At 43.1% G+C, this 72,089-nt stretch overlaps 1 protein-coding gene across 2 annotated transcripts; it reads right to left on the bottom strand.

Moving 5' to 3' along the window:
* Positions 1 to 46,652: 46,652 nt before the first annotated feature.
* Positions 46,653 to 71,649, bottom strand: ZNF326 (zinc finger protein 326). Of its 2 annotated transcripts, XM_090048189.1 has the most exons (10): positions 71,492 to 71,649; positions 63,076 to 63,208; positions 60,793 to 61,198; positions 57,791 to 57,989; positions 56,591 to 56,705; positions 55,397 to 55,544; positions 54,926 to 55,025; positions 53,236 to 53,366; positions 51,788 to 51,883; positions 46,653 to 47,450 (listed from the first exon to the last, which is right to left on the bottom strand). In XM_090048189.1, the coding sequence occupies exons 1-10, from the start codon at positions 71,505 to 71,507 to the stop codon at positions 47,223 to 47,225; spliced, it is 1,572 nt and encodes a 523-aa protein (XP_089904315.1). In that variant the 5' UTR covers positions 71,508 to 71,649; the 3' UTR covers positions 46,653 to 47,222. The 2 variants fall into 2 exon arrangements, with proteins under 2 accessions (XP_089904315.1, XP_089904316.1); XM_090048190.1 differs by lacking the exons at positions 60,793 to 61,198; positions 71,492 to 71,649 and having other exon boundaries at positions 63,076 to 63,209.
* Between the last annotated feature and the right edge of the window lie 440 nt (positions 71,650 to 72,089).

Genomic DNA, 72,089 nt, shown 5'->3' with positions numbered 1-72,089 from the left:
CTGGGGTGTGATTAATTGCCCAGGCCTCAGTCCAAAGATGAAAGATGACCTTGGGAGGACTGACAGCCAGAAAGAGCCCAACCCTTGGAGGCAGGTGCCGTGGATGAGACAGGATCATCCAAGAGTAAGACCTGTGGAGAGCAGAGTTCACCCTGGCCATGGATGTAGTGGGGGTAGGATAAAGGGGAGGTTGGAGTCCCACGAAGAAACACAGAGCTGAGATCCCCTTGGACCACCTCTACCAGGAACTGCCTCCCAAGAAGAAAATAAAACCTCAAAGACATGGCAGGCAAGTAGGAGCAGCACCTAAACCATTTCAGTGGTGCTGAATTCAGATCTCACCCTGATGTCTCTGGGGAGCAAGGCACCAGACAAGAAGGAGCCAAAACCCTGCAACACCTACCAGCGACAGAAAGAAAGTACAGCCTTTTTTAGAAGACTTAAAAAAGAATCCAACATCAAGGTCTTTTCATTTTAATCACCTGACTACAGTTTTATCTGACTACTCAAGTACAACCAATACATTTAAAATTTAAGTCTTTAATGTCCATAATTAACTCCCAAATAAGCATTCTTATTTTCATAAATAGCAAGCATCAATGACTTTGACTGAAGCATCCTCCCCCTTTCAGTTCCATAAAGACTCCATGATGCTTCTCTTTTCTCCATATTAAAAATGCTGAGCCAAACTTTTCAAGTTTTTCTTATCACCTTATTCCACCATGCAAGAATTTGCACATGTAACTTCCACTATTTAAAGATCAGAATAAACCTTAATATTTTTTTAGGTACACATTAAAAAAAAATTCTAAATTAAAAAGTAAATAATAGAATTCTCATTTTATTTTGGTTCCTAACCATAGGCATTCTGATTTGAAAAGTTTTGTCCAAAATGTTTTCATTTTTAAAAGTTAAAAAAACCCTGAAATTTGCAGGATCTAAACATAGGGCATCTTTTAGCTTTTCACAATTTATAAAATTTCCTGAACATGATTTAAACAAAGTATGTTATGATAGTGGAAACTTCCATTATTAGCAGCATTATTCCAACATACTACCATGTTCAGCTTTTAATTGTTAATGATTATCACAAGTCAAACATTGCTTTCTACTCTGTTTAGAAGGATGAAGTACATGCTGTATTCATTCTGGAATAAGAACTTGCTTGCAAAGTTTGTTCAGGAAACTCATACCATTAGAATAATTCTGGCATGAGCCTCATTTATTTATTATTATTTATATATATTTTAACTGTGAAGAAGGGTAGTTATTATGTGTAAATTACAGCACATTGAAAGACAGTATCTTCTTCAGCAATCCCTTGCAGTCAAGGATGATTGCCTTCTGTGATTGTCCTATCTGTGGGTCTGAATATGACTGATGAGACTGGTCCATGATTGACAGACTCTGTTGCAACTCAGGCACGTATTTCCATGCAGGGCGGGTGGCTCCAGATCCTTGATTTGATCCACAACATGCTGTTTCTACTGCTCCCACTTTTGCTTCTCTTGTTGTGAAGATTCAAAGTACTGAGATCCTTGCAGCAGATTCTTCCTCCTTTTGGGGTGGTCCTGGGCAATAGAGTCCCATGAGTTGATGTCAGTGCATTTTTTCAAATTAGCTTTGGACATCCTTGAAGCACTTTCTCTGCCCTCCTCTTATGCCTTAACAAAGCTGGGAGAATAAAACTTGCTTTGGGAATCTAGAGTCGGACATCCAGATGACATGGCTGGCCCAGAGAAGTTGATGTCAGATGGTCATTGCCTCAATGCTCGTGGCATTTGTCTTGTGAGAGGACACTAACATTGGTGTGTCTGTCTTCCCACTGGATTCGAAGGATCTTCTGCAGGCAGCGTTGATGGCACTTCTCAAACAACTTGAGGTGTCTTCTGTACATTGTCCACATCTCAGCTCCATACAGTAAGGTGGGGATCACACCTGCTTGATAAACCCTGAGCTTGGTTTCAGATCTGATGTCGTGATCATCAAACATCCATTTCCTCAGGTGTCTGAAGGCTGCACTTGCACATTTGAGGCAATGTTGGATTCCTTCATCAATGTCTGTCTTCTACAAGAGATGGTTTCCAAGGTATGGGAAACAGTGTTCTCCAGAGTCTCACCATGAATCTGAATGACTTGAGCTGGGGCCTGCTCATTAAGAACTCGTTGATGGAGGACCTTAGTCTTCTGAATGTTAAGCAGTAGTCCCATTTTCTCCTATGCCTTTGTAAAGACACAACAATTGCCTGAAGGTCTGCTTCTGAGTAAGCGCAGACTACAGCATCATCAGTGTACTGGAGATTGATAATGGAGGTCAGGGTGGTCTTGGTATTGGCTAAAAATCAGATGACATTAAAAAGCTTACCATCCATTTGGTAGTTTAGCTCCATTCTGACTGGAAGCGAGTTGGTGGTTAGGTATAGCATCATGGTAAGGAATATTGAGAAGTACTAGAACAGTAATGTAGCCTTGCTTAACTCCAGCCCCAAAGCAGGGATGGGCAAAATACAGCCCACAGGGGGCACTCTGGTGAACAAACATTCCCCCAGATCCTGGTGGTCACCCCGATAAACTTATAGGTGGCCACCAGATCACCCCTGCGCTTTTCCAGGCTAAAGATCCCCATAGCTATCAGCCTGTCGTCATAACGTCTGCTTTCCTGACCTCTGATCATGCGCATGGCTCTTCTCTGGACTCTCTCAAGCTTCTCCATATCCTTTTTGAATTGTGGGGCCCAAAACTGGACGCAGTACTCCAGCTGCGGCCTCACCAAGGCCGAGTACAAGGGGAGAATGACGTCCCGGGATTTGCTTGAGAAGCATCTATGGATGCAAGCCAGCATTTTGGTCACTTTACTAGCCGCAGCATCGCATTGCAGGTTCATGTTCATCTTGTAGTCAATGGTGACCCCCAAGTCTCTTTCTTCTATAGTGCTAGCCAGCGTAGCACTGCCGAGCCTATAAGGATGCTGCAGGTTTTTCTTCCCAAGGTAGAGAACCTTGCATTTTTCGGTGTTAAACACCACTAGGTTCTCGTCCGCCCATTTGCTGAGCCTGTCCAGGTCAGCCTGGATCACCCGCCTGCCTTCTGATGTGCATCCTTTGCCCCAAAGTTTGGTGTCATCGGTGAACTTGGCCAGTCCACTCCTGACTCCAATGTCCACATTATTAATGAAGATATTGAACAATACGGGTCCAAGGACAGAGCCTTGGGGGACCCCACTGGTCACAGGACACCATGATGAGTGACTTCCATCAATTACTACCCTCTGGGTCTGACCACGGAGCCAATTTCCCAGCCAGCAGATCGTGGTGGATCCAAGGACAAAATTGGCCAGTTTTGCCAAGAGGTGATCATGGGATACCAGATCGAAAGCTTTTTTGAAGTCAAGATATATGACATCAATCTCTTCTCCCATGTCCAGGTGATAGGTCACCTGGTCATAGAAGCAAATGAGATTGGTCAAGCAAGACCTACCCACAACGAACCCGTGCTGGCTATCCCTTAGGATGTTGGCATCAGCCAGTCTATTAAGGATGGCCTCCTTAATAAACTTTTCTAAGATCTTCCCCAGGATAGAAGTCAGGCTGATGGGCCTATAGTTAGCTGGATCCACTTTCCTCCCTTTCTTGAAGATAGGCACCACATTGGCCTTCTTCCAGTCTTTGGGCAATACACCAGAGCGCCAGGAGTTTTCAAAGATCCATGCCAGAGGCTGGGCTATGATGCTCGCCAGCTCCTTGAGTACCCTGGGGTGTAGATTGTCAGGGCCAGCTGACTTGAAAGTATCCAGCCTCTCAAGGTGTTCCTTCACGAGGTCAGCATTAATGGAGGGTAGGAGATCTCCATCACCCGGACCTCCCTGTCCCATAGCAGGCATGGGCGTCCCATGGGACTGATGAAAGACCAACGCAAGGTACCCATTTAATAGGTTGGCTTTTTCCTGGGCATCAGTTGTCAGTTGCCCCATCTGGTTCAGTAGGGGTCCAATGTTGCCCTTGCTTTTCCTCTGGCTCCCCACATATCTGAGAAAGGAATTTTTATCGTCCTTGATGCTTGAAGCTAGTTGGAATTCAGTTGCAGCCTTGGCTTTCCTGGTTTGCTCCCTGCAGGACCGGACCAGTGCAGAATAATCCTCCTTGGAGGTGAATGCCATCCTCTATCCTTTGTAGGCCTTTCTTTTTAGCCTCAGGAGGTCTGCAAGGTCTCTGGAGAGCCAGGGGAGCTGCTGTGCCCTTTTGCTGCCTTTCCTCCCAGATGGAATCAAATTAGCTTGTGCAATGAGGATCACTCCCTTGAGAAGCAGCCACTCTTCCTGAACTCCCCTCTCCCTGGGGTTGTGGTCCCTTAGGGCCTCACTGACAAGCCTCCTGAGCTTGTCAAAGTTGGCCTTCCTGAAGTCGAGGACTTCCGTGTTGCTGACTGACTTGCCAGCTTTATGGCAGATGGTGAAAGTGATCAGCTCGTGGTCACTGTCACCCAGCTTCCCATCAATCACTAGGTTGCCGATTAGGTCATCCCCAGTAGCCAGTACCAGGTCAAGCAGCGCTTTACCTCTCGTTGGCCCATAGACTTCTTGAGTCAGGTAAAGGTCACCCACGCATGAGAGGAAGCTTTATGAACGCTCGGATTTTGCTGAGTGATCCTCCTGTGAGATGTCCGGGTAATTGAAGTCACCCATGACAACCATGGTCCTGGAGCATGTGGCCTCAGACAGTTCCTGGGTGAACTCCTGGTCAAGCTCAGGACTTTGGGTGGGATGTCTGTAGTAGATTCCCACCGTTGTTTCCCCTGTTCCATGTTTCCCACAGTCTCCGGTCGTCCACATCAGCTTGCAGGGACACGTAGCTTTCCTTAACATAGAGAGCTACACCCCTGCCCCTTTTACCTACATGATCCCTCCTGTACAAGGTATAGCCATCTATACCCATGGTCCAGTCATGGGTGGAGTCCCACCAGGGTTCTGTTATCCCTATGACGTCATAATTATTTGCATTAAGCAGGACGATGAGCTCTTCCTGCTTATTTCTCAAGCTCCTGGCATTTGTGTGTAGGCAGGCAAGTGTCCCCTTGGGGGCTCTTGCCTTGCCCACAGATTGTACCAGGGCTGGGCTCCCTTAAGTGCCTTGGCCTGTTGGCTTTGCAAGGGTTGCTCAGTGGGTCAGCAGTGGCTGTAGTCCCCTCATCCCCCAGCAGGCTTAGTTTAAAGCCCGGTAGAGCAAGTCAGCCAGTCTGGCTGAGAAGAGCCTCCTCCCCCACAGAGAGAGGTGGAGGCCATCTCTTCCCAGCAGCTCGATGCCTCTCTTGCCAAAGAGCAGGCTGTAGTCAAGGAAGCCAAATCCCAATGACGCCAGTGCTGCAGTCTTTGGGTGACTATGTGGATCCCACTCTCCCTCTTCAGCCCATACCCCGAGACTGGGAGGATCGACGAGAACACCACCTGTGCCCCCAGATCCTTTAGTCCCACTCCCAACTCGCTGTAGCACCTCATGACCCAGCTGGGAGCACTCCGAGCCATGTCATTGGTGCCCACATGAATAAGGAGCATGGGATAGTGGTCTGTGGGCCGGAGGAGCTTAGGGATCCTCTCCGCAATGTTCCGGATGTGGGCCCCCGGGAAGCAGCAGACTTCCCGGGCGAAGGGGTCAGGGCAGCAGATTGCCCCCTCAGTCCCCCTCAGGATGGAGTCTCCCACAAGAAACACCTTATGTTTTGTCTTGGGGAGAGCGGGGACGGTAGCTGCAGTTGGGCCTATGTTGCCTGCAGGAGCTGGCAACTCAGCAGGCTCTGCTGGAGCAGCAAGAGGTGCATACCTGTTGCTAAGCTCTGGTGGGGCAGGGGCTTTGGTGCGGCGGCCCTTAGGGCCCTTAACCACCTTGGTCCATGCCCCTGACTGGACAGAGTGGGAGGTCTCTGAGTCCTCCTTTGTCCTGGAGGGAGATTGTGGTCAGCCCCCCAGCTCCCGGGGGAGAAGGGCCTGGCAGTAGGAGTCTATCCCCTGCTTGCAGTCCCTGATGGCACGCAGTCTCTGGCCTGGAGCTCCTCCAAAAGGGAGCAGACCTCAGAAGGGGTGGTGGCCATGCTCCCGGGCCCCAGAGCCTGAAAAAGGGACAGGCAGCCCCTGCAGCTGAGAGCCAGGGGCTCCGTCTGCGTGGAGCCCGGGACCATGGGCTCCTTCTGGTTGGCCATCTCTGAGGTGCCGGGGGGGGGGGGGGGCCACAGAGCCCGAGAGACCTGCGGGGTATGGCGCGTGCACATCCGCGTCATGCAGCTGGCATATATATAGATATCATTATATAGATATTGCAAAAAAAAGTTTGTAATACATATAAGTAGGCACAAAAGTGCTGCTTAAAAGTGTGTTTATGGAGTACTTGTGCTAAAATTTGTAACAGTTAAAAACAAACAAACAAGGTAATATACATCAATTCTGAGTGAACCAAGTCTATGCGTACCCATAGTAATTTGTCTATATGGAAATTGATACAGGCATGTTTTTCAAAGTCAATGTTTTCAGATTTGCTTCTTGCTCCCACATACTCAGAAAGAGTAAGGGGAGTTGTGTCTGATTACTTAAGGGTAGCACTAACAGAACATTTCCCAGCTGGGATTGTATGTATCACAATCACTTGTGGGGATGTCTGAGTGGTGGTCCTGACCCTCATCTGCCACATCTTGATACTGAAAGAAGATCTATATCAGGAGGAGTTATTCATAAACACCACTTGACACCAGGATCTCAGGTCAGGTTCCCTTGGGGCTCCAACCTCCCCTACATCCTAGCCTAGCACCAACCCAGTTGGTAAGCCAACTTTCATTAATCAGGATCTCACACAGTGGTCTTTCTTTTCAATGTTTTTCTTTTATTTATTAAATTTCTTTCCTTTGTGTTTAGGTTCTAGCAGCTCTCACCAATTGTTGCAGTGGACTTCAGTATTCACAGACAGTCAGATTGTCTCTTCTGGCTCAGGTCAGTCTAACACCTAGTCTCCCCCTAGGAATAAAACTCCTTTTGGCAATAGAAATTGTAAAAGAAAGCAATACTAACAAAATGAAGAAAGCCCATCTGGGCTACAGTCATTAAAGCTTCCCTTTTCCTCAGGGTCTATCAGTCCCATCCAAGAGGGTATGTTTCCCTTCTTTAACTCATCAGGCTGCTTTGGGTTGTCTGCCACATGAATACATAGCTCAGCAGAAACACCAGTTCAGCGTGTCTCAAAAAGAAAATTGAAAGGAAAATTTTTACTTGGTTAGGTAGGGGATCAGATGCACTCATCTCATCTAGACCTGTTTCTCCAGGCTGTCCGTCCATCTTGAGCACTGCACACTGCCATGCTATCGCCACTGGAGACTCCCAGCTTAATGGAACTGATCAGAGTCCCTCAGCCAGCTGTATGCTGGCTCGCTGCCTCTGCAGCTGTCCCACCCGTCTCCTTCCGCTTCAGGACACGTTTCCTCTGCTCCCCCTCTCCACATCTGGGTTCTCTTCTCTACTCTCTTTCCTGCCTCTTGGGGCTGCTCTAGCATTACAGAGCAGCTGCCCTGGAACCACTGCTCCCAGGAAGCTCTTTTTTCTCTCACCAGCTCCTGCCAGTACTTGGTAATTATCCCCATAGTCTCCACTCAGCTACACATCCTTCCCCTTAAGACACTGCTAGGTGTCTTTTTGTCTTTCTCTTGTTTCGTGAATGCATTTGTCTGCTGGGGTTTGTTGTCGTCTGAAGAACATAGGCAACGCATGGTGGGGGCATATACTCTGCCCCCCCCCCCCCGAGACTGGCCACTGCCAGCTTCTGCGGGTCGTTGCCACTCACCACCCACCCCCACCTCACTACCGCCACCAGCATCTGCAGGCAGTCCCTGCTCACCACTCACCACCCACCACTCCCTCCCCCCCACTGCTGGCATCTGTGGACAGTCCCTGCTTGCTGCTCACCACCGAAGCTGTCACCTACAAATGGTGCCCTCCCCTCCCCCCATCCAAGTCTCAGGAAGCACCAGTCATTCATGCCAAAGAAGTTTCCTCCAGGTGGCATCAAGATAAAAAGTCTGCCACCACACTGGTCCGGCTGGACCTATATTCAGTATGAAAATGGAAAAGCTGTAAGGCTAAGGTCCACTTGGTTATCCTGGCATTATCAGTCTGTGTGGTTTGCAGCCCTCTTAGGGGCACATGGTCTATGATTAACATAAACTCCCAAACAAGAAGGTAACAACAGAAATATTCAATCCCCCATTTGATAGCTAGACATTCTCACTCAATAGTTGCATACCTTTGCTCTTGGGGGTTTAGCATAGGCTATGGGCCAGTCCACTCCATCTATTTCCTGTGTTAACACAGCTCCCAGGGCTTGATTTGAGGCATCTGTAGAATTAAAGGGCGTTTGAAAGGGCCAGATGCCCTCCACCCAAGGGTGTTGAGGGAGCTGGCAGGGGTCATCACAGAGCCTTGGCCCAGTGTTTGAAATCAGGTGTTTTAAGGACCACATCTCTACACAGTGCTATTTTCATTTGGTGGAAAGCTTTGAGTTGGGTTGCATCCCATTTTATTGGATCTGAAACTTTTCCATTCAGGGTATCGTTTAAGAGTGTTGCCACCTCTACAAAATGCAAAATGAAATGTCAGTAATAACTAGCCAGTCCTAGAAAAGCCCTCGTCTGTTTTCAGGTTTGGGGTGGAGCATCATCTCTTATCATCTCTATCTTATCTGTTAGAGGTCGGGTACTTCCCTGCCTGACTGAAAATCCCAGATACTTGGTTTCGGATTTTCCCAATGTGCACTTTCTGGGATTGGCCATTAGGCCAGCTAACCAGAGTTCCTGAAGGACCAACTGAAGGGCTTATAGATGTTGTTCCCACCCCTCTGAGTAGACTATGATGTTATCTAGATACGCCACTGCATACCCTTGATGAGGTGCTAAGATGCAATTAATGAGCCTCTGAAACATTGCTGCTGCACCACGTAGGCTGAACGGTATGCTTTTAAACTCATAGAGGCCCCAAGGTTTCATAGATTTCATAGACATTAGGACTGGAAGGGACCTTGGAAGATCATCAAGTCCAGCCCCCTGCCTAAAGGGCAGGAAGTCAGCTGTGGTCATAGGATCCCAGCAAGATAAGCATCCAATTTGCTCTTGAAGGTGTTCAATGTAGGTGCTTGAACCACCTCCGATGGCAGGCTATTCCAGACCTTGGGGGCTCGGACAGTAAAGAAATTCTTCCTTATGTCCAGCCTGAAACGGTCTTGCAGGAGTTTATGACCGTTCGACCTCGTCAAGGTGTGCCAAAGGATGTGTTTGGTTGGTCTTCATTGCGAACTGGCACTTGCCAATATCCCTGGTTAAGTCCAGTGTGGATATGAACTTCACTTGTCCTACCCTCTCTAATAACTTGCTGATCTGGGGCATTGGAAAAGCATCAAATCTTGAAATGACATTTAACTGACGAAAGTCTACACACAGCCATAGGGAGCCATCGTGTTTTGGTACAGGTACTAAGGGGCTCCATGTCAAGGGCTTCAGGATTCGTACCCTGTGATAACATTTTATCTATTTATTTATGTATTAGGTCATATTGATGATAAAGGATTCTCCACCATTTCTCCCTTACCACTTTTCCATCTGGAGTGATAATTCTGTGATTTATTCCTTTCACACATCCAGGAATTTCACTGAATACATCTTGAAACTCTCTTACTAGAAGTGCTAACTGCGCCCTCTGTTCCCTGGTCAGCTGCAAACCCACAGGGTATTAGAATAGTGAGTTAGACAAAGCACCTGTGCATTTAGGTCATCCACCTAGGTGGGTAATAAATAACTATTGTTAGTTGATCTCTTATGTATCCATAAGAAGCTGGTTCCCCGCAAATGATCATGATATACATATGATCCCAGCTGGGAAATATTCTGTTAATGCTACCCTTCCTTAAGTAATCCAACAAAAAACTCCATAAAGTGGTGCACTGGCCAGGAAGTCATTGATGGCCTAAGGGATAACTCAACATAGATCTCTCCAGGGACACGATGGGAAACCCCAAACTGCTCCAACAGACCTTACATTTGGTAAGCCAGCTGCCGCAGCAACGGCAACAGTAGGCTGCAAGGCAAATCGCCCTATAAGAAAAATGGCTACAGCAGCAGGTCTGGGCACAGAGGAACAAAGTAGAACTCAAAGTCCCCAAAATCACAACACAGGATGATCCAGAAGCTTTCCTTGAAAGCTTTGAGCAAGGGGCGCTAGCCTCATCGTTAGACCAAGGCTGCTGAATGGGGCAACTGGGTGTGCTCTTAATTGGGAGGGCCCAGCCCACATATCATGCTATGACTCAGGGAGAAGCCATGGATTATGATAAAGTAAAGAAAGAAATTTTATATCAGCTGGACATCAACTCGGAAAGATACAGTCAGACATTCTGCACTAAGAAGAAGAAAGAAGATAAGTCCCTGAGAATATTGCTTCAACACCTGGCTGACTTACTGGACAAGTGACTGAAACGTCCCTCAGGATCTGTCTAAAGTTGAGATATGTGATAAGATCCTCTTAGAACAGTTTCTCCTGGACCTCATGAGAACACACAAAAGTATGGAGAAGGCTCCACATGCACATCCCACCATACCCACACACACACACACACACACACACACACACAAATAAACACAAACACCACACCTTCCATACACCGTACACCCCTCACACGTACCCCTCACACATACCCCACAAGCCATACTCCCCACACCCACCCAACAGCCCCCCAACACTCCACACACAATGTACAAGAGTAAGGCTTTATTTTGAGCTGTTATACCAGGGGTTGTCAACCGGGGGTATGCATACCCCTAGGGGTACTTGGACCAGTCCGAGGGGTTATGCACGGGTAGGTGGAGATGGCACACCGCAGAAGCAGGAACAGAGCAGTGGCACCCTTCTGCAGGGTGGGGAAGCCGCTACCACCACACACCATCCTTGTGAGCTTCCCCACCCCACAGAGAGGCACTACTGCTTTCACGCCAGGCCAGTGAGCTTCCCTGCCCCACCCCAGCCCTGCTTCTGGGAGGCAGTGACAATCCATCCCCACCTCCCTGCTCCATGTCCAGCCATGCACCACCCCCACTCAGCATTCAGCCATGTGCTAACTCCCTCCTCCCCCGCTTGGCATCTGTCCGCCAGGGGTACTTAGACTAAAAAAGGTTGAAAACCCCTGTATTATACAATCACCTCTATACATGGTATGCAAACACATATAAATCAGGACAAAAATATTTTTTTAAATAAAATTAATGTTGATGTTTTATTTTTAGTATATGATTTGTTTTTTTCCAGTTCCAAGATGGCAACCCACCCCCATCCCAAAAGGAGTACTTCTGAGGGTGAGGGGAGGGATCTCCAGTGCATAAGTCAGGGCCTAAAAGTGGGATTTCCAGTCTCAAGATGATGACCAGAGGGCAGCGCACCTGTCAGGGGGCATGGCTACCCTTGTAGCCCTTGATTGCTTGCCAAAACTCATTAAGCAGCTCTTCAGCCAAAATAATTGCCCACCCCGATTTAATGCCTTAAGTCAAGCCCCCTACTTCAGCTGCCACCACAGCTTCTCCGTGCCACTGATTGCCACTGACTCCCCTCACCACCAGAGGCCACAATGATTACACAGACTAGTGAGTGAATTAGTAAGCAAACTATGAACAGAAAAACAACTCCACACCTAAATCAGCCATTCATGCAAGTCCATCACCAGGACTAGTGACTGATACAAATTGAAGTAACATGGATCTCACAGCAGGAAAGACCTCCCTGGTGCTGTCTCAGACATTTCCACCAATGTGGATTTCTTCTGTAGCAGAGCAGCTGGCCATATGAGATCCACCATGCTGTTGACATCATTGGGGTTTCTCTTATTGTCTGTTTTAATTGCATGGCTCATGTTTGGACAGGATTTAACCCTTAATCAGTAGCAGATTTAGGACTGGGGAAAGAGGTGCAGACTCCACTTTGGCTGTGCAACTCATGCACGGTGAGTTCTGAGCTCACTGCTTGGTCAGCATGGACTCCTGCCAGATCTCTGTACAAGAAGTCATCTCTGAGCTCACCACGAGATTGGGGAAGGCTCTGGCTGGAGCCCGTTTTCATGTGGGTGTAGAACAGGGGTGGGCAAAATATGGCCCGTGGTCCCACCTGGCCCAGGCACCATCTGGCCATGGCATGTCCTCCCACCCCCTGGGCACGCAGTGGGGCTAGGGCAGCTCTGCAGCTGGACTGCCTTTCTAGGCAGCCCAGATGGTGGCAGTTCCTTTTGGTTGCTGCCACAGACAGCCCCAGCCCCACAGTACCAGCAGGCACCTGTGCTGCACAGCACTGACCCTGCATGCCTTGTGTCTGCTCTGGGCTCGTCCACCTAGGCTCAGCAGCAGAAGCGTGGGACAGAAGCTGCTGCTCAGTGTGGGGAGGAAAGTGGCTCCTCTCTCTTGCCATTGCTGGTACTTCTTGGTGTAGCCTCCTGAAGCCTGCACCACACCAGGCTGCCCTGCATCTGCTCTGCACTGCCACTGATGCCCTGCCAGGCAGCTCAGAGGCAGCAGTGACAGCAGTGTAGATGCAGGGCAGCCCAGCGTGGGCTCTGGGCATCTACACCAGGAAGTGCCAGCAGCAGCAAGGGGGAGGGGCCATTTTTACTCCATGCTGAGCATCAGCTTTTGTCCTGTGCCACGCACCTGTCAGGGGGCAGGGCTACTCTTGCAGCCTGGGCACTGCTGAGCCTGGGCAGGTGAGTCCAGGGCAGACATGGGGCACGCAGGGTTGGATCTGTGCAGTATGGGTCCCTGCCGGTACCGTGGGGATGGGACCAGTGGCAGCAGAAGCCAGAAGGAGGCACTACCACCTGGGCTGCCCAGAAAGGCAGTCCAGCTACAGAGCCACTCCACCTGCCCTGCATGCCAGTGGGACAGCAGGACGCACCAGAGATAGGCAGTGCAGAGCAGGCCAGGCCCAGGCTGTGCCTGAGTTCTGGCTGATCCTCTCTGTTGGGGGTGAATCTGGAGCAAGCACAGGGTGGACTGGGGCTGCGCGCTGTTAGCAATAGCAGCAAAGCACCACAGGGCACATGGGATTTGAGATATTGAGGGATGGGTGCAGGGGCTGAAAGGCTTGAGAGGACACATGCGGGGGGCTCTCATGCACATCCCACCATACCCATAACCCCTACACCACACCACACCATCCCCCACACACAATCACATACCCCACAAACACTGGTCACCCACACCTTCCCCCGCATACACACCCACACACCTCTGGGGGGAGCCCCACACACTGCTACACTCACACACACCACCAGAGACATATGCACCTACGCCCCACAATTCCCATGCACATCCCCAGCCACCCTCCTCCTCCACACACCCCACAGCCCCCCAAAAATGCACCTACACATTCCCACAAACACCCCCCACACAAATACCACCCACCTACCCACCCACATCTACACTCCCCCCACATCCCACATACACACATCCAAATACGCACAGGTCCCCACAAGCCCCATACCCACCCACCCCTCCACGGTATATAAGAGTAAGATTAAAAAAAAAATTAAAAAAATCACACACACATTGACAAAATACTTTTAAAATAGAATTAAAATATGCTATTGTCAATGTTTGAATTTTAGTATATAATTTTGGGGGGGGGGGGTTCGGTTCCAAGATGGCAAGCCCCCTCCCCAAAAGCAGTACTTCTGGGGGCAAAGGGTGGGGGGGGTTCTGATGACAAAGGTCAGGGGTTGAAGGTAGGACTTTCAGTTTCAAGATGACAACCAGGACGCAGGGCACCTGTCACAGGACAGGGCTACCCTTGTGGCCGTTGACAGCTTGCCAAAACTCATTAAGCAGCCCTCAGCCAAAATAATTGCTTAGCCCTGCTCTAGAGGCCAGGGCGTGAATGTTACTGCTGTGTACCCTTCTTCTTTTGCCCTTTTCCTCACTGATTTCAGCAGCAGGGGAAAGGAGGTGGTGAGTGGAGATGGCAGCACTCACCCCCTGAGCTCCAGAGCCATGCAAAAGCAGGGACTCTGGTCAGACCCTGTGCTGAGAGTTCATGTGCAGTACAGCCAAAGGGGAATGAGGCTGTACCACCACACCCACTCTGGATCTGTCCCATTCTTAACATTATTTTGAAGAAAGACGTTCTCTAGAACAAAGCTTTCCCTTATGTCACAAGGCAATTCCTGCAGCGTCTTCTCCTGGCTCTCCATCTGCTATCTGCAGACCTGGAGCAGTGGGGCAGCACTTGAGTGAGTCTTGGAGTCTTCTCCTAAAGTAAGGAGCACCAAAGCAGCTATGAGGCCATCCTCCAGGACCAATTAAGCTTTCCTGGGTGCAGGTTGGGTATGTCTGTTTGGGCCCCAGGCCACTGAAGCTACAAGATGAGGACTTGGCCAGTTATTTTAGACATACTGTATTTATTAGTCAATATTACCAAGACTTTGTGCAAATCAAATATTTCTCCTAGTAAGTAACATAGTATTTTAGTCTAGAAATGTATTTAAAAGAAAGCAAAACATAAATTAAAACAACAAAACATAAGAATGTAAGAAATGCCATACTGGGTCAGATCAATGGTCTTTCTAGCCCCATATTCTGTCCCTGACAGTGGCAGAAATAAGTGCTATAGAAAAAGAGGACTGAACTGCATATATATATAAAATGAGCTCTCTCATATTCAGTACTCTTCCTGGCATCTACCATTTTAGGTTTCAGGATTGCCAGAGGAAACATCTCCAACCATTCTATTCAACTGCTATTAATACATTTACCATTCATGGATTTATCTAGTCTCTTTTGGAACCTGGCGCAGCGATCTGCCTCTGGCACCTCCTGTAGCAATGAATTCCACAAGTTAACTACACTGTCATTGCGAAGCCATATGTTTAGCAACCAGTTTGCTAAACCCACATTCATTGTCATCACCAAAATATTTTGTTCTCTTTGATTAACAAATCTTTCCTAAATGAAAGATTTGAAAGATTCCTACACAAATTTAAAATGGATGCATACTTTGGGGAAAAGGCTCAGAATCCTTGAAAAGAATTATATATTATTTGGTCTTGTGTTGATGTTGTGGATACATATTAAGTTGCTTTAAAAACATAAGCAGTAGAATATCTGTGCTTGTTTAGATCAGTATTTTCAGCTAGTACATATCCGTGATTTATTTGCAAACAAATTAATTAATGTTTCGGCAGCTGTTTGCAGCCAGTCTGTGATCTAGTTTTAACAGAGATGACACTTTTTTTATTCTTCAGGGGCAATTTCAAGTAGTCTTAGATTCCATTCTTACTATCCGTCCAAATGATAAAAGAGTAGTGAATCCTAAAACAGCATAGTTGAATTTATAAGATTACTCTGCTTCCACATAACCCGTTATTCCCCAATGCCATCTTTCCTGTGTTATCTTTTAATTAAGGCTGCATAATGCCAGTTTATAAACAGATCTCTAAGCAAGATCAAAAACTGACGTATTTTAAATGTTTTTCATTCTCTAGTTTATGGTCTCTTGAGAGTGTTATTCTAAAATGTACATCTCTGTATAAAATGATTTTTTATTGTATTGTATGTAATGAAAAGAAATGTTTGAATATTATTGAATATTGTAACCTGACAAAGAACAAACAAATGAAAGAACAAATGTTGGGTAGTGTAAAAGAGAAGCTTAGTATACAATAGGTAGTTCAGTGCAGGCAACATTAGTATACTAGTGATTTATTTCTCTTGTTTTTTTTAAAAAAAGAAGAGCAAAGACTATAAGACAAAATCCCCAAAGCCTCGCTTGGCTAAATTTCCTTATTCTTCTTTGAACAGACGACACAGATTTTGTTGACTAATTGAGATCAATCCCAGTTGTAAATCGCCTAGCTATCCTACAGCTTTAATTAAGCTACCAGAGGGAGCTGTTTATCAATTAACACTTGTTACAAATTATTAGTAATTATATGGACTTTGTATATACACTTCAGCCTGTAAGACCAAACCGTCCTTACTTTTGAATGAAGTACATTCAAATGTGCATTATACTATTTGTATTTCAAGAGAAACCAATCATCAAAAAAAATATGGAAATTACTTTGCGGTAGATAGATTAAGAGTAATCCATGGTATTACTTTTAACTAAATGCAACAATTTTTTAACGTATCTTAAGCATATAAAATAGGTTCTTCTATTAAGTAAGGGAGTTCATCAAACTTTTTAAAACAATGGTGGCTTTCTCTAATGGGCCACATGTATTCCCATTCTGAGTAACAAACATCTTAAATAAGGAACATTAGGTAAAAGTTGATAATGTATTCAAACATTAAAGCTACCTATTGCTGTGTGCAGTACATTCTGTGATAATTTTAATTGGCTTAATTGAGATGCACAAGTCTGATTAATGTTTAATTCCTTTATATTAAAAAAGAGAGTCAAGTAGTTCGACATTTCTTCAATTATGTTAGATCTTTCTAGACTTCAAAGGAATGTTACATTAGACAGCTAGATACTGGATGAACTGATTAAAGAATAAAGGCTGCTCATTATAATCTAAGAGTACAAAATTGGTTTGTGTAGCCTTTGAAAGTTGAAATTAAGAGCTGTTGAGCTAGAACTTGAGCTACAGTAATTAACCCAATTTATAGTCATTCTTGCTTACCTGGTTGACTGAGATAAGTCTTTTGAAATGATCTACTAGAGTCACTGGCCCGTCTCTTCCATTCTATGACCAAAACCTACATTTTCCGCTTACTTAAAGCTTCATTTATAAGATAAGTCTGTACAGCCCTCACTGACAATAGATGAAACAATAGAAAAAAAGAAATCGTAGAGCAGGGCCTTGCTAATAATGCACACTAATGACAGGAAAAATATTTGAAATTACTGACATTTTCAATATTGTGAACAAACAATAAAAAGCAAGGCATCACGAAACAGATCTGAATCACACCAGTGTTACTTAGTTTAAATTACTGCAAATACTTTATAGCATACTAGAAAATATTCTGTGGTAGATTTTATTTAAGCAACGAAGTGTTTGTACCACAGGCCTTGTTATTGCCTTTGGCTATTACATCTTTATCGGAAGTGTGGGGGACAGCAGAAAAGAGACTTTTTTACCTTACTACATTACTAGAGCAGGGAGATAAATGGAATGCTATTGCACTATTTAAAAAGTTGGAAAATAAGCATCTTCTTTAAAACAAGCCTGTACCGGCAGGAGTTCAATACTTCGTTAGACATGAACAATAAACTTTCTGAAAACTGAATCAATTAAAAAAAGAGCATGGCCTCAGAAAAGTGATTACTTAGCTCTTACAGGAAAGCAAAGGAGCAACACTTGAATAAAGTCAAACTTACACAGGTCTCACTTGTCTGCTTTCTGCAAAGCTCTCCCATAATGATCCAAAGAGAATGTAAAAAAACCTTTATGAAATTAGCTCACTCATGAAAGAAAGCATATTCCTAAATTATTCACAGCATATATAAACTGTCAGGAAGCCAAAGCAGAGGTCCACTATGAAAATCAGTGTTTGTTACATTGTGGAATTTGTTTGGATAATGCCCCATAAAGATTTCACCATGACTAACCCACATTCAGATTTACAATGATTGTCTCTCTGTCATACAAAGCATGTGCCTGCAAAAGGCAGACCACACTTAAAAAAACAAACAAAAAAAAAAGTTGTTCAATGTAATTGAATAAATAACTAACTAACCTATCAGAACTGGGGCAAAACCTCAACTTGTGAAAATTGTCCTAGCAATGCTGACTTCAGTAAAGCTATGGCAATATACACACAATGAAGGTCTGCCCCATTGTTGGAAGCACCTCTCTGAACCATTTTTTTCATCATTCCTGATTCCTTTGGGAGTCATTCTCCACTAATCTAGATAAGAGTTTACCTAATTTAGTAGTTTGTGCCATGTATCTGTTACCTTTAAAAAGAAAACAACAACTGGTGTAATGCATATGATTACTGATGTAAACACTTCCCCTATCCATGCCATGCATTTCTGTAGAGCCACTACAGCTCCAACAAAGACAGCGAGCTCTTCTAGACCCTACTGAATAAGCGAGTAGGTAACTGGCAGCCTTAAACATTAACTCTTGCAAGAAAATGGATAAAAAAAACTTGATTTCTAATGCAAATTAGTATCTATGCCAGAGATGGAACAAAATGCATTTGCCATACCAATTAGTTCATATGTGTCCTTTTTTGTTCTCTAGGAAATGCAGAACAAATGTGGGTGAACATGGATGAAATATAGGCTTTTCCTCATAGCACCACACAAAGCAGAAGGAAAAAGCCACCACCTTCCGAAAACAATTAATTCAATTGGAAATTCTGAAACCTCATTCCATCACTCAGCTGACAGACATCAGCTAACTCATAATTCCAGATGCCATTAATTAGATGGCATCCTCTCATTCCAGCCTTATGAAACAGCAGTGCTTTTCTTGCTCTTCTTACTTATTAAGGGAGCCCGGTATTTCATGTTCTCTTTCCATTCCATAATTATTTCTCTTGCCCTCTCTCTGCTCTTCTTATGGATACAGGTTACCTCACATCTATAGACAATTCTTCTCCCTCTATGTATTAGTGACATGAACTAGTACTTTCAGCTAGTAGCTCAAAGGACTGTTACTCTTACCTATTTATTTATAATCCTATATTCCACAGTCCTGTAGGAAGGAAGCTTTTTATCTGAAAACTCTTCTCAGTTTCTATGCAAAGTATAGTTTCTTATATACATATTGGTGGGATATATAGATGACATCAGTTGTTATTTATTAAATAGCATGATCCCTACCTAAATAGCAGAGCTTATATTTTTGCATGATCTTTATGTCTGCATATTTTTTCTGACCATTATTAAGATGACTGAATCCATGTTATTGCCCATGTGAACCTTTCCAGTTGCACACTCTTTTTTTTCCTCTTTCCCCAGACAACTCTTTTTGGACTTGCACCACATCATCTTGTGTGTAATCTTGTCAAATTTCACAAGTTAAGTAGGACAAGGATAGGTTAGTATTCAGATGATAAACCTTCACAAACCAGCAAGCTGAAACAGAAATCAGAGCTGGTGATACATTAGACAGTAACCGTCTCTCCACATTGTCTTTTAGGCATAAAACTGAGCGTAAGCATATAAAGGATCTTCAGTACTTTCAGTTAGATGAAGCATTTTTCATAGCCATGCATACAGATATTTGCTGTCCAAAGGATGCCATCCTTCCCACCAGAGGTAGTTTATTGACTGGTGATGCCCAATAAATTATTTTTAAAACGCTGGGAACCCCTTGGAAAATAAAGGAGCTATTATAAACAAACTCATTATCAATCATCCTTAATTCTGCCATTGTGTAATTATGTCACATTATATGTTGCAAGGGTCAAGAAAGAACAGCCTAAAAGTCTAAAGTACCAGCCTAATCTGACTTCATATGCTTACACGCATGTTGTAGGAAGCCACTGGAGCAATGGGACTCTCTCCCTTATCTGGCTACATAGCAGGAAGCAGGCAGCTTGGCCTGCGAGTTTTGTACTCATCTACCTGCAACAGGGAGATGTGGCAGATTTCATATCCAATTGTGAAATTTCCTTATCTCCCTGATATGTTCCTGAACCAGAGTACCTTTGAATTTTCTTAGTAGGCTGGAACTGACAAAACTCTCAGTATCACATATCTCTTTCACTCATCTTGAACAGATCTTGTTAGTGCATATTAGAACTTGTTAAAGATTAATTCTTAAAGCATCCTCAAGCTTCCTTTTCCAACAAAGGAAACATCAATTATAGGCTCACACATAAACTTTGCCCCTATCTTGAATACTTGCTGCCCTTTATAAATCTTAGATTTCTTCCCCTTGTGTGTGTTCAAAGGAGAGATTTTATTGCCTCCAGGGGTTGTTAAACTGATTGCAATACCACGTATTTAGAGCAGTTCAGTGGGAATTAAGCTGGTTCAATGCTGTCAGACCTAGAATATAGCTGTCAAATAGCATTACAAGTAAAACACCCTTGATAAGAAATAATGACCAAATGTCAATCTGTTTTTCACCAGCAGCACTATAGACTTATCTTGCCAATGAAAAATGCAGTATTTTGCACATTATGGTAGCTGTGCCTTTGTGATGTTATAGTTAAGGTTGTATCAGTGTTTCAGTTTAACCTATTTCTAGGCATTTTAATTTGATCATAAAAATTGTCTCAGACTAACTCTCAGCCCAAAGAATCAAAATCAAAAAGCCTGATTTCCCTTCTAATTATTTTTTTACAAATCTGTTAAGAACTGTTAGCCATTTTATCCTAAATGACAACAAAGTACTGATTTGTATGTTGTTTTACGCAATTACAGTACTAAAGATTTCAATTTAGGAAACCCATGATTTCATACGTCAACATATTTCAAAAGTTACTGTTACTTTTCAGATTAATTTTTTAAAGATGATTTCAGTGTATGCAAGAAAATTATTCCTGTGAATTTTTGTATATCTAATGAGTATTTTAAACATGTTCTTATCGAAATAAAGGATTAGTAATTCTTTTAAAATAAATATGCTAATACTCAGTTCAGCTATTTGAGCTCACTGGGCACATGACACACATTTTATATTGTATGTGTGTGTTTATATCTGATATACTAGAAACATGCATTCCATTTCTTCCTATATATAAAGAAATAATTTCAGGGGGAGGGCAGGGGAAACCTACCAAAGACAGTTTAATCCTCATTTATCCAAATGTGAGGAGATTCAAGGTAACATGGATAAACAAAGTTTCAGATAAGTAGATTTCTTCAATATGTTAAATGCTTGTTGGAGTTACAGTCTTCTCCAAAATATGTGATGTTTTTAAGATCAAGGAGGAGCTCAAGGAAGCTCCAGTGCATTAGCCATCCAAAATCATTTAAACGTCAAATCTAAATACTGTATGTACTTACCCAAGAGCCATTGATGTCTCATGAGTATGTGGATAATGTAAAAAATAAATCTGGAAGATTAACAAAAAATGTGGAGAGCTGAATTCTGAACGGAATGCTCTCAATTGCATTCACCAGGGATTCCTGTTGACTGCAGAGGAAGGCATTGGCCAAATGTGGCTCAGTATGTTTAAAACAATGTTTATCTTGTGATGTGAACTGACAAAAAACAAAGAAATGAATGAAAAGCTTAAGTTATTTTCCTAATTTAATCTGCTACATTTTTCTCCTTATGACAGGAACACTTCTTGAATACAGTCACCTTTGAGTTTGAATGTACTGGCTTTTTTTGTCAGTCTGACATGGAACTTTTACATTATTTAAGATTTTTTCCACATTTAATTAAATCATCAGGAACAAAAACAAGCAAAATAATTATCTACATAATGGGCAAGTGGAAGAATTATTACTGCTGTGCTGGAGCTTGCTGTTTGAGTATGGAAGGGGTACAGAAGATAAGTGAGGAGCCACTCCTAACCTCATCTCTTTTTGTCACAGCATAAAACCTACAAAATTTACATCTGTAGGGCCAAAATCTGAGGAAGAACATCTTACATTTGAAATCTTGCCTAACCTTATCCCAACCACATAGTTGGTACAATAAAAGATATCACCCTAAGAAATCTTTGCCCCTCTCATAATTTCTGTAACATCATAGCGACAGATAGCAAATATCACTCTTACACTACCTATACACACCTTAACATTTATTATCTAAGATAGATCTGGATTATGTGAAGGTTAGCTCATGATCTGAGCTATAAAGTTTAAACCAAGTAATAATTTTAACTATTATCATGCCAAGACTTAAACCCATAATAAAACACTAATGTCTCCAATTTAGAGTGCTGATATTCACCATCTATTCTGGGGTACATACTCAAATTTTCTATGCATTAGTTGCATCTAACACTTTGGTACTAGTACAAGCAAACCCAAGTAGTTAGTTAATAAAACGTTATAACCCCTGCAATAAATGTTCCAATATATTTCATGAAGAAAACTCTATTCTCTGCATTAATTATGATTATCCTTTATTAATGGCTATGCTATTGCAAGGGACATTTGCTTTTGGAAACCATAAAAAACAGCTTCCACTTCTGCTTGTGCCTTTGCTTTAATGCTTTTCCAGTTTCTCTTGTGTAATGTTTACAGCTCAGGCATGGGCACCGAAGGAGTAACTGATTTTAAACTCAATGCCATTATTTCATAACTACACTTAAGGGATGACAGGGGAATAGAATGTCATCACTGAATAATATGAATAATTTCACACTGCTAGATAAATGAAGCGAAGATAGGGCATTTATCCAAAAATCAATCCAAAGCCGCAGGCAATTCTTCCTTTCCTCCTTTCTTCTTTAAATGAAGTGGGAGATATCTATGCAGTAACAATGGTTTCATAATTTTGTTTTAATCACACACCATTCAGTATGTGGCAATTAGATATTGGTGAGAAACAGTGCAAATTTCCTGCTATTGATGTTGAAAAGCTACCCTCTAATTGGCTTTGTGACTTGGTTTTTCTGCATAGCAACTACTAAAACAACCAATTTGGCCATTTCAGGAAGGGGCTATTTTAAGTTTCTTGCATTTTCATGAACATAATGTTTTCCTGATTTAAGTTTTTACTTCGTTAATTTTTAATTAGTAAATAAAAGTGCCAGCCAGTCATCAAATGTCCACGAGCTTCCTTTAGTTTAGTGAGAGAAAATGCTCTTTCATGAATAAACAACTCAAACTTTATTTAAAAATGTGGCTTTGCTGCCCTCTACACGTCAATTTGCAGATTACTGGGAGAGAAGATGGAGGGTTGCAGGACTGTCACCTGAACACTTAAAAGACTGAAGAAGGCAGTGGGAGGATTTCACAGCAGAGGACAGGGGATAGGGTTTGCCTGGAGCTGGAGGTCCAGTAGAAATTATATTTATTCTGTCTCCACTAAAATTTGTTTCTTTTATAAATAAAAATTAAGGCACTTACTACACCCAGGTGGAAAACATGGATAGGCGGGTCAGGGGTAAAACAAACTGAAATCAACTCTTTTTATTGAGACTAAATCCATGGGGTCTCTGTATTCAGCACAGGAAGGCTGACTTCTACAAACTTTTGTGCACAGTATGATGGCAAATTTAATTGGAAAAAAACAGTAAATTTAATTGTGTGCATGTGTCAGTCACTGTCCTGGCCAGTAATTCCAATAATTTAAGTGAATGAGCCAACAATATGGGTTATTTCAGGGCAAAGCTGTTTGCTTTCTAATTCCTGTTTAGGACTGTGCTCAGTGAATGCTGGAGAATGAGACAAGAATCTTTCTACCTTTGCTTCCTCTCGCAGATTTATCTGGACATTTTGCCCTTATTATATATTTGTATTGATATCGATATCCATACACACATTTGAGATTATATATACATACATACATACATACATACATACACACACACACACACATATATATATATATTCTTGTGTACATGTACACACACACACACACGTATATGAAAATCAATATATATACACATCTATATCTTTATATCTAGAGATAGATAAATATAGAAATAGATCTCTATATATGTACATGTGTGTGTGCACACGCATGTGTGTGTGTGTGTGTGTGTGTGTGTGTGTGTGTGTGTGTGTGTGTGTGTGTGTGTAAAAAATATATATTCCTGGGGAGGGGGCTGGTATTTTTTAAAAGGTGACCGGCAAATACAAAGAGAAAAAAAGGATTAAGAGAATTTTGCTCAAGCTTTTGCTGGTTTCTTTTTGATGCAATAAAAGCACTGAAAATCTCCAACTTCCATCAACCAAATAAGAAAGGGTTTATTTAATTTTCCCAATTTCAAGCTGTGCCTGTGCTGGGATTGTGGGGTAACTAAAGAACAAGTGTGATCATTACAATTAACCAGAAACCAAACTTTGTTAGCTGGGATGGGAACTGAGTCTTACTCTGCCAGTTTCAAACAGTGAGGTTTTTTTGGTTCTTCCTAACACCTGTTTAATTAAAACACATGGGGAAAAGATCTCTCCACAGCCCATCCATACCAATACTTTCTTCATGAGCTTGGTAAGCTTTTAATGTATTGCCTAGATTCCCAGTATATCCAACAAAACCAGAGAAGCCCACCAATGTTCTTAGTATTAACTACAGCTAAAACCAAGAAAACACACAAAGAAGCAAAAAAAGGCACAAACTCGTTTTTTCCTTTGCAGGTGAGTTTTAAGGTAACGGAGGCCTTCATAAAAGGGTCCCCTTACATAGCATAGAATTAATTTTTGCTGATCTTAACAAGGTATAAGAGACATCAGACAGTTCACTAGTACAGTATATTAAACACACACTGTTAAGCCAGTGAATTTGATGAATGCTCTACTGAAACGTATTTATTTTAAAATACAATACAATGTCCTTATCTTGGGAACCTGTAAAGAGACAAGGTTACACATTTCATGAACAAGCTGTGACTACTAAAAACCAAAATGAGGGCATTCAAGTCAGAGGCTGCATCTACATGTGCACTTTACTGAGGAGTAGATTAATCAGCTGCGAAGTAGTATCACCACCTACACATCATGCTAGTAGGCCACAGTAAACTAATTAACACCACCGTAAAACAGTACCATCTTACAGCAGAGTAATTAACCATGATTAAACACACATGTAGACAGGGGGCCATAACTTGTGCCTGGTCAGCACAGCCAGCCAGGGGCCAGACTCCTGCCTGCCACCTAACCATATGGCTCTGCACTTTCAGCATCCCCATACCTTAGCAAACCCCTCTGCCACTTGATACTGACATCGAGGCTCAGGACAAGAGCAGCCCTGGTGTAAACTGCTCCACACCAGCTCAAATTGCTGTTGTCCCAGGTGCACATGTAGATGCTGTATGCAGGAGTAATTTACTCTGGCTCAAACTGCTCCAGAGTTTATGGTTTCAAATTAATTGCACTTGTCAATGCAACCAGAAAGGAGCATTTTAACTTACCTTTTCTCTTTCCTTTCCTTTTCAGTTCTAGGAAGATACTCTTCTCTGCAGTGAAAGAGACCCCCATTGGTAGCTGCCTCTACATGCCTTAATCTAGTGAGAGCAAAAGTTCTTCAGAACATCAAGACAGCAGGTACCTATCTTTGGAAGAAAAAAAATAAGGTTTTGTTCAACATTCAGCAGTAAAGTTTCCTGTAAAGTATCAATTATTTAGCACTGACAATATGCACAACACAGTGCACTAAACGAAGCAGTCTCTGTAGTGAAGAGCTTAAAATGTAAAAGGTGGAAGTTCTTGGCTTCAACAAACAGAGGTAGGTTGACCACTGTTCAGTCATAGTATAATACCTTATTCTTTTCTCCAAACAGTGTCATATGCAGAGGAAAGGTCCATAAATGCTGCACTTGTTTCTAATTTGCACTGAAATTAGGCCTCACTATGGCTGGTCAGTACTAATACCTGATCACAGCAGCTTCTGTTTGTCCAACAGCCGGCTTGCTTTTTGCGTATGATGGCTTCCAAGGTAGGTTTCAGGCAGGTGAGGATCAACTGCTCCATAGGTTTATAAGCCATGGATAGAAGAGAGATTGCCTTGCAGCCTTTTGGGTCATCAGCAAGCTTTCCATGCTTCTTGATTGTAATGACTTTCATTTTTTTCCACTCTTTAGGGAACCAACTGGCAGTACATGTATTGCTGAAAAGATTCATAAGCCAAGTCCATGAGAGCGGTCCCTTGGGAACATGTCAGAACCAGTGGGAACATGACAGTGTCAGAGCCAGCCACTTTCCTAGACTTTGTGCTGCAAGCCCTCTGTCTACTTCCTTCAATATGAAAAAGACATGGAAAGGAGAGGAAGGTTGGCAAGCTGAAATAACCTGCTGCAGCTCTTTGTGGACGTGCTGCCATACTATTTTGACCACCCTTTGAATTAGCGACAAGGACACAGGCGATGGAATCAGGTGTCACTTGCAATGGTTGGTATGTTGCCAGGGTTGCGATGCCAAGTCAAAGTTCTCAACCATTTTATGGCACTGCTCTGAGTTCAACAACTTTAGCAGAGCTGTTGCAGTAGCCTAATTTTTGTCCTTTTGGTGCTGTTTGAAAAGACTTTCAGTTTCTGATGATCAACATAGCATATATCTTTTTTGAAGCCGAAAGATATAGCCTTCTTTGCTGCTTTCTCTACCAGGCTGACAAAAGAGCTGAGATAGAAGTTAGGCTAATTGGTCTATTGTTGCCTGGGTCCTCTCCCCTCCCCTTCTTGAAGATGGGCACTACATTGGCCCTCTTCCAATCTTCAGAGACCTCCACTGAGCACCATGAGTTTTGGAAGAGTTTTGCCAGAGGTCCTGCGATGACCTCAGCCAGCACCTTCAGCAGTCTTGTGTGAAGTTCATCCAGTCTTACTGACTTATAAAATGTCTAACTGTTTTTTAACTGATCATGCACTAGCTCAGTGTCAGCAGTAGGAAGGTGGTCAATCCTACCATGCCCACTCTGAACCTTATCTCACATGATAGTCCCCTTGGTCCAGTGAAATACCAAAGCAAAGTACTTGTTCAGTTCAGTTTTTTCCTGAGTATCAGTAACCAGCTGTCCTGAGATGTTAAGCAATGGCCCCATACTTCCATTTGTTTTCCTCGTTCCCTACATACCTAAAGAAGGACTTCTTATTGTCCTTGATTCCCATTGCTAACTGAAATTCAGTCACTGCCTTAGCTGTTCCAATCTTCTCCCTACAAGTGCAGGCCATTCAGTCCTCCTTGAAGACTGTCCCAAGCTTCCATTGTTTGTATGCCTTATTCTTCTTTTTCAAGAGTACCATAATATCCCTATTAAGCCATGAAGACTTGTCTGCCCTTCTGCTAACTTTCCTCTGCATGGGAATGGTCTTCTTTTGTCAAGGATCGTGTCCTTGACAGACAGTGGCGATGTGTGCGGGGTGCACAGGGGTGCATGTGTACCCCTATGGCTGGCCATGCTCCTCGCTTAGACAATGGGCAGATGGGTCCATTGGGAGCACCGGTGCCTCCCCTGTAAGTACCACCCAGGGAGTGAGAGCACCGGATGTAGGTTGTGGGAGACCCGCCCCCCAGGTCAGTGAGGTCAGTTGCTGACTGGTTGCTGGGGGAGCATGTGCCCCCCTAAGGTGGCACCAGTCATCCATGTTGAGGTATGACCACTCTTCATGTACTCCATTGACCTTCAGTCCCCGGTCCTGCATTGCTTCCCCTACTATTGCCCTAAGCCTGTTGAAATTTGCTTTTTTGAAGTCCAAAACTTCAACCCTGCTAGCTAATTTTCCTACCTTGTGACAGACAGCGAACATGATGATCTCATGGTCACTGTCGCCCAGCAACCCTCTATATACAAGTTGCTCACCAGATCAACTCCTTTGGCCAAGACCAAGTCTAGGAGAGCGTTACCTCTGGTTGGCCCTTGCACTTCCTGAGTCAGGTAGAGCTCTTTGACACAGGCCAGGAAGCTACCTGACCGATCCGACTTAACTGACTGTTCCTCCCAAGCGAATACTTTGTCTAGGTAATTGAAGTTGCCCATGATGACCATGTCCCATGCATGCACAGCCTCTGCCAGTTCTCAGGAGAACTCCAGATCCAACTCCTCCCCCTGGTTTGGTGGTCTATAGCATACACATACATTTAGGTTTCTTTCACCCTGCCCTTCCTTCTTCCCCTCACCCCCGTAGTTTGACCCAGATGGTTTCAAGCCGTTCTTCTTTGGGGCCAACGTTAGCCTCCAAGGAGGTGTACTGCTCCCTCACATAGAGAGCTACACCTCCACCTTTCTTCCCTACTCAGTCCCTTCTGTGCAAGACATAGCCCTCTATGGCTACATTCCAATCATGTGAGGAGTCCCACCAGGCCTCCATGATTCCTACTAGATTGTAATGCCCACTGGATAGTAGGAGGGCTAGCTCCTCCTGCTTGTTCCCCATGCTTCTAGCATTAATGTATAGGCACCTGAGTCCTCCAGTTGACAACCTCAATTTCCTGACATGCTGTGGGAGAACTGTTCTCTCAGCTTTTTCAAAAGTGGTTATCCTAGTGTCCCCAACATCAGAGCTTTCTTATGTGCCAGTCCCTGGGCATGCTCCTGTTGGAGTTTCCCCATCCCCTGGTGATCTTAGTTTAAAGTGCTATCTAGAAGATTGGCCATCCTCACAGGAACAGGGACTTACCTCTATGTATGAGGTGCCATCCTTTCCCTGGAGTCCTTTCTTCCTGAAGCGAGCGCTGTAGTCAAAAAAACTGAAGCCCTCTTAGGAGCACCACCGCTAGAGTTGTTGGTTTTCTTATAGTTTCATAGTTGGTATGGTCAGAAGGGACCTGAGCAGATCACCAAGTCCTATCCCCTGCCATGGGCAGGAAAGAATGCTGGGGTCAAATGACCCTGGCTAGGTGATTATCTAGCCTCCTTTTGAAGACCCCCAGGGTAGGAGTGAGCACCACTTCCCTTTAAAGTTGGTTCCAGATCCTAGCCACCCTGTTTGTGAAGTAGTGCCTCCTGATATCAAGCCTGAATCTACTCTCAGTCAACTTGTGGCTATTATTCCTTGTTACTCCTGTTAGTGCTTGGGGGAACAGGGACTCTCCTGTTGCCTACTGGTCCCCCTTGGCCAGTTTATAGATGGCCACCAGATCCCCTCTCAGCCTTCTCTTGTGGAGGCCTCCTCTCGTAGGGCCTGCCTGGCTGCCCCCTGATCATGCAAGTGGCCCTCCTCTGGACCCTCTTGATGCTGGCCACATCCCTCCTGAAGTGCAGCGCCCAGAATGGGACACAGTACTCCAACTGTGGCCTGACCAATGTCTCATAGAGGGGGAGGATCACCTCCTTGGACCTCCTTATGATGCATCTGTGGATGCATGACAAGGTGTGGTTAGCCTTACTGACAGCGTCCTCACATTGGCAGCCCATGTTCATCTTGGAATCAATAATGACTTTTCTGCCTCTGTACTGATGAGAAGGGAGTGCCCAGCCTGTAGGTATGCTGCTGGTTCTTTCTCCCTAGGTGCAGTACCTTGCACTTGTCAGTATTGAAACCCATCCTGTTCTCATCCACCCACCCCTGTAACCTGTCCAGATCTAGTTGCAGCCTGTCCCTCTCCTCTAGTGTGCCCACTTCTCCCCACATATTAGTGTCATCTGCAAATTTGAACAAGGTGCTTTTCACTCCCTCGTCCAAGTCACTGATGAAGATGTTGAACAGTGTGGGTCCAAGGACCAGGCCCTGTGGAACCCCACTGCCCACATCCCTCCAGGTCGAAAATGACCCATCCACCACCACTATCTGGGTGTGGCCCTCCAACCAATTTGCGACCCATCTGACTGAGTAGGCATTGACACCACAGTTGCTTAATTTTTTAATGAGAATGGGGTGAGAGACAGTGTCGAAGGCCTTCCTAAGGTCTAGAAAGACTATGTCCACTGTGACACCTGCTTCCAAGGATTTTGTGACCTGGTCGTAGAAGGCCACCAGGTTGGTCTGACATGACCTGCCTTTAATGAACCCAAGTTGGTTGTCCCTGAGCATCATCTCGCCTGCTGGCTCCTCGCAGATGTGCTCCTGGATAATTTTCTCAAAAAGCTTCCCCAGGACCGAGGTAAGACTAATGGGCCTATAGTTTCCTGGGTCCTCCTTCTTCCCCTTTTTGAAAATGGGGACCACATTGGCCCTTTTCCAGTCCTCTGGCACCTTGCCAGAGCACCATGAGTGCTCATAAAGCTGTGCCAGGGGTCCCACAATGACCTCTGCTAATTCTCTCAGCACTCTGTGGTGGAGATCATCAGGACCTGCTGATTTAAATACATCCAGCCCCACCTGAAGTTCCCTGACTAAGTCCTCACTGACCCTTGGCCTGGCTATGCCTCCCCTGGGTCCATCTGGGATCCCAGTGGGGAGGATGACGTGGTCCCTGCTCAGAAAAATGGAGGCAAAGAAATTGTTAAAGAGGTTAGTTTTGTCATCTGGTGTGACCATCAGATTTCCTAGCATGTCCTGCAGAGGCCCCACATTGCCCAGTACCTTCTTTTTACCCCTATGTATTTAAAAAAGGACTTCTTGTTATCTTTGATCTGGGTTGTTATTCCCAGTTCCATCTCCGCCTTAGCCTTCCTAACAGCCCCCCTACAATCTCGAGCAATGGAGGTATAATCCTCCTTAGTGATGGTCCCACCCTTCCATTGGGTGTACATCCCCTTTTTAGCTTTGAGATGTTCTTGGATACTTTTGGTGAGCCATGGGGGTTTTTGAGCACTCTTGCCCCCTTTGATCCACGTTTGGCTTGTCACCCTTTGGGCTTGGAGAATCTCCTCCTCAAGAAATGACCACTCTTCCTGGACTCCCAAATCGCCTCCCCTCCGGGACCTCAGTGCCTCCCTGACTAGTCTCCTTACCTCGTTGAAATCCACCCTCCTGAAATCCAGGGCTGCTGTCTTGCTGCAGGCCTTTGACACCCTGTGCTGGATGGTGAATTCCAGTAGGCAATGATTGTTATCGCCCAGGTGGTCGAGAACCCGCAGTCCACTCACAAGGTCATCGCCCATGGCCAGGACCAAGTCCAACAAGGCATTTTCCCTGGTGGGGCTGTGCACCTCCTGGGTCAAATGGAGGTCCTGTAACTCAGCTAGGAACCTATGTGAGCGGTCAGACCTAGCTGACTGCTCTTCCCAGCAGATGTCTGGGTAGTTTAGGTCCCCCATGATAACCACATCCCTTGACTTAATTGTCTCTGTGAGCTGACCCGAGAATTCCCAGTCCAGCTCTTCCCTCTGGTTGGGTGGCCTGTAGTAAACCCCCACCATTAAGTCCCTTCCCCCCCCAACCCCCTTGTATTCTGACCCAGAGCACTTCAGTGTGCCCCTCCTCTGACCCAGTGCAGTTTGTTGAGGATGTATATTGCTCTTTGCCACACCGCCCACCTTTCCTCCCTGTTCTATCCCTCCTGTACAGTCTATAGCCCTTGATGTTTACTGCCCAGCCATGCGTTGGGTCCCACCAAGTTTCAGTGAGCCCCACTATGTCTGGATTTGTGTTAGCTAGCAGGAGGGCAGGTTTCTCCTGCTTGTTCTCCATACTACAAGCATAGTGTAGAGGCATTTAAGGCCTCCTGAAGGTGTATGCACCGCCCCTCTAATCCCAGGACTAACTGGCTCCTGTCTCTTACCTGGGTATTTCTTGTGCTCATCGCATGTCTTTCCTGGCCACACTTCCACAAATCCTGCCCTCCTAGGTCCATGGCTTGCAACCAGGAGCACAGAGAAAATGACTACTTGGCACCCCTAACCCCTTAAGCCCAGTCCCCAGAGCCCTGTAGTCACTCATGATGCAGTCCAGATTATTCCTGGCCCTGTCATTTGTGCCCATGTGGATGAGCACGGGGTAGTGGTTAGAGGGTTGGACAAGCCTAGGAATCCTCTCTGCAACATCCCAGATACAGGCCCCAGGGAGACAGCAGACCTCTCAAGCTAGGGGGTCTGGACAGCAAATGGGTCCCCCAGTGCCCTGCAGGAGAGAGTGTCCCCCACCACCACCCTGCGTCTCCTCTGGTAGTTTGCTGACTACTCACCTCCTCCTCTGGTGTTTCCATCAGAGTCTCCTTGTGCACAGTGAAGGGAGCATACCTGTTGTGCAGTGCCAGGGGAGGAGCAGGCCATGCTTGCCTTGTAGCCTGAAATGACTGCCTTCCATGTAACTCTGACTCGGTCTTGGTGGCCAGTCTTCTTGATGGCCACCTTCTCCTCCATCTTCTTCTCTCCTTCTGGAGAAGGGCCTGAAAGTAGTCACTGATGCAGTCTTTATGGGCCCTGATGGTGCGTAGCTGGCATACCTCCTTCTCAAGCTCCCCCACCCAGCCTTCCAGAGACTCCACTAGGGAGCACACCCCACAAATGGGGGTGCCCCCATGCCCAGCTGCCAGTGACTAGGCAGTCCTCACAGCCCTGAGTTGGGGGCTTAGTCTGTGTGGAGATCTCAGCAGCACCAGGAAACCTGCAGGCATGACGAGTCTCGAACATGGCTGAGAGTGAATCCACACACCTACCTGGTCCCAGCAGCTTCCCTTCCTCACTCAGCCCAGCCCTCTGGGTGCCTTCCATATACCCCTCTGTACAAACTACCCTGTTAACTGCTGCGCCCAAGCAGAGCCATGCCTGCTTGCGCGTTCTGTTCATACGCTTTGTTCACATGGCACCCTGGGGGCCTCAGCTAAGTAGGGACTGTGGCGGGGGGTTCCCCACCCTGGTCCCAGTCAGCCAGTTTTTTCCACCCAGCATGAACCCCACATGCACACACATGCTCATGCACACACCCATACCCTGCACTTGCCCACCCTTTTCTTTGCCCTGGTTCCCTTACCTTCCTGCTCTACACTGGTAGGATGGGAGGGGTGAGCGGTGTCCATGTGGTGTCCAGGTCTTCAGCTCATGGGGGTGCAACAGGTATTTACCCATGCATCTCCACCAAGGAGCAGGCCCCCAACTGAAAGTAACTTTTAGTTGGGGCCTAGTTTCAAATTGGGACTTCCCATGAAGTCTCGCAGGATATTGCGAGACCATGTGAGACACTGCTGAGATTGACAGCCTTGAGGGGCTTGGTGAGTGACTCCTCTCCTACCCTGCCACCAACCCTCCCTGGGGACCTCAGCTAAGTAGGGACCTGGGGAAGAGGGGGCTTCCCTTCCCTGGTCATAGTCAGTTGGCATGTCGCGCCCAGTGCAGCCCCCGCACACTCACACACACACACACACATACACACACTCATGCACACACGCACACTCTGAGAGCCCCTGCACTTGCCCACCCTCTCCTTTGCCCCAGTTCACTTACCTCCTGCTCTGCGCTGTGGGGGAGTCAGGTGTCATCCAGGTCTTCAGCTCCCAGGGGCGTGATGGGTTTTTACCTATACATCTCCACCGAGAAGCAGGCCCAAACTGGATGAAGCAGAGATCCAGATTGTAGGACCTCCTCCACTGTGCTGATCCAAATTTTCCAGGCTACTTAGCATATGTCATCAAGCGCAGACCAATTCTCACATTAATAACCTCATTCCTATCAAACCATAAATTCGGGGTACATCTCAGTGAGGATTTAAGCCACTGCCAAGTGCTAAATGATGGTCTCCCTCAGGATTTGTTCTTTCTCTGATTCTTTCCAATCTATACATCAGTGATATCCGACTGACAGCATCATGTAAATTTATTTATGCCAGGGGTCAGGGGTTGTAAACCAGGGAGATGCATACCCCTGGGGGTACTTTGAATGGTCCCAGAGGGTACATGGGGGTGGGTGGGGACAGAGCGCTGCCACCCTGTGCTACTGCCTCACAGGAGCAGGGCTGGGGTGGGGCAAGAGCAGGGCCGCACAGATGCTGCAGCTCCCTATGCCCCCACTCCGTGTCTACACTTACCCCCCCGGGATACACTTACTAAAGAGGGGGCCGCCAGGAGTACACTTATTAAAAATGGTTGAAAACCCCCGATTTATGTTAATGATGTTGCATTAGCCACACAAGATGTGTCTTTCGAGGGAACAGAAAAAGTACTTGAAAACAATCTGTACACCCTAGAGGACTATTTCCAAGGCTGGCATTTGAAACCTAATGCAGCTAAGATGGCCATTTCCTCATTCCAACTTAGCAACTGTAAGGCCAATAAAATGCTAAATGTACAGCTTTGTGGAACTAAACATACAAAAAACATCCATGATATCTTGGAGTCACTCTAGATCGATCTCTCAGTTACCGCCAGCACCTTGGAATTACTGGCAACAAAGTTAAACATTAGGCCTGTGTGAATAGGGAAGTATTCAATTCAGATTTGGTTGATTTGGAGGACAGTGATTCAATCTGGTGATTCAAATCACTGTCCCCATTCGATTCAGCCAAATCAGAATTGGAGATTCGGTGCCGATTCGGAGATTCAGATTGGCAGGGCAGAGGCAGGCACAGCTGGGCGGTTGCAAGTTCTCCTGCAGCTTCTTTGGCTGTGCCTGCCTCTCCCTGGGTGGGGGAAGCTGCAGGAGAAGCCCCCATGGCTGCCTTGCCTGGCCCCAAACCTGGTACTCGCCCCAAACTGTATATGCGATGAGGTGCAATCTATGAGCCACATTTCCAACTCCTGCCCTGAACTTGCATATCATGGAGGGATTGAAGCAACCCACTTAGCCAGCCCATAAGTCATCAACTGTCTATCAAACCTCAATGTACAACTTTAATTAACCTGCACCTTCTCTGCCATTATTTACTCTAGCCATAAGAAAGAAGAAAAAACCTTACTCCTTGACAAAGCAAAGATACCAACATCAGGATTATACCAAGCTGCACTTTTTACAACCAGGGAGGATAAGAGACTGCAGGAGCTCCACCTAGGGCTTCACCTATCGTTTTATTAATTTCACTGCTGTTCTGAAACAACAGCAACAGGTTCTGGCATAAGTCCTTTAACAAATAGCCAGACAGATGTTGTGGTGCAGGCTTTTTAACTTTGTATTGCTTATTGTTCAATTGTGAACTTCCAACTGTGAACCTCCCAGAAGAAATACGGTTTTAGAAGGAACTTGAATGAGTTTTATGGAACATAAAATAAGAATATTTGAAAAAAAATTTTGTTAAGCTAGTAATTAGTTGTGAAAATGTAAAAATTTGTTTCACAATAAAAACCTGAAATGGTGCCTGTTTTAGCTAATCAAGTGAGATTCAAAGCAATTAAAAGAAACTGACACTTGTTTCTGTATAGAAAAACCAGGGTAGCAAGCAGGCATTTATTAAATAAAACATCTAGTGTTTACTAATGCATAAATTAGAAATACAGCTGATTCTTCTCTACCTTTTTGCATCCAAGGGACTCAAAGTACAGCTTTATGAGAATAAATAGTAACCCTCTTTTGCAAATGAGGAAGCTGAGATGGAGCATAATGATAGAACTTCCCCCAAGCCACAGAAAGTCTTGGGAAGAAATCTAAATGTAACCCCAAACTCTTGACTTTTATCCTATGCCTGCCACATGAAGGTCAAACAGGTAAAGAGTTAAAAAAAAATGCAATTCCACCTGTTCTACAAGCAACCCTTCCTTAAAAGACTTGTACTAAAATTTAGGAGAGGGATTGGCAATGGCTTAAGAACAGTGGACTGCTTTAATGGAGCTAGATCCGACGGTGGGCTGCCACTTTTCATCCCTCCACACCGCAGTGCTGCTGCCACAGCTCTTCCTCTTCTGCCCCCTGACCCTTTCCTGCCAATCCTCTCCACTGTGTTCACATACCACTGAATCTTTGAGAATGCCCTGGCCTCCTGGACCAAATCCAATCACCCGGAAGACCAGACCCAGCCCAGGCAACAGGTTACCAACCCCTGATTTAGGGAAATCAGTACTAATAAGGACATAAAACTGATACTGTTATTAAAGGACTTAGTCCCAAATTCTGTAACCATATACATGTGCTACAGAGGATGAGGGGGTTTTTTCCTCATGAAGCCCCTTTTGGATAAAAGACACTGAAAAACGGTAATAAATTCTGAATACAATGCAGGACGTTACAGTGGTGTCATTACAAACACATATTCTGTGAAAGAGAACATTTAAACTACCAGTAAAAAAGTAACATTCCTAGGGTACTTAGGATCTTCAGATGCAAGAGATTAAAATGAAATACTGTTAGGAATAATGGACAAACTCTCTCCACTTGCTTATATTTTTATTAACTAAGATCTTGCTCTTGAGCAAGCCAAGTTGGGTTCTGATCACCAAAAGTTAGAGATTTCAACTCACAGATGCAGAGGGAAAAATAAGCACCTCAACTTTGTGGTAATTTTTCTAGATTTAGAAAAGAGCACTCTATTAAAACCATGATTTTCCCAAACAGAGGGAAGTTACTTTTCACCAAGCTCATCTTCGACGCACCTAAAGAGGAATTGAAGGTCACAGTAACTAAACCGCAGAAATATCTTCTATCAAGTGACGAAAGACCTGAAATGAACTAAAAATACTGTTTGCATCATTGGATGTGTTTTTTTGTTTGGATAGCTGCTTTTTAAAAATATTAAAAACATCAGATCTAATTACTGCAATGTGAAAGATGTCCTTATTAAGTTGGATTTGCTTGAAACTAACTGATCATGTTGCTTTGTCATGTTGTTGCATTGAAGTACACTGTGCATTTAAAAAACCCTCCTCTAAGTAATTAGAACAGTGTCTAAGAAAAGACAGAGCAGCTAAAGTCTTGTTCAGCTTTTTCCTAGCAATTACATCCCATTAAACCATTAATACAAAATTATTGAAAACAACAGATTTGAGCAAAAGCTCTTCGTGCTATTTCTCAAGCAACAGAAATGTAAGATTTTCAACACCTGGCATTCTGCCTCTACTTAGGCAGAATACGAGGAAGGCTGGGTGAAGAAGAATGAACCAACAGTGAGAAATACACTAGAAGAAATACTTTCTGCATTATGACCTCCTCTCCAAATTCATTAAAGAGGAAGTCAGAGAAGTGTATGGACACCATGAAACAAAGTTGGAAGAGATGCGAGACAAGTAAACCAATTTTAACAGAGGTACTATCATCTACAATCTATATATTAGCCTCTGGTTAAAAGAAACACCAGATTCAGGAAGCAGAAAGAATTATTACAAAGCCAGATGTGTTCTTACAATGCAGGTACCCTGGGCACTCCAACCAGGAAGGGAAGTCTATACCCTGCAGCATTTATAGCAGAACTGATGCCCAAAATGTTTAACTTGAATACTAAAGATGGTTGGGGAAAAAAGCAAAAAAAACACCTGTGAGGGAATAAGATGAAAAAAATAACTTAGGGTATTATAGCTTCTTGGAGCTGCCAGGGAGAGACCAGAGTACAGCAGAAAACAAAACAAAATATCCTATTAAAAAGGTAAGGGTTTTAGTCTCCCCAAACCATACTCATGCTGCCTGGGAGGGAAAGAAAGTCTCTCATGGCATAAAGCATGGAAGTAAGTATATGACATCTAAACATTGGGAAAAATTCTATATCTGAAGTATTGCAAAGTATGCCAAATGATTTCCACACAAAAATAATTTGGGAAGGTTTTTGTTTTATCAAAATATGGCCTTGCAAAAACAAAGGTTTTCAGATAATAGGGACATCAAAATATTCCATTATTATTGAACTTTACTGCAATGTTTTAACACTTTTTCATTTCAAATTTATTGTTAAAATGTTTCACTAACTCATTTTTTAAATAATACAAATATTTAGAAAATTATTGTAGATTTATGTTAATAAGAAGTTTGGTTTAAAAACAAAATAGCAGAAATATATACAAAAAAGAAAACCCCCTGAAAATTGGTCCATTTGAAACCCTGTGAAATGGAAACAATTTATGATTTTTATTTAATTTCCTATTTTTCCCCTCATTAGTTCTAACATTCTGCAAGTAAATGGCTGTGAATCTGCAAGTAAAAGGAATCACAAGAGATTATGAAGAATAAAATTAAGATTTTACTCTGACGTCAGGTTAATTTTAGCTGAGTGAGCAAAAGTACTCACTTTGCAAATTACTTACCAGCAGAGCCCATGAATTGTTGCATTTCTTGTACAGACTTAAACACGAAAAGGTAATCTGCTGGCACAAAACTGTCTTTGCCAAGTGTCCCGGGGAAAAACCAAGAAACAGACCCCGAAGGGTTAAGGAGGACCCCCAGGAGCCGGTACATCCCAGGGGAAACACAGAGAAGGGGAGACCAAACAAAGACTCCTCACCCGCAGCAGCAACCGCAGCGGGACCAGAAGTGGCAGCGGGACCCACGTGGCTCGTTAGCCGTGTCTCTTTAAAAGTTCAGCCAGCTGGCGAGCAGAGGGAGGAGCCCCAGCGCGATGAAATAAGAAGAGTAGCTGGTAAGGCCAAAAGAGAGAGGAGACTGAGGAGCAGCATGGGGGGAAGTATCCCCAGGACCCCTCTCGGAGGAGGGAACGGTCAAGCATACCTCCCGCAGGATAGGAGGTTTGCCTGAACATCTTCAAGAGAGGGACGCTGTGGCCAGACCAAGGGAGAAAGAGGTATCCGTGCTGCATGTGGAATTAGGACCCCAGGATGAGGCTCTGGAGACCCGGCAAGCGAGTAAGGTACCCTGGTAAGAAACCCCTGGAGAAAAGAGGGATCCATGGGAAACAAGGCACCGGGTCAATAGGGATCCTTATTGGCATTGACCCGGGGCCTAATGACCTTCCCATGAGGGAGGCAAATGGCCACAGAGGCACTTGATGCGGCTGAGAATAGAATCAACAACCCTTCAGAGAAAAATCAATAGTCCATGCTAGGAAGGACATCGAGGGTCGGTTTAATATATTTTACACTAAGGGAAAAGGAAAAGAGGAAAAAAAGGTGGCACGGAGGGAATAGCTGGTGGTGGAGCCACACAAGTAGGGGCACGCTAGTACTAAGCTGCCTGTGGGTAATAATCAGAGGAGCTCCATAGTTATAGGTGACTTTCGTTGTCAATTTCAGTTTGTTACTCTGTTGTTGTTTCCGCTTTTGGGAATAGGGCAGGATGTAGGATAATCAAAGGCCAAGAGCTCCCGGCCTTAAGGAAGCTCCTGTTAGATACGGGACCTAGAAGGGCACATAGGTCCCTTTAATGGGTATTGTAGGACCTGAGCAAAACCAGAGATAAGATCCTGTACAGGGAGGGTAGGTCGCAAAGAACATCAGCACTCCATCATGGCTGGGTTCAGGGCGAGGTACAGGAGAGGTTGGAGCCTCGCAGAAGACCAACGACCTCAGGCCTTGGATAGACGTACCCCGGGGGCAAGGCGCCCGCACTGAAAGAATCATCAAAGTCATGGAAGGTAGGATTGGGGGCTAAGACCGTTGGAGGAGAGACACCAACACCTTGGGACCGTAGGGACAGAGCGAAGACCTGCCCTACATATCCAGAGCCGAGCGGCGCAGGATCAAATGATTGAGGCCTGACGGGTGCACCAGGTATTACAGCTTCTGAAATTCAGCAGGACTTTGTGCCTGCCAAATGAGAGTGCAATTAGACAAGTCTTTAAAATGACATTTAGCATGATGATTGCTTCTTTTCTTTTTAGAGAATGAATCTGCCTTATGAACTCATTTAGACCATTTGATAACAAAAAGACTACTGAGATATTGTGTATCCCCCAAATTGAACAAATCCCTCTAGGTTAATAATCCACACAGAGTCCTTTATTCCCGGTTACTTTTTCTCTGTGATCTCTCTTCTTTTTCTTTCTTCTTTTATCACACAAGTATATGAAGTTTCCTGGTTTTCTAATACAAAGTGTAAGAGAATGACATAACTATCCTGCGCTGAAGAAACCTGGATCGCTTAAATAGGTAGTTATGGGTGTTGTAACGTGTACCTCATAGGACCGTGCCACATGTTCAGATTACAGCTGGACAGAAACCAGCTATAGATTTGTTATACGTTTACAAGCACTAACTTTGTAGCTGGCTTGTTCTTTTTATAGCTGTCTAGTCATTTTTATAATGTGATAATTACATTGCACATGTGGCTTGTCTAAATGTATTGTGCAATTAACTGGTTGTGTGATAATTACTTTGCATGTGTAGCTGGTCTTACTCTGAACATGCAGCTACTATAAATGTATTGAACTATTGACCAGTTAATTGCATAATATATTTAATGTGTAGTTGGGGCCTTCTATTGCACACGCTGGATTCTATCACTCACTAGCTCTTTTTTATTAAATAACTACTATGTGTAGTTTAAAGTTGCTACAGTGCAGTATTTACTTTATGGGGCAACAGGATCATAGAAAACTAGGGCTGGAAGGGACCTCACAAGGTCATCTCAGCCAGCCTCCTGCTCAAGGCAAGACATTCCCTGACTAAACCATCACAGCCAAGTGTCTGTTTAAACAACATGAATTTATATATGCCTTCCGCATTAAATTCCACACTGAATACCTTGCTTAAAATAAGCCATGTTCCAGAAACTTCTCCTCAAAGTTTTAAACTTCTCAGATCTGCTGCCTTAGTACAAGAATCTAATCCAGCTATTTGTTTGGGTTTCCATTGCTTTGTTCTCCAGAAGTTGGATTTAATTATGTTCATTAGTGCTACAGACAAGCTCCCTTCCACCTGCCTTTGACTTTAAAGAGGAATTGGAATTCCATTATGATTCTGGATTGGCTGTGGATTTTTTGGTTTTGTTTTGTTTTTGTTTTTTTACAATACATGTATACCTGAATTCCTAAAATATCAGCCAAATTACCTTTATAGTTTATTTGAAGAGTTCATGGTGAGGTAGTTTAGGCATTGTGTTAGTATTATGAAAAAATATCTATTGAAGTCATTTTGCCATCCATTTCAATGCAACCAGGATTTTGTCATGCTGTAACTGTTCTCCCTGTAAAAATACACTGTTATTCATTTAATTAAAAATAATCAAGTATTTTAATCAGAAAGATACTAAAGCCTGAAACTGTAGTTTTAAATTGCTGCATATCCTGCAATTAACACACAATGAATGGGAGTCCCAACATTCTAAAGTATTGGCTCAACCATGCAGAATTAGTGCTGATACAAGTAATAGGCCCAGTCTTTTGACACTACATTGAAAACCTAGTTTAAAATTTGTACACTTGGCTTCATTTTAATATTTCAGGCTGATGTTTCAGGCTTAGCAAAAAAAGAAAAAAAATATTAGGCTCTAGATACAGCTATCCCCTTGCAGGAACATTTTAAAATGTGTTACAATTAAAATACATCAGATAATTAAACCCTGTTATAGAGATACATGAAAATCTATTTACAGTAAGACTACAAGGTCTTTGGGGCAGGTATCATGGATTTCTCTCCATACGCTGAACTGCCTGGCACTTTGGGGAGCTGTAGAACACATGACTATACAAGCATGTTTACAAATGATAAATTCAAACTAATACATACCCAATCAGTATAAGCATTTGAAATTTTGATCTTCATCACGTTCATGCTAAAGTATATGGCAATATTTGATAGTATTAGTGTTGAGAACAACTTACCCAATTACAAATAGGCATTTATGTATTTTGTAATTGAATTCAGTTAAAAAAAAAAATAAAAAAGTTCCTTATAATTACATGTTCAACTGACACGTTCTACCTGTGTTCATGACTGCTACTATTAAAGAAAGATTACAATTTCATTGCACAGTCAATAGAATTGAACAGTATATTCAGCTATAAAAGGTGTTTTGTTTTAGTGCATTCCTTTCGAGTTAAAGTTACATTATGTTAGGCATTAGGCATGCTTTATTTAGATGCATTCAAGCTCTAGTGGGAGTTGATATACTGTGCACTGGACAATTCTCCGAGTGAACAACAGTCCAGCATCAAGAACAGTTCCATGTAGAATACAAATAGGAAGCATTAGATGACGACGTCTCAGGGATACAGAGTTCTCCAGGCTAACTTAATTTATGTAGAGGCTCAGGATTGGTCAATCTGTTCACCCTCAGGGGCTGTCTGGAATTATAGATCAGGGACCTTATTGTCATACCCCAGCTGCCGCACAAAGCCAGTAGAAGAAAGGAGATTTACGAGTATTTCAACAGCACTGAACCAGGGATACAGAAGCTATACAACTGGGAGTACAGTGACTCTAAATCTGTAGGCATTATGCAAAAAGAAAATGCAGAGTTTGGTATCAAGGGAGCTCTCCAGGAGCAATAGGACATCTTTGTAAATTCTCTAAAGAATAAATTTAACAGTTATTAAAGAACAACACCCTGTTATTGCAGTCAGTGAACTTTACATCACAAGGAAAGATACAAGGGATTTTCAGAAAGACATCTGTCATTTAACAGTGACAGTGACCTCAGCAGTGACAAGCAATTCAAATCCCCAGTGATGCAACAAATTAACCCCTTGATACAGGGTGGGTTGAGAACTCTAGCATTCAGATTGCAGCACGTTACTATGGTACATCCTATTGAGGCTTTTAGCTTCAGAGCAGCAATAAAAGCTAGCGGGGCTTGTTTTTAATTAAAATGGCTGCATATAAAGGATTATTCATATCATTATCTTACTTCACTTAGGCAAAATGGACAGCACTGTAAAGGGCAAAAGAACTGGCTACATCATTATGTGCATCCCTGAAAAAACATTTATACGCGTCACTAAGAAGTAGAGGAACTAAAATCCTGTATTAACTTCTGCAGCTCACAAAAGATGACCATTTGTTATACTAACTAGGAATTCAGCCAATCTGATTCCATCTAAGCCCGATTCCCACTTTTTCCACTGGTAAAGGCTAAGATCTAGTCCTTCAATCTGATCTATACATGCTTACCATTACTCCTATGCAGTTGCACTGCTGCTCCACAGAACCAAAATCTGTTACATGTGCCAGCTGCTGGACAGCTGTGCAAGTAAAAGATACACCAACAGAGGGACTCCACCCCAGACTCAAGTAGCCTTAACAGGTCTTCAGAGAGGAAGATGCATAGTTCTGGGTAATGACAGAACCTGAAGCCCCACACTCCTCACTCATCTATTCTTTATGTTTACAAACTCCAGTAATTCAGCCATTTTCAAGAATGAGTTGAAGGAGAAAGTATGTTGTTTCCTCATGTTAAAGAATTCTTACAAATTCATAACTGATAAGCCATAGCAAGTACACATTTTGGAGCAAGAACTTGATTTGGGAAGAGGTCTCTCCAGTGTCAATCAAGTGCTGTTGGCTGACCCTGCATATAGAAGCCCAAATTTGGTTGGGCTTTGCTGTGTCCTTTGCACATATTCAAATGAGATTTGTTAGAAGAGTTTGGCAGCCAAATTTTGTAATGACTCCTTCAGCACTCAACACATTGCAGCCCAAAGCTGCAGGGGCTCAGCAAGACCTTCATTTTGTTTATTCCTCTCAGCTGCAAGAGAGAGAAATTCCTTTACATTGAATCAGAGATAGTATTCAGTACAAAAGGAACACTGGTTTCTAACAGAGGTATGCACTTCTCTTTGCTAAACCCAGTGAAAGATATAGACTACTTTTCTTTCCTTGCAATTTTATCAGCAGTAATCCTATTGACTTCCCTGAAATGGAGTGGAGACTATCACTCAGCATGCCTGGCAGTTGCATGACTGTCATGAATCTGTTTATGGAAAGCCAGGTGCTTCACTGATTGTCATTGAATTTGGATGCAAAAAGAGCCTATATTGACACCAGTGAATAAAAGACCAAGTCCTTGTTCAAAAGGAGCTTCTGGACACTTGTCCTTAACAGGAAGTTCAAGAAACTGCCCCAAGGAAGGTCAAGAATACATCTGCAAAAAATGTCATAAAAAAAGCTCATAGAAATCTTTGTAGCATTATACCATCTGAGTTCTTGTCAACTACCTGAAGAATGCCTTGACATGCCACCAAAGCTCCTGCCAATTCCTACCTCTGGCTGCTATAGAAAAGAAGATAATGTAATTTACAGCTTGAGCCTTTTAGGAGGGGGAAAACTTCTTCCCTGGATGCCTCGTGATCCTATTTAGAGCCAGTAGTCTATAAAGTAAAACAAACACTTGGAGAACAAATCAGAATGGGGTGGCAAAGTGGAAGGGATACAAACCCCTGAAAAACAATGGAGAAGGTTATGCTGATCTCAAAATACACCATTGTAGGTGAATAGTTAGTCCATTTAGGAAAGGTTTTTACCTCAGCATCCAAACCAAATTCAAAATGTGGTCACATATAGATTTGGTGGGGAGAGCATCTTGTGGTTTAAACACTGGATTGAAATGCATGTAACCTGGGCTCAATTTGTGATTTAGCTGGACTTCTTGACAAGTCTTTGTGACTCAGGAACTCCTGAGCTGACTTCAAGCTACCATTCATTCAGACATTAAAGTTGGCCAGAAAAACAAATCATTGGCAGCATCATAACAAATAATAGCTCTGGCAGTTCATTCAAGGCTGTGATTGAAAGTGGGATGAACAGTCTTTTCCAAATCAGTTTCATGGTAACTCCACAAAATGGACACACTCCACAGAGGCCTTCTGGAGAGCTATAACTGCACCATTTGTCCTTAATTTTCCTGAATTCAAGCTGAACTTCAATCAGACATGGAGTCATTTGAGCTAAAAGCAGCTATGAGTTATTGAGACTTTTCTTAGTAATTCAGTGCATCTAAGGGCTTTGGCAAGGAACAACTCATGGATCTTTTTTATTTTCACTAACCACCTACTTAATATTTGGTCACATAAGCCAAAAAAAGGTTTCATTTTTTATTCTAGTCCAGACAATGGCAGATACTTCAAACTAGTGTGCATTTTCAGGACAATTTTAATTGGTGTTAAAATTAGCATGTGCTTTGAGAAGTCACACATCAAGAGTTAATAGCCCCTGCAATGTCCCCCTACAGCAGTGGTGGGCAAAATATAACCCACAGGCTGGATCCAGGCTGCCAACTGATTAGATCCAGCCCATGGGCAGACCCCTCCAATTGACTGGATCCCAGCTGCAGCTACTCCTGCAGTACTCCACATGGAGCTGAACATTACTCACTCCTGCCCTGGGTTGCCTGCACTGCGCTCCAGCCTGTGCCTGCCAATGGCCCTGGCCTCAGCCAGCACGCGCAGCTTCCCAGTGGGGCTGCTTCCAGTACAGCTGCAGGTACTCAGGTACTACTCAGCTCCCCCTGCTACCAGCAGTGGCTCCTCCTCTTCCTCCTGCTGTGCTGCTGGGGGATGGAATGGAGGGGGAGGAAGGAGCTCTAGCGGGGCAGTTCCTGCCCCATCACATGGGACTCCAGTTCCTGACTGCTTTCCACCCACTCCGCCGCCTGCAGGTGGCTGCTTATTGCACTAGGCAGGCAGTGCGGGTAGGTGGCCAGCTGCACACTGGGGCTGGAGGAGGAGCCAATCTGGAGCTGCACACTAGGGGCAGGAGCCACTGGAAGCTGAGCGGCACCCAGGTGGCTGCAACTGCACCAGGAGCAGTCCTGCCAGGAAGCTATTCATGCTTGCCAAGGCTGGGGCTATCTGGTGAGTGTAGGCAGGCTGCCTGACATGCAGCAGTGCAGAAACAGCCACAGGCTGGATGGGGAGCCAGGGGAGCAGACCCGCACCTGTACTGCACCACTCAAGTGAGCTTTGCGACACGCACCCCATCCCCTGCCTTTCCCCACCCCCAGCCAGGTCCTGGGACCTTGCACATGGGCAACCCCCCTTTCCCCTCACATACACAGAAAAGAGGAACCCACCTGCTGCCAGCACTGCCACTCTCTAAGTCTGTAAAGTAGTAGCACCCCAGCAGCAGCAATGTCTGGGCAGGGGGGTTCCCCCTTCTATGCCTGCTCCTCCAGGACAGCACAGGCACTGAAAGTGAACCAGGGAACACAGGGACATGCCTAGGAGCAGAAGAGACAGGAGCAGGTGGGAATTCCTGAAGAGCAGGGGAGGAACTCCAGGGGTAGGGGTTGGGAAAAGGGAGGGCAGAGAAAGGGCACAGGGACTGGGAAGAGCCCAGAATGGGAGAGAGGGGGAATTCTTACTTTTAGGTGCTTCCCACCATCACTGTGGGGGAAGATATAGTAGCTGGGAGTGGTGCCTCCTGGGATGCTAGAGGATCACTCTCAACTAATCTTGCATCTATGGAACAGTCATATGTGACTGCAATACAAGCGAGCTGCCTAAAACAAGTTAGAGATAATCCTAAATGGAAGTGGACTATCTCCAAGCCATTCAGAGGGTCCTTAGCATGTTTCCTTGCCCTAATGTGTATACACTGATGGTTTAGAAACCCTTAACATGTATATGTTAACGTGCAACAACACCCTTATATTATTACTTGTCTCCTTTTGACCAAAACAAGGATCAATACCATGTAAACGTTCCACAAACAGGTATTGCTATATATAACTGAACACAATTAGATTGAAAATTTACCTAACACCGCAAAACTTAAATTTTAAGGTGCAAGAAACTGATTTACTGAACTATTGCAGTTTAAGTTAATTAGGCATCTAGTTATGCTGAACAAAAATAAAGTTCAAGCCAGTTTATTTTAGAAAATATCACATTTTAAGAAAAACCAATACAACACTTACATAAACAAGACTTAATTTTTTTAATATGAAAACTTAATTCTTATTCGGTTAAAAGGCTAAATTGGTTAAAAGGCTAAATTAAAAAAAATTTTAAAAAGTATGCATATCTGATGTGTAAACTATATGACTGTGCAGTCAGTGTGCACAAAATCCCAATGTAAGCACAACTTTGACGTGTATACTGACAAATGGCAGAATCCAACAAGAGGGTGTTAAATCACTGAATGTTGAATAAAAAGAGTTCATAAATTGAGTTAGAGAAGGGGTTGGCAATTTATAACCCAAGGGCCAAATCTGGCCTATAGAGACTTTGGATCCAGCCCATACAGTTGTTCCACAGTTGGGCAGCAGGGGCTTCAGCAGAGGGGAGTGGAATTTTGCCCATGCCATTCCCTGCAGCTGGGTGGTAGGAAGTGGTGGCGGTGACAGCTGGGTCCTAGTGCCAGTTCATATCAGACATATGCTGAGTCATTCCATTCCATCCCGCCCCAGCCCACCACAGGATAACATTGCATCTCTGGACTAGAGAAATCTGTAGTGGGAAATTTTGTTTTTATGTATTTCAATATGCTAGTGTTTATCTACAGACAGTAAAAACACTGGCATTTCTAAAACGTTTTATTGCTACAAACTGGTACATCTTATCACAAAAAGCTACAAGGCATAACACGTACTAATATATAGCGTGCAATTTAGTAAAAAAAAACAAAAACAAAAAACCCAGCCATGTTCACAGCACAATTTTTAAAATGTAACCATTCTTGCACTAAGGGGTAAATATTATGAGCCACATAATATTTTATGCCATTCAGCACTATGACTATTTAAACCCAAAGAGTTTTCCTGTTTTCAAATGATTAGACTATAAACTAATATACCTAATTTTTTAACAGCAAAGTAAGAGAAAGGAAACTTAAAAAAAAAATATACAGCACCACTTTTAATCAGCTCTAATAGTTGGCTTGTTATAAAAAAAATTAACTAAATAATCTACTTCATTTTAAACAAATGGGAAACAGAAATTCTCCACATAATGGAATGCATGCACAGGGTGGGGGTTTTCTCTTACTTGAACCTATTTTGAAAGTATCTTACAGTTTGCCACTATGGAACAGAAATAAAAAGGTGTTTTCCCCACTTCAATTTTCTCTCTCTCTCTTTTTTTTGCATTTAGTTATCTCCAGTGTGGTCAAGGGTGAAGTCAGTTTGTTCTTCTGTTTCTTCCTCCTCTTCTTCCTCCTCCTCCTCCTCCACTTCCTCTTCCTCCTCCACTTCCTCCTCTTCTTCTTCCTCCTCTTCCTCCTCCTCCTCTTCCTCCTCAACAGCTTCATCAGCCTTGTCTTCTTCCTCTATCTGCTGCTCCTGAGTTTGATCACTATTTTCAAAAGGATTTTCACCCTGTAGTTGAAAAATTAAAATATTTTGAAACCTGAAACTCCAAAAGGGAAACTGCTCCCTCCACATACAAAAATACATGGATTTCCAAAACTCATGGAGGACTACATCTAATTTTTGTATTTTATAAATACACAATTGAATATAAAGTGAAAAACTGAAGAATACTCTTGAGATTTTAAGGACTGGCTCTAATGAAAACAGAACTTGGCATATAACAGTTTGAACTGCTGAAGATCATAGCATAAAAGGGTTAAACTACAGATCAGCTCAAAATTTCAGTATCACTTTATTATTTAATTCAACAGATAAACTGAATACTGAAAATGTCATAAAGCACAAATTCTTCAGACATAAACAAGTGCTCTGCTTTTCTGAATTAAAAGATGACTTCAGGAAAAAAAAACCTTTTCTTCTATCTTCCCCTATTTGAACAACATCCATCTATTCATTCTCACAAAGACAATACACTTTTAAAAAGCAAGCTATTAGGCAAAATTAAAAATAAAGTTAAACCTTAAATGAATAATCATTTAGCTAGGTTGGAATTCAGAGTTATCCTTGGGGAAACAGGAAGTAGCCAAGCAGATTTCACAAATGACTGTATTTTAAATACATTAGTCATTTTAGCTGAATGCTCCACCAATTCAATTGGAAAAACGAGTATAGAATGAAACTCAATTTTCATTTTTATTTTATTATACAATTTTAAAATTATAAAATAAGTAACAAAGGCAACGGAATTATGTCAGATGGGCAATTTCTGCACAAGGTGCCTTACTGCTTAAAATTAGATAGCATCAGTTTAGACTAATCATACAAATGTTAAAGAAGCATTAGTCTTCCAAGAGTATTACTTGAAATTATAAAAAAAAGTAAATGGAGGAGGGGCAGACAGGACACAGAGCTTCTGTTTTTTTGTTTGCGTGTAAAGAAAAGAGACAGACAGACAAACAGACATGAAAGTGTGGATTGTTAAATTTATTTGATCATTAAGACAGTATCTTTCAGTGTAGGCTAGTGATGGGAGAACTAAAAAAAAAAAAAAAGAACAAAACTAGAATAAAAACTCAATGAGACTCACCAAAGCCAAGAATAACCCCACACATCCCTGATATAAGGTTTAAAAAACAAACAAAAACACATTCAGCTAGATTTATGCTCTTTCCTGTACAACAGGACTGTCCAACTCCCCAGTGGCCAAGAACCACACCAGGAATGGTCATGGCCCCATCTCATATACCTGGCTGCATACTTCCCCAGCATTGTGCAAGTAGGTGGCTCCCTGTGCCCCCTCTTAGCCCCAGCTGCAGTACCTGTAGGAGGGCTACTCCCACACCCCCTTTCCCCCCTCCCCTGCACTACACTGCAGGCTGCACTCAGCCATGCTGCTCTGCCCTGCCCCCTGGGCAGAAAGCAAAAGCCAACAAAGGGCTAACCAATGGCGGGGAAGCCTGGAGATGCTAGCTGCAGCTAGAGAAATGAGGGAAATGCTGGCTAAAGGAAGCCCAGGGGTTGTAGATTAACCCTCTGTAGGCTTCATGCAACTCTCAGGCTGAAGGCTGGACAAGCCTACAGTACAAGAAGCCTGGAAAGAAAGGCAAATACAATTTTCTGTAGTATTTTTGTCCACATAAATGTCCATGTGTTCAAGCCCAAAATCTCAAGTCAGCAGTGCCTACTGGGTTGACTAAAACACCCTCATCACAGCAAAGGAATACAAGACAAAGCAGCTCTGACTACCATTCAGTTCCTTCATCAACACAGACATCAAGTAAGGACACTACTACTAGTTGGGAAGGAGGGACCATCTTGGGATTCATGTAGACACAGGGTGCCAAACATACAGCTCACAGACTGGATCCAGCTCATGGGGCTCCTGGAGGGTGTGGGTGGTGGCAGTGTTAACTCATGCAGCTCCCTAAGCACACACGGTTAATACCATGATCACCAACCCTGCCACTGAATTTTGGAGTATGGAGCCCTGTTGGAGACTCATTTCAGCAGAGGTGGGGCAAGCAACCATCTTAACCCCCTGTAGCTCCCTGAGCTGACAATGGCTCAGGCATCCACAGCTGTTAGTGCCACCACTCCTTGCCCTGCCACAAGAGTTGGGTCTGGGTCTGGCCCACATACAGCCTTGCAGCCCAAATGAGTTGGATACCCCTGGTATAAACAAGCATCAAAGATATTTAAGGATTACTTGAATGCTCTGTGGACACAAATACTATATTTACTCAAATATAAGACACTATTATAAGATGGCCCCCCTGCCAATAATTAGATTCTATATATGGAAAATGTATAAATGTGTTATGATTTTCCAGGTACAGAATCTAATTATTAGAAGTCTGCCTTGAATGTCCCCCTCCCACTGCTATGGCAGGGAAAAATAGATCTTGGGGTCAGGTAGCCCTTGCCCTCTGCCCACCACATCTTTTCCCCTCCAGTCCCTTTCCCCCCTTCCTTACCATCAAACCCTGCTCTCCCTGAGCACATGGAACCGAGACACAAATTTGAAAATACTGACCTAAAAATAAATATATCTACAGTAATGTGTATATAGGGAAATAACTACAGGTACTTATGACTGAAACCAGCTGTTCTTGTCATAAGTCCTGGGATCCTCCAAAAATGTATATACCATTGAGGTGCAAAGCAACCTGGTCCAGCTCTACCTCATGGAGGGCAGGGCCACACTAATCATATGCAACAGAAAGGGAACAATACAGGGATTCTAAGTAACCTGTTTGGGACCCCACTCAGTGACATTTCCCAGACACTTAAAACTGGTTAAAAAACAGGACCCAGTGGAAATGGGAAAGAAAGGTGCAGCTCAGCTGTGGGAATGGAGAAGTGCAAATGTATTCAAAGTAGTGGCTCACTGTATCTTGAAAGAGTCAGTGCGGAGGAGAACTGAACAAATGGACACTACTATATACCTTATTCAGATGGACTTCCCTAACTTATCCTTGTGGTAGGCTCCCTTCAGTATGTTTGCCCATATGGGCCATGCATTTTATAGTCATGCTCACTGTTTGCTGCATTTAATTAACTTCACAGTTGGTTTCCATTACCAAGCACATGCTGCTTTTGGCAGCGTAATGATAAACAGTCTATTTAGTGAGCTTCCTTGTATGCAAACATAAGACATGGGGCTTATCCCCTTCCCACCCATCCATGTTGACTGGGGGGAAAACTTATGTATATTTGAGTAAATGCAGTTATTTTTGTATCTTCATTCACACGTAGTCTCCATTTCACAGGAGGATGTTTGCAAAATACTTTTGTTCAACTTAATATTATGTCTGAGTTTGCAATCCTTGCAAGAGCCTATACCATGCTAACTGTTATTTATTCACTTTCCAATCTGTAAAATGAGGATAATCACACTTAGCTTCTTTTTAAGTCACTTTGAAATCTACAGATGAACAGCACTTTCTAAAAGCTAAGTGTGTATTATTCAAGCATTAACAGTGCACTTGAGGTTGAAAAAGCTGAAAGTAAGCCTCTCTTTAAGCACTGAAACACGAAGCTGGACAAACAGGGAAACCCCCAAATAAAAGTCAGTGCTAACAGTTTTGGAGGACACTGGGACGCACATTAAAATGTTAGCATATCAGACTAGGAGGATATTACATTGCTTAGAGCAGGGGTGTCAAACATCTGGCCAGTGAGGCTGTATGATTTACCCTGCGGGTTGCTGGACCAGCTCCAGCCCCAATGGCTGAATGTAACACATGGGCTAGATCCCGTGTCACATATGCTGACATGTGCAGCTTGCCCAAGCTGGGCCTAGCCTGTGGGTACTCTGCAGAGAGTCCATCCTGGTCCAGCCCACACATTGGTCTGGTATGCTCAACCAACCAAGTTTAATACCCAAACGAGTTTAATACCCCTGACATACAGCAAGGATCAAAAACCTTTTACTGATGATGGGCCACAGTCTGGGCCTCAGCTGCTGTCTGGTCACTGATCCCATGCTGCTGCCCCAATCATCCCCACTGTGCAGAAGGCTGCTCTCTGCACAGAACAGAGAAGCTGGGGCAGGAGTAGGGGGGGAACTGGCTGGCTGTTAATAAAATACAAAGTAGAACATGGACTAGACTGAATGGCTGGGGATAAGTACATTTTTAGCAAAACATGAAATGGATCAAGCATTCATGGGCCAGTTGTAATTGCTTTGGAGGCTTTACGTTGCTGAACCTGGCTTGTGGCCTGGAAGAATGCAGGGCCAGAAAAGAGAAATGTATTAAAACTAGCATCATCACTGGGATTGTGGAAGGAACAGAGTGATAACACAAACAACGTTAGCATTACCTTTTCCTCTGTCATCTTACCTTGACATACAGTTCGTATCGTGCTTTCACTATTGGGTTATTCAAAATACTAGTCGCAGTCAGTACACTCTCCCTTTTTATTTGTTCTCTGTAGGCCTATGAAACAGATTTTAATATAAATACCTATTATGACCTGTTGCATGTAAGAGATCTGTAAAACAAATTTAATTTATGCCATGCTAATTAGGATCTTCTAAATTAGGGCCAATATGTTTTTCTCTCAGGAACTGCTACCTCTAGACAAAGGCTAGATATGTACAATCAATTAATCCAAGCCAGAGGATTTGTACGCAGCCACAAGCTTTCTCCAGACTATGTATTTAATTCTGTTTCTAATATATGTTTAACCACACATTGAGCTCTAATGCAAAAGTTAATCAAAACCATCTTTACAAGAGAGCATGTATAACTACAGTTTTATAAATAACTACAAAACTAAATTATAAAAACACATTCTCTGTAACAATGGATGCATCAACTACTACAAATTAGTATTATTTTCAAACTTCCTACTTGCCAACCTTTTTTTTATTTTTGTTCTTTTCTATTAAAATAATTAAATTTTAAAAATCATTTTAAATTTGTGGCAATTTCGTATTTCTAACATTAGTAATTCCAAACAGTTCTTTTTTCAGACAGAAAACTCTTCTTCAATTAAAAAGTGATTAACAATTAGAAATGCCTTCCCGGAAAGCAGCATATGGATTCTGCAGCACTACCCAATTCAACGAATTCAATTCAATGCACCTGGCACTGCGTATACACTGTGCAGATTAAAAGACCTTTCATATTTGGTATTCATTCCTGTCTATTCCAAAATGTAAGTGAACAAACTATTTTTGCATTATCTCATCTTTATCTGAGGACTTTAATCAATGTGCTGTTCCAAGAGTTCCAATAAAGTTCCTGTTCCAAGAGTTTAAATAACTAATATTCCCACAATTTCATTTCAGCTATCATTCCATGCATTTGATCAAGAGCTAGTGCTCTTCAACATTTAGTACAGTAAATTTTCATACTAGCTTCAATATTTAGAGGTGGGAAATGAATGTGCATCACCACTAATTTTCTCCTGATTCTTGTTGGTAGCCATCACACAACTTAATATTTGTGTGAATACTCTTATTAAGAAGTAGCCTATTTATGAAGCACAGTGTATACTTATTAGTCAAAGTACAGATGTATCAGTGATTCAGAGTTTAAAGGTGAATGTTTCATAATGCCCAAATCTTTTATTGAATTACTGGGAGGCTACCAAATCCTAAAAGTACAATGAACTCTGCCCTCCCTTTAGATATTCAGATTCCATCACAGAACACCTAACAAGGGGTAGAGGTATGATAAAGGGAAAGAAACCCACATTCTATTTTCACTTTCGATAAGACTAAACTTTCAGCATTCCACAAACAATTTCTATTTGGGAATTACAAATGTATGTTAAATCATACTTGTTTTCCTTTTGCATGATCAGGAGATTTTAAGTGCTGTTGAACGGAACTGTGTAGTGCAGGAACATACACACTACAAGCACTACAATGAACTGTCTCTACTTTCATCATGTGGTCATCAGCAGTAACACCTAGCAAAGAAAAAAAGACAGGAATAAGATTCATAATCTGTGTCAAATAAGACTATCAAAACAGACATTTAAGGAGAAATTTAGCTAATTAAATTAGCTAAACTAGAGAACTGGTGCTTACTGACAAGGCAAGGATAATCCTGAATAAATCAAACTCATTTTTAAATTTAGAATGTCCTTAAAATATTAAAGAAAACCCAGCAGTCTAATATTGCTGGCCCTAGTTATTTTTAAATTAAGGGGGAAAAATTAAAATTAAAATTAAAAAAGATTTTCTATAGGACTGATCAATGAAGTAATGGTATGAATTGGCACTCTGCTCCACAAAACACTAGTTCCAGACACACAGAAAAATTGCATAACTTCAATTCAACTTACAGATTTATAACTCTCAGTCAATATTTTTCATTTACAAGTTAATGAAAATGCATTTTCGTATATACTAAGAAAACAAAGAAATTTAGTGGATGACTTTTATTTAAAAGTCTCCTGTGATAATTTATTTAAGCTGCTTGAAATATGTTCTGTAACATTTTAAATTTACCCACTTCAAGTGCTAAGCCAATGATCTTACAGTACTGATTTAAAACATGACAGAGCAAAAAGAGGAAGGGTGAGAACTGTACCCTGCTCTGGATCTTAACACTTAATTTAAGGGTCAGTGTAGCAAAGGGAGCATTCTTCCAGTGTAGGCACTGCAAGGGCAGCCATAAATGGATGCCATCTCTTTGCAAGCCCTAGAATAGGGAGGCAAACTGGTAGGGTAGGTGGAAGGTAGTTTCAAGGATACTGCAGGCAACAGCCGAGATCTGAAGCAGCACTTTGGTCCATAGGGTAGTTAAGGGCCCAGTTTGTGTAGGCTTCCAAAGCAAAGTTATTTTAGAGGTCTCTCTAGTTCCTGGAACAATATAAGTCTGAGAACAAATATGGTTTGTCACGTTCTCCACCATAAACTTAGCAATTAGGCTGCTTGTGTGCTGAAATCACTGTACCATGCAGTTAAAACATAGTATGATTAAATTTCTTTGTGTTCCTCAGTTTGTCTGTACTCATAAGTACAACAACGTATCTGTTGTCAGTAAAAGTAATCTGTAATTCAACAGAAAATAATATTTACAGCCCACATTTTTGGAAACACCTCCTATATGTTCTTGCTAAGCCACGGCCACACCTATCAAAGCAAATGCAGGCATCTCAAGAAGGTCCTAAGCATGCACTGCTTAAGATGGGAAAACAGCTTAGGAGAAACGTTGGGATAATCACAACTCTGCTATGCTGCCTAATGGCCAAGCGCAGGTAATCTAACTGAAAATCATATTTTTCGCTCATTTTTTGGAAGGTTTGAGGATATTAACACTACAGAATCACTGGAATCCAGGATTGCAGAGCCAATAATAGACTGGCTTTTGGAGGAAACAGATTTGAGAGACTCAATAAAATCTACTGAATCATTTATGCTGAAACAGACTCCAATACAACCTCTTTATCAGGGACTTCAGACAGGAGTAAATTGTGTGCATCCCCAGAGCATGCATTCTCAATCAAAGAGCAATACTTGCCTTCCATTATATCTTTTTCAACAGCTTGGACATTTTCAGATTGACTGCTGGTCTGTTGCTTGCGCATGGCTGTCTTCTTGAATTTATTCACCATGCACTCCTGAAAGCAAGATATGAGGAATCTAGGTTAACATCTAAGTAGAACTCCTTCACCCTGTGTCAGACAATTGAAACTCTGTTACCCAGGTATTCTTACTGTTGATTAGGTGTGCATGCATTTGTTATTAAGTATCTGGGGAAAAAAGTAGCTTTACTGGAAAAAGAGACATTAATAGCGATTAACTCCAATAATTGCTTATTTAGTTGCAAAGCTATCTAGATTGTTACTTTCAAGTATTTTAAACTTACTTTTCTGTTTGATTACATTTATGTGGAAACCCTTTCAAAATGATGTAATTTAATGAAAAAATAAACATGTTCTGAAGACAATGAATAGTACAGCTTATTTTTAAACTCCAACATATGACTTACATGCAGAAACTCCATCACGACTTTGTCAAATTTGGTTTGTTTCTGGATATGGTCCAATGTTTCCTGATGGGCAGCACTTTCCAGGTGAGATTCAATTTCTTTTTCTTCAAATGTTCGAAATTTACAAAATGAACAAGTGAATGCCATTCTAGGAAAAAATATCCAATATAATATTACTATTTAAGAAGTCTTCTTAAAAAGTCAGTCAGTGTTTTTCAAAAAATCACCAAGGTGGTCTGAGGGCTTGGAAAAAAGCAATCATCAATAGCAGATTATACTTATCTTCCCCTATTAAGTGTGGGATACTTTGCCATCTTTTTCTGGAATTATTTATGAAATCCAACATAAAAAACCCTACATTTATGAAATTAACTGCAGGAAGTGAACAGATCAAACCAAGGCTGGAGGTTTGATTTTTCAGGCATATAGAGCACATTCCTACTCAAAATTCTGCCAGTGAAACATACTGGTTAATTTAAGTACTGCTATTGCTATTTAGCAGTACTGTCATGAAATGTCATATTGTCAGGGAAAGCTACAGCCAGTAGGAGGCAAATACTAGTAGTGAAAAAATATGAAAATAAATAACCCTACATCAGGGGGCATTCAATCTTTTGGCCCTAAGTCAGATCCATCCTCACCCTCTGGGATCAAGATGCCATGCCACCCCCGACCACTGGCCACACACCACCCAGCCTATAGGACTCCCCACAGATCTGAAAATTTGACAGCAGGAGACCAGTGCTTCTCACACACCCATAAGAAGCATGAAATAAAATCAAGTCCTAAGCTGAAAAAACTCAGCAACAATAGTATAGGAATGCAGTTTAGCATGTATATGCAACTAACTCAATTACAAAAATGTGGTGTGGTACTGGAACAATACTGAACTGTAGTTGAGTAGTACTGGAATACTGGTACCACTCTTGACTAATTTTCTGATGGTCTCACGGAAGTATGGGTGCATGCTCATATACTTTCACAAATGTTAGTGAAATTTCCTGATATAGGATAAAGCAAGCAGTCACGAAATCTTAAAAAACGTACGAGCAAAAACTGTTTAAAAAAAAACCAAAACGCTATTGTAGTCTGTATCCTTTGATGCTCTCCTTGCAGAATACTAGGGGCAGCAAAACACTACAAATGAAAGAGCAGTACATATTACATAATAAAAACAATATTAACAGTACAAACCTGTATCCATCCCCATACTTTTCACTGTTTTTCTCCCTTCTTCGCCTTTGTTTCTCTCTTCTTGCCTCAATTCGTCGCTTTTCTTCCTCTTCACTTCTGACATCTGGCTTGGAATCTTCACACACAGTAAAAGGAGTTAGAGTATTTTACATTTCCAAAATGTTTTGTCACCTCAATAGTTACCCTTTCCTCTTTATTCTCGATACCACCGATAAGAGTTCCCCTCTGGTATATGAAAGATGTGGTAAGAGAGTATGTAGCTTTACTACAGTAAAGAGCAAGGAACTTTGTTGACAGGTAACACCCTTTCCAAGTACATTTTTTAAAAATTAAAAAAGACACCTTGAAAATTATCAAGAGATAGTTGGGATGCCCAACAGGAACTGCTACATCGTGATAAGATTAATAACTGGAGCCAAGTTTCCATTCCCTAGGCTTGTGCAAGGATGAATGTTTTACATTTTGGGCAAGTCCCAAAAACTCAAGTTCAAAATACTACAAAATATCAGCAGTCATCAAGCAAAATTACTGAACTCACAATATCTGAGCAGGCAGAGATGCATCCATAACACAGACGGTCTCCCTACAGAGGACTGTTATACCAGGAATATATTTTAAAGATAAAGAGACATGAAATTCTATTTTTCCAACGTCACCACAGAAGGTTTTAAAAAGTGTTAAAAAGTAAACTGCTGTTGTGTATCGGCTATACTTAATGTTGGCTTTTAAGGGAGCCTCAAATCTGAAATTACCTGCGATGATGGAGGTTTAAAACTAACTTTGTCTCTAAGCAAAACCCCCCCAAAAATCACAGCAATCTTCTACAGTTTATATTTCATGCAGCAGCAACACGTGTATTAACACCTGGTAAGCTATCTTCACAAAAAAAGTGCTAGGAAATCAAACAAAAAATTAGCTGCAAAAAGTTAAAGTAAATCATCTTCTGTCCACATGCAATTCTAACTACCCATGATCATAAACACATCAGTGCACCCAAATGACTACATTTGTCTGGAGTTTTTCTAGCTCCTTCCTAAACTTTTCACCTTGTCAACTGCAAGTTCTTTAACAGTGTTACTATATGTGTTATCCCAATAGGAAAAAATGAAGAACTGAAAATATAATAAATGTCTTTCTTAATTCAAAATAAGAAAAATAATTAGTGCCAGTATTGATTTATTTTTCATTTAAATTACTTACTAGGTAGATTTTTCGTGTTCATCTTCATAATAGGTTTTGTCAGTTTGGGTTTCTTGATAAATGTCCCACCAGGTTTGTTATATGGCTGTGGAATCATTTTCCTCTTTATTCCTCTTGCAGCAAATGCTACAGAACTGGGTTTATTATGATAATCAACAACAATTCCGGGTCTATGCATGCCTCCAAAGTCTCCCATAGGCTGGAAACGTGTGAAATCAAGAAAAGGTATTGGTATACAAAATCAACAGAAACAAAACAATATTACTAAATGCCAATGCCTAAAACAATTTGTAAATGAGTAAAATGTGCATTCTGGAGTAAAAGGCAGATAAACTAAAGCTTCTAGTTTACACATGTGTTAACGAAGTTACTTTGGTAATACTTGGTGGTGTGTGTGGAGGGGGTGGCCAAGTACATATGAAGTGGGTTTCTGCTTATTCACAATCCTTAGTCCAGATGAGAATCATGTTTATCAGAGTTTAAATCTCAATACAACATCCTGGTTCCTTCTCTTCAGATTCTCTACTTGCTAGTTCTGTTTTTCTAGGGGGAAAAAAGCCAGCTGAGTTTTTCTACACCTCAAACAAAAGCTTGTAAAGAATCGTTCTTTGCTGGCTTGAGGCAGGAAAGATACAGATGAGTCTGAAGATTTTCCTGTGTAGTGAAAGTAAACTGAAAATCTAGGTAGGATGCTGACTAGTAAGACATGTTTTTAAAGCACAGCTAGAGGAAGTTTTCTATGCAGAACACAGACTTGTGACCAATCTCCTTTGTTTACTTTATCCTGACAAAAGCATCTGTGGCACTGAACTAAAAGAATTTAGGATTTTTTTTTTTAATGTCCATACTTGGAGCAGAATAATTAAAAAAATAAAGAGCAAAAAGTGGCAGAAATTAGATTCAAGTACTGTATTGGAACGCAATTTCCTTCCCATCTCTAAAATACCGTATAATAGTACACATGTCTATAGACATGCATTTATGGATATAACCTCCCTGGAGCCAACAGGTACTGAAGTAATCTGAAGAGAAAGAACCAAAGGAGCTATGAAAAGCATAAAATTGATTTCCTATTTGTTCATCTACTTCATTAACAGAGAGGGAAGGAGAGAAAACCCATCTGACTGTGTGTACACACCAGATAAGCAGAAATACTTGTGTTAACATGAAAACAAAACCAATTTTTCTAATCAAGATAAAAATACTGTGTGGATGTGGGTGTGAACACATACTCATTTCTAACCATACAAGGCTGGAATACAGTACAACTATTGGGTAGACAAGCTTATTTTTTAAAAAGCCCTGAAGATTCATGCATAAAACCAAGTAAAATTTAGCTTATTTATCAATGTAGTGTTATTAAACTACCTAAGATGTATTCATATTACACAAACATAAATATGATATGAAATATGCACTTGAATAAATAGTGTTTCCAAGTGCTTAACAGGTTTTAACAAGCAGTATTTCCATCATCTATTAAAGGTGCAATGCATTTTAAAATGGTAAGTTTAGTTTTATATAGCCCTTTATTTATGAAACAGAAACTGAAAGCATTATTTTTTTAAGGAAAATCAATCAACTAAAAGTACTCCATTAAAATTCTGAACAGAACTTTCATCTCTAAAAAAGTTCTAAAAGGAAGCTATTTGAGCTTAAAAACCTAACACTTTCAGTTCATCAACCAAGGGATAAGAAGATTAGAAGATCTGCTAATTACAGCTACGTTAGCTCATAGCTATGTGCAGATTTTTTGAGCTAAGTTTGGCTATACAATTAAAATTATTTAAAGCTGCAAAATAAAATTTTACAAATGAACAAACAAAAAAAAAATAAGGAAAACCACACACACAATTAAGAAGACCTAATAAAAATTATCCTTATCTACACTTTAAAGAAAACAAGCTACATAATGTTATAATACAGAATTACTTCCTAGAGAAACATCGTATGCTTATGAATTTTAAAAAGTGATAAGTCACATCTAAGGCACAAAAATATTCAACAGCTGAACTATTTTATTAAAAATCAAAAAATGGGATTATAAAACTTAGTTAAAGGGACATCCTCAACTTAAAATCACTCCTCTGGATTCTTCTCTTATGTGTAACACCTAACACTAAACAAACTGAAAAACATAAAAATCTTTTTCCTAACTTTTCAGCTTTAGTACTTTCTGTATTGTCAGTTTCACTGTTTCCTGTTTAAAAGGTTCATATATGTGTTTATATATGTATATACACACTTATGCATGAACACCATTAAAGCAGGCAAATGTGCAAGTAAAACACTGACATAGGTGATAAGAGTAGGTATAGTATCCAAAACTAATTTTAAGCTGATTTAATGCTGATTATGTCCCTTTAACCATGCTTTGAATTTTAAGGAAAGCCACTGTAGAGCTGCTTGCCACCTACCTTTGGTATTTCCTTCCCCCCAGATACAAGATGGAGTAAAAGCTAAGTTAAAAAGGAGACTTCATGTTTGGTAACATGTGTATTTAATAAAGATTTAGCTAAAATGTCACCTATCCACAGTAGTGGAAAGAACTGCTCTATGGCATTCATAGCCTCAGTTTTATTTTTATTTATACATTGCACCTTTAACCTACTGAAAAGGTCAAAAGGGTTCCAATTAACCTTTTATAATTATTTAAGAATTTTCCCACCTGCAAAGATGCTAGCGTTCACAAGGAAAAATGCAATTCCTTTTAACCCCTTTTAGACCAAACCTATTACTTTTATCTTCACCTTTCAAACAAAAGGAGAGATTTTGTAACACAACCCCATCAGCTAATCTTGTATTGCTCTTTACTTTCAAGAACAGAGGGACTGGGTACTACTTACAGTCAACTTCAAAGGGATTAACAGGATTATCAACTGTGTTAGTATGTTTGGTCAAAAGTACACTGTGACAAACAGAGTACTCATTTTGAAGCTGTGGTCTTGAAAGGGTTTAAAAGAGTGACTAGTGAAAAGAATCTGAAAAGATTCTGTACTTACTCCTCGGCCTCGGCCTCTGCCTGTTGATGGTCCTCCAAAAGCATCATAGTTTCTGCTTCCAAATCCACTTTCAGGATAAGCAGGCGTTCCTCTCCCCCGAGAGCCTACAGGTGCAGGCTTCATATGGGGTGAAGAAAAACTGCTGTAGGAAGAGTAACTCTCTCTTCCTCTGTCCTCCATAAACCCAGGCCTCAATTTTGAACGTGAGTAAGGTGCTTCCCAGCTAGACCCGCCCTGGTTTCTACCTCCGAAAGAGTCAAGGCTATTCCGGTAGGAGCTGTCAAATCGACCACCATAACTACCTCCGAAGCGGCTTTGTTCGGGTTCATTATAACCATAGCCAGATCTGTATAGATCTCGCCCACCCAGAGAAGACCCGGAGTCGTAAGACTCATAAGGTCCAAACCTGGAAGAGTTGCACAGTGAGGAAAAAAAAAAAAGTAAGCTTACCAGTGTTATACATTTCAAAAGACAAGTTATCAGTTGACATTTATCAACTAAAATTAATTTATACTATATTGGTTTGTACAGTTGTGTTATTGTTTATCTTGATTAGGGCTGGGCAATTCAACTTGTGACCAGATAGAAAGCTATCTGTGTCACTTTCTGTAAAAAAGAATTCTAAAGTTCAATAGGCCTGAACTTTGTTAAATTAAATTTCTCAGCATCATAAATGTTATTTGAGCCCAGCCCTAGTCTCAGGAAAATAATCACCTGCAGATGTTTACAGGCTAGTCAGACTATTCCTTCATCAAGGTCATACCTAACATTTTAACAGTTGAAAAGCATTTAAAAGGTAGTTTAGTTTTTCAACGGGAAAACAGGACAAAATATATTTAGTCTTTATGATGAAGAGGTGATTCTTATGCACCCCATGATTAACATGCACCCATCCTTTGCTTGCAGACATTAAGTCTGGCAACTTCAGGATTTGAAAAAGCTGTACAAAGTACACACTGCAGCACATGGACATAGTCAAAGGGAATCTCAAGGTAGAGTGATAAGTAACAACTTTAGTTATTTACTAGGGGCCTGTTTTGCTTCGGGAGTTTTTGAAAGGAAGAAGAGGGCAGGGAAAAGGACTCATTGACATCCATAACTATACTAGGAAGGGAAGCTCATTAGTCTCCCCCACAAGATTAAAACAGGACAGTTCAGCAGAAATTGGGAAAGTCAGCCCTTTTACTAATGGAATACAAACTAATAAAACAGACTCAAATTACTACCCTTGTCTAAGATAACAAGAATTCCTTCATTGTAAAGGAAGTTAGCCTCAGAAGACCCCAAACTACACAGAAAATGAAACTATATACAGAAACAATTCATGCACAATAGTAATGAGGCAAGACACATTTTAATGTTCAAGGAACTGATCAACCTTAATCATATACAGATTATTAAATGGCAGGTACATCTCATTCCTGGACCTCTTTGCAAATTTTAATTGTGCAAAATATTTATCAACCGTCTGTTTAAAAAGAACTTCAACATTTTCTCTAGCCTCTTCTGCCCTTGCCCAGTGGCACCGCAATGGCTACGTACAGTTATTGTACAGTAGTCCTGCTATGGCCAGACAAGGATGAAAGTATGCAAAAGAGGACAAAACTAGAAGAAAATTTAAACTGCTGGATGTTATTTTCTCCCATAAAGAAACACTCCTCTGAGAAGAAAGCTAATTTGTTTAATGTACTAAAACCTGAACTTATTTGCAAAACCACCATCCCAGAAATGTTATTTTTGGACCAATTTTACTGAATATCCCAGAACATACACATAATTTGGGTGCAATTAGTACCTGCCAATAAAATAATCTGGACATGACTGTAAATAACAATATCAGTGAACATTCTTGCAATTTATAATTAGAATTAAAGAACACGTACCCTAAATGTTCCTTGAAAATGGAATGTTGATAGATTCAGTCTTAAGCACTGAACCAATTAAAGCCATTTTAGTTAGGGACTGCAATGTCAGAAATATTAAATTATGCCAGTGTAAATTTACTGATCAGTTACACACTAGTGAAAGTTACTAGACATAAAGAAATCTTCATAGTTAAATTCAAAGAAGCAGGTTATCATACAACTGCCAGAATTATCCACAAAAAGTAGTAATTGTTTGGATAATTGAGCTGTTACAAACTTAACATTTTCCAGTTTTTCTTACACAAAACTTACAGAAAGAAAGCCCATATAATCACACAACATACCTAAGGAACACTTAAGTTGAAAAAAAATAATATTGATTTATTAAATTGTTGAGACAACTGAATCATTATTTTACCTGTTGCCGCCACCACCTCCTCCTCCACTGCCGCCACCTCCTCCATGACTATCCATCCCATATGATTGGTTTAAGTAAGAGTCCATGGGTCTTGGGCCACCATAGGCTCCATGTCCATAATCACGGTCCATGTCTAAAAAGAACCAAAAAATTGGTGGTGATGATTAAAACAACACCCCAGTCTTTCAATATTAGTTTTGCTGACAAAAGCATAAAAATATCCTGTGGCTGGTAGTTGAAGTTTGAGAAATTTAATCTTATAGTAAATTGCAATTCTTATAGCACTGAGAATGGTTAAATGTTGGAATGGCTTAGTATGGGAAATGGTGAACTTAGAATTGTTTGGTGTCTTCACCAAAGACCTACAAAACCCAGAGTGCTTGTACTAAAAACATTTTCTCTCTCATCTTTAAACCAGCTTTTTATCTCTTGCTTTGTTTCTTCTAGTTGTTCTCGTAACTGTCTTCTTTCTGCTGCTTCCTTCAGCAGCTTCTGCATCACTTTGTAGCTCTCTTAGCTCTTTCATTATTTTCCCCTGAGCTTCAGCCATCCTTCCTGAAGAATTCTCCCATCTTCTTCTTCACAATCATCCACCATTCTCTGGTGCTCTTAAAATATTTCTTCAGTGTTCTCCACCCCCTCATATTGTCTCATGAATGCTTGACACATCTCCTCATCTTGTAATGCACATTTAACTTCCACCCTCCCCTTCACCTTATGGGGCTAACCAAGACTCAGCAGTCAGTCATCACCAAATGCTTCACATGTGGTTTCTTTCTTCCTTATCTCTACTTATTCTGATACAAAGTCAATTCTGGGTTGTTTCTTACCCCTGGGGCCAGTTCTAGTGAAAACTTTCTCTCCTGCCAACAGATCTCTTAGTGACTCTTCTTTAATTACACTGGTTAACTATTTGGGTGAACCATTTAAAGTTCCATCTCCTCCTCCCCCTGTTCTGTCACCTGCTTTATTATGCAATTCAAGTCCCCCACTATTATCAGCAGTCTCCGTCCAATAGCAGTCTCCGTCCAACCGTATAAACTGCTAGCTTTCTAAGCAGAGCCTTCTTCCCCTCCCATACTGGTGCTACATATACATTGAAAACTTCTCATTCCGCTCCCCAGACTGATATAGTCATTCATTGCAGTCTGCCACTGATATTGTCTTCTATAAAACCAGGATTATAAAACAGTTATAATCCCTCTCCTCCAGTATACCACTTTACTTGATTTAACATTGATTCAGTCTGTCCCAATCTTTTCCTTGATATGACACTCCTGACATTAATTGAAGCTATAATCAATGCAATTCTGCTTCGGTAACACGGAATGTGCCTGTCGCTTTAAGGATCATCTGTGCCAGTGCTTGTTGTGGTCAACTCCTGCCCCCCTCCCCCCCATGTTGCTCCTGCAAGCTGCCTGGTTGCTTTTGCAGCTAGGAAGGCCTCCATTTTCCCTCCTCTTCCTATCCCCTCCTGCTCTCTACTCTGGGCTGGAGCCCAGGGAAGTTAATGACAGGAAGCTGCTCTCTGGCTCTGACTCCAACTTGCCTCCCTCTTTATCAGGTTTTTTTCCCCTGACTTCCTTCCTTTTGTTCTTTTCCTTTTCCTTGCTCCATCTCCACTTCTGTTGTCTGCCAGGTTTCTTCCTTCTTCCCCTCCTTCACCTCCATGTCTTTTGATCCTCTTTGCTGTTCCCTCCTCCCCTTTCATTTTGTCTTGTTCTCTCTCATGCAGCCTTTATTACAGATTCTGCTTCCCTCCATCTCCATTTCTCCTCCCTAAGGAGTCTCATCTATTATTTCTATTTCAGTCTCTCCCCCCTCTTCCTCACTGCCTCTTTCCAATTCTGGCAGTTCTTCCCGGGGGGGCGGTGGGGTGGTCTGACCTTGATTGCAAAAGCTGTTGGGCACCTATGGTACAAGTATCCCTCTCAAGCAGTACATTTTATGAACTCCTGGCACTCTGCTGCTCTGTGCCCCATTCCTTCACATGTGTAACACACTGTGCAGCCAGGTGCTCCTCCTTCCTGTATCTACTACACTGCTTCAGCTGCCTGTGGCAGCTTGTAAACCCCTAATCTGGCCCTACCTGGACCACAGATAGGAGATGCTGCACTCCACCTGAGCTCCACTCGTTTGTTTTTTAACACTGCTTAAGCAATCCAAGATCCCATCCAAATACCATGTTTGTCCCTCACTACCCACAGAACTCTTTGCATACTATTTTCCAATTACTTATTTCTTCTGCCTCTATCTGTATACATTCAGACAATAATCACTCTCCCTTGACTGCTCTGCTGCTACAGTGTTTAAATGTTTTAATTCCTCCCTCCCCCATTCCTCTGCATATCTCTCCCAAATCTGTCATACACATCTTTGTTCCAGTAAGTCAGTTGCTACATCTTTTGGCTAGAAAAAGCAATCAAGTTGTTGAGGTATTCTGTCTGCATGCCCAATATCTCAAACAGTACTTTCTCCACAAAATCACATTTGTTCATCATCAATCCCTTCTACTCCCCACTGCCAATTAATGGTGTCCTTATCCATAGTCTCTACTCTGAACCAGCATCCTGCAGCATAGCATCTCTTCCACATCTTCTTGCTGTGCCACACTCCCAGTGGGCCAACCTTCTGCCACACTCCCACAGATCCTTCTCCAGCTGTTCCCATCATCCTTCTGGCCATGTCTTCTCTGCCACTGCTTCTGCTGTTGCTCCTGCCTTTTCTCTCTGCTTTTCCACCATTACCCACTCTCTGCGCATCTCCAGGCCTTCATTTCCACTCTTCATTTTTCTTTCCACTTCCTGGTCATCAACCACCACTGCCATTGTTTTGGGCTTCAGGTTTCCCTCCTCCATTTCTGTCATCCTGATGCTCCATTGATATATCTTCCTCTGTCATTAAGCTATTAATCAGGCTCTCTGCTGATCACCTGATCTTAGTCAAAAGGCTGAGAAGCTGATGGGAACCTACCGCAAGGGTAGGTTACTGCAGCCTATCTGAATAATAGATATACTAGAGCCCATTAAGTGCAATCCTCCTCATCACTGATTCTTTTTCAAGTCACGGTGATCCATGCCATTGTATACAGTTCACCCAGAATCCCTCTGTTGCCCCCTATCTCAGCCTGGTGTATATGATTAGTGTGACCTTGCCCTCCATGCAGTGAAGCCAGACCAGGTTGCCCTGCACCTTAGGAATGCCTCCCAGGAATGCATAACTTACTTCCAGTCATGAGTGGGGGCTAATTCACACATGGATCCTTTGGGAGGGAAAAGGAGGGAGCAGTGTTAAGCTATGGGGTCACTATGGAGCACAAGGCCACTCTAATTATATATGCCAGGCTGAGAGAGGGGGTGACAAAAGGATTCTGGGTGAACTTAATACAATTCCGGGGCTCACCTTAACTTGAAATGCTGTTGACTCTAATAGGGCCCAGCTCAGCATAGTATGTGGTAAATCATAGTTTATATTAGATATAAGTAGATGCCAAAGTACTGCTCAAAAGCGTATTTATGAAACACTTGTGCTAAAACTTGCAGCACTCATCAAAAAGGTAATATGCATCAATTCTAGATGAACTAAGTCCGTGGGTCCATATGCAAATTGTTATAGCCATGTTTAATTTCAGGGTTAGTGTTTTCAAGTGCGCTCCTCACTTCCACATTGCTCAGGGTCTGATAGTAAGGGGAGGGGGAAGCAGCTGTCAGTGGGAAAAGTTGGGAGAAGCAGAGCAAAGGGATACCCCCAGATTTATCTTCCCTGCTATATCAGTGGCAGGGGGACAAATTCAAGGCAAACCTCCAATAATTAGATTCTATACCTGGAAAGTTACAACAAATTTGTAAGTTTTCCATATATAGAATCTAATTATTGGGGAGTTATCTTATAATCAGGGCCATCTTCTATTTAAGTAAATACAGCAATACTATTCCCTTTCCGGATTACAACCAATTTAATTAAATTTCACTTTCTAATTATGAATTTAATATATTTTCATTCTAGCTTTACAGAATCACAGAACTGGAACAAACTTCAAGAATCATCTTTCCCAACACCCTGCAAAGATATGGGATTTGCTGGTCTTAAACCATCCTAAACAGATGCCTGCCTACCCTCACTCTGTTGAAATGAGAGTCTTCAAATTCCCTAAGCAGCTTGTTCCATTGTCCTACTTGATTCTGCAGTTCAGAATTTTTCCACGAGGTATCTACAATTCCATCTTCTCTCATATACTTCCTTCTCCCCTCTACACAGAGGAGGCAGAGCCACACAACTGCTTTACTGCTGACACTTACCAGGTCCTCATCCTGGGTGCACAAGTGAGCTGTATACAAAGTGTTTAGCAGTCTGTGGGGCACTGCCACACTCACATACTGGATTGTCTTTTACAGCATTTCTTAACCTGTGGGTCTCAAGAATATACAAAATGGTTGTGGACCAACTTTAAAAATGGCCTCCCCTTTAAAGGAGAAAAACATGGCTTTTCCCTTGCAGGCTGTCATAGTTCCAGCCTGCAAGGGGCTGCTTGGGCCTCTGCCCATGTTCCATACACACCTCCCCTGCCCCACACACTGTGGGGGTGGGGCTTGGGAGCAGCAAGTCAGGACTGAGGAGCACTGGGTCAGGACTGGTCATCCATGTTTACAAATGGATCTTAGTACAAAAAAGATTGAGAACCACTGCTTTTTAAGCCAATCTTACAAAGTGTGGTATCAAAGTGCCCAGTTCTAGAGCAAATCCTGTTTTGTTTCATTCTTAAGTTGCAGGGGAGCTCGTGCCCACGTGGATAGCGTTGGGTTACTTATGAAGCGCTTGAGAAGAGAATCATCCCACTTTTTGGGGTGTTGTTCCAAGTGTCCATACAGCACTGCTCCCACCTTCACACTGTTGCAATTGTACAGGTCTAAATGGATTTCTTGACTTTCTAGTCGCTTATGTACTGGTTTCTCCAAGACATCATGAAGGTTTTGTTGGGCACACTGAGCAAGACCATGAGCTGCCTTCTGCCTTCTTAGTTGGGAAGGTAGTACCCCAGATAATATTGGCAGCATGCTGACAGGAGTATGTTACACACCCTATTAACATTCTCATTGCTGAGTTGGGGCAACATCAACTTTGTTGGTACAGCTACTGCACCCCCATGCTTAATAACAATATTCAGCAGGGACTACAGTAGTGCAAGTGTTGATGACCTTAGAGGGGTACCTTGAATCAAGTCTAGGCAGGAAAATCTAGTGAAATTACAGCAACCACAAGCCATCCATTCAGGTGTTTTGCACTGGAATTTTTAACAAATTCTAAAGTTGCCAAAAGTTCAAACCATAGGTAACTAGGAAAAGATGAAACAGTTGATATGCTCACTTAAAATTTGGGCCCTCTACAGCCACCTGCTGGCCCTTTCCTATAACACATACACACCATTTTCTTGGCAGGTAAAATTCAGCTGATCTAAACGCAATAAAGCCTCATTGATCCCCAACTGCCTACACAGTGCAAAATGTTATGGTCAAACACTAGATGTAGTATGCAACACCAAGAAATGGATAAATTCTTGCAATTTTTATGGCATTTATTTTAATTAATAAAAGAAAGTTTTAGAAGCAGATGAAGTAAGTTTTTAATTATGTAATAATTATCTGGCTAGTATCTCATATTCAGAAAAAAAAGACCAATTTGGAATCAATTTTTAATACTGCTTATAAAGCATTTTCACTAATAGATCTCAAAAACGAAGGTGTTAATATTGTCCTCATTTGTTAATGATCCTACCATATTCCAATAAGATATTAATACTACACCACTCACTGAAGTCTGAGGCAAACTATGCCTTCTCTAGTAAGAATCTAAAAGTGGCTAAACATTTTAGACCAGGGGGTAGGCAAAATACAGCTGATGGGCTGGATTCAGCCTACCAACACATTGTCTGGCTCACAGCGGGTCCCTTGGCCCTGCCCAGCCGGCAGCCAGGGCCATAACACGTGCAGCTAGTCTTGCCACCTCCAGGGCACACAGAGGGGCTGGGGCGAGGCCCAGACTCCATTACCCAGCAGTGGCTGCTTCCAGCTGCTGCTGCTGGACCCAGCCCTGATGCCTAGGTACCCTGGCCCATCTGCTCCACACCCACTGCGGCTGCCAGGAGCTGTGTGGGCGGGGCGTGGAACCAGGCAGATGGGATGGGGCCGCAGGCAAACAGAAAGCCACGTCTGGAGATGGGATGGGCAAGCAGGACCAGGAGTCAGGATCAAGGCTCAGTGACAGTGAAGGATTGGGGCAGAAGCACAACCTGCTGCCCACATATCCTTGCAATGGGTGCCAATTCCACAGGCAGGGCCATGCAGAGAGCAGATCTGCCCTGGCCTTGTGCTGTCACCACCCTGTGATCCAGATCCTGAGCTCCACCGATTAGTCCTGATCCCAGACACAGCACCCTGCCCCCCTGCAGCCCCATCCTGTCCACCCTGCCACGTGCCCTGCCTGCACAGGTCTGGGCCAATCTTCATGAGACCCTGGTGTCTTGGGGCAGTGACAACACAGGGTCAGGGCCCAGGGCAGACGTGCAATTCACTCCCTGTGTGCTCCTGGCCATGAAAGCAGTGCCTGTTGCAGGGGCATACAGAGAGTGGATCATGGCTCTGCCCCAGGCCTGTACTGTGACCACCCAATCCCAGCTTTGGTCCTGGCCGTGCCCGCCTGTCACCCTCCCAGATGCTGCTCTCCATCTGTCCATGGCTTCATCCCAGCCAGCTGGCCACCCGCAGAGGCCACCTAGGTAGTTTTTGCAAGCTGTTGGAAGGGTGGAGGGGCGCTGACCCAGCCCGCAACATCTTACATGGTCCTCCAGCCAAATAACTGCCCACCCCTGTTTTAAACGGACAGACATGAAGATCAAATATTTTAAAATAGCTAATTTTCATTCACTTGGAAGATAATCATGTTTTGAATTTATTGGCAAAAGGTTATGGTATCAGAGCACTTAAGGGATGCTGCTTCAGCTCCAGATCCATGTTTTTCAGTCTATTCTAGTTTCATGCTGAAGGCTCCTCTCCAGGCCACCTAGGTATAAATGGTCATTTGACTGGGGAATTAAAAGGTAGCATGATGCTGAGCAAATCATTTCCTTAAATGCTACAAAAACTGTCATCTCTTAACCACACTAGTCTGATGGGCCACAGGCTTGGGAAGGACTTTTGACATTTTTCTTTTTTTGGAGAGAGAGCCACAGACTAAGTGAGCAGAGCACTGGAACTATCAGGCTGGACCAGAGCCTTATTTATATATTCCAGCATGCTGTTCAGAGACATCCTATAGTGCACAGGTTAAACTCAGCCTAGGTCCTAGGCTGGATCTGGCCTATAGGGGCTCCACCCAGGCCAGATCCAAAGAGACAGCAGCAGCTGCGACGGGGTCCAGTGGTGTCAGCAAGGGTCCAGCGCCAGTGGCAAGGCAAGCAAGAGCTGTTCTGGCACTGCCCTCGTGCCACTGAGAGCCACCCACATCCAGTGAGGCCCAGTGGCACTCAATGCTATGGTAGGTCATACCCTATCAGTCCTGACCCCACAACTTTGGGGAGCCCATTGGATTATTGGCCGGCCTGACAGAACAGTTCTGCAGGCCACACACTTGACTCCCCAGGTGTAGCTGACAATCCTAAAACCGCCTGTCTCCATGCCTCCCAGTCTTTCAGAGGATGATTTGATGTCCTGAAGCATAACGGTGTGCTGCCATGTTACCAAATTATGTTCTAAAGTGGGTTTACTCTCACCAGGCAGCCATGCCTCATCCTCTCAATTAACCTTAAGCTCACAAACCCCTGTTCTCAGGGAAGCGAATACAGGAATGTACGTGCATTTCTCTTGCCCCATCCATTGTGGGTTTGCTGCTGTTGTCACATACACCCTCCCCCACAACCCGCCTAGGTTCACTGGAGAGAACACCCTCTACGCTAAACAGCCCCAACTCTAAGCAATCCCCTTGGGACCCGTGGGAAGGTGAGGCAGCTCTTCCTCCACTTCGGTCCCCAGCACTTCCCCTCACTCCCCGGGCTGCTCTTCCTCCTGGCCCTGCCGCGGCTCCCAATCAGCCCGCCCCGCCTCCCTTCGCCCCTGGGACCCAACGCGGCTGCGCATCGCGGCCCGCAACAGGGGAAGGGCAGCGCGGACTCCTAGGCCCAAGCGCTCCGCCACAGGCGGGCAGGGCCGGGCCTGACGCTGCCCCCCGGGCCCGCGGAGGCAGCAGGGGTCAGCCACGCCGCACAGCGGGAGCCCGGGAGCGGGCCTTGCTGTTGGCGAGGCCCGGCCCGGCCCGGCCCGGCCCGGCCCCACACACCGAACAAAGCCGCGACCCCCACGCTGGGCCGCGGCCGCCTGCGGGGCCGGAGGCAGCGAGCGAGCGGCCCCTGGCGCCCCGCGCTCACCATCCCCGTAGTCCATGGCGGCAGCCCGACGGCAGCGACTCCCTCCAGGCTCTGGCGACGGCTCGGCTCAATGGCGCCTTCCACCACAACGAGGCTGGGAAGGGCGGGAGAGCGACCGCCCAGAAACGGCGGGCGGTGATTGGCCACGGGGGGTGGCGTCACGTGTCCACACGCGTCACGACGGCCATAGAGAAGCGGTCGGTCTGACCAGGGATACGGAAGGCGAGAGAGTGGCCGTTGGCGTCGCCCTCTGAGACATCTGCATCATTCTTTCTCTCGGGTTTTGGCCGTGGCTGAGCGCCCGGCGGCCATTTTGCGTTCTGGCAACGACCATGTTAGGTTCTGGCAAAGAAAAAAAAGCTTTAATATTAGGGCTTATCTCGGTTATAGCATCTAGAGCAGGAACAGAGCAAAACCTCCCCTTGCTGCCCCAGAAATCATACTCCTCTAGTTGGGTGCTGGAGACAAGGAAGAGGTGACCCGTTGTGTGAGGGGGAGACCAAGCTGTGAGGCCTTAGCAATAAAGTGCAGACAGGCGGGGGCCCTGCAGGCCCGGCCCGGCCCGGCCTCTCCTCTCCTTACTGCCTCGAGGGCCCGG

Source organism: Crocodylus siamensis, chromosome 5 (genome assembly GCF_052110815.1).
Source record: "Crocodylus siamensis isolate JL-2025a chromosome 5, ASM5211081v1, whole genome shotgun sequence".
In the NCBI taxonomy this organism is placed as follows: Eukaryota; Metazoa; Chordata; order Crocodylia; family Crocodylidae; genus Crocodylus; species Crocodylus siamensis.
Note: the sequence above shows the minus strand (reverse complement) of the source record. Positions and strands in the feature narration are given on the sequence as shown.

Bases quoted from the DNA above. Each gene is read 5' to 3' on its own strand.
- ZNF326 (XM_090048189.1), bottom strand. The intron at 55,545-56,590 runs GTTTGTACTGTT...ATTTTTTCCTAG, and splicing joins AAGTATGGGGATGGATACAG to AATGGCATTCACTTGTTCAT. The intron at 55,026-55,396 runs GTAAGTCATATG...TCTTGCTTTCAG, and splicing joins TCGTGATGGAGTTTCTGCAT to GAGTGCATGGTGAATAAATT.